General features: G+C 35.4%; 7 protein-coding genes across 7 annotated transcripts; 4 read left to right on the top strand and 3 right to left on the bottom strand.

Annotated features, from left to right (window-relative positions):
• Positions 1-22,823: 22,823 nt before the first annotated feature.
• Positions 22,824-25,641, top strand: LOC142555132 (uncharacterized). Its single transcript, XM_075665829.1, is given in 6 exon segments — positions 22,824-23,053; positions 23,205-23,405; positions 23,760-23,935; positions 24,196-24,411; positions 24,414-24,486; positions 25,325-25,641. Coding segments are annotated over 6 exon segments (861 nt in total). The 5' UTR covers positions 22,824-22,925; the 3' UTR covers positions 25,392-25,641.
• Positions 25,642-27,029: 1,388 nt separating this feature from the next.
• On the top strand, positions 27,030-33,498 carry LOC142555131 (ruvB-like protein 1). Its single transcript, XM_075665828.1, has 12 exons — positions 27,030-27,277; positions 27,683-27,871; positions 27,999-28,130; positions 28,232-28,381; positions 28,644-28,799; positions 32,150-32,284; positions 32,431-32,496; positions 32,579-32,685; positions 32,774-32,873; positions 32,987-33,078; positions 33,172-33,241; positions 33,323-33,498. Exons 1-12 carry the CDS (start codon positions 27,197-27,199, stop codon positions 33,410-33,412), a joined length of 1,368 nt encoding a protein of 455 aa, XP_075521943.1. The 5' UTR covers positions 27,030-27,196; the 3' UTR covers positions 33,413-33,498.
• A 5,353-nt stretch (positions 33,499-38,851) lies between these two features.
• On the bottom strand, positions 38,852-40,253 carry LOC142555130 (aquaporin TIP1-3-like). The gene is made up of 3 exons (XM_075665827.1): positions 40,042-40,253; positions 39,585-39,835; positions 38,852-39,398 (listed from the first exon to the last, which is right to left on the bottom strand). Exons 1-3 carry the CDS (start codon positions 40,172-40,174, stop codon positions 39,024-39,026), a joined length of 759 nt encoding a protein of 252 aa, XP_075521942.1. The 5' UTR covers positions 40,175-40,253; the 3' UTR covers positions 38,852-39,023.
• Positions 40,254-50,221: 9,968 nt separating this feature from the next.
• LOC142555129 (large ribosomal subunit protein uL29-like) lies at positions 50,222-52,330 on the top strand. The gene is made up of 3 exons (XM_075665826.1): positions 50,222-50,328; positions 50,424-50,716; positions 52,009-52,330. Exons 1-3 carry the CDS (start codon positions 50,325-50,327, stop codon positions 52,081-52,083), a joined length of 372 nt encoding a protein of 123 aa, XP_075521941.1. The 5' UTR covers positions 50,222-50,324; the 3' UTR covers positions 52,084-52,330.
• A 2,446-nt stretch (positions 52,331-54,776) lies between these two features.
• Positions 54,777-55,628, top strand: LOC142504373 (uncharacterized). Its single transcript, XM_075617249.1, has one exon. The coding sequence runs from the start codon at positions 54,777-54,779 to the stop codon at positions 55,626-55,628; it is 852 nt and encodes a 283-aa protein (XP_075473364.1).
• A 9,039-nt stretch (positions 55,629-64,667) lies between these two features.
• On the bottom strand, positions 64,668-65,243 carry LOC142504372 (putative mitochondrial protein AtMg00860). Its single transcript, XM_075617248.1, has one exon. The coding sequence runs from the start codon at positions 65,241-65,243 to the stop codon at positions 64,668-64,670; it is 576 nt and encodes a 191-aa protein (XP_075473363.1).
• Positions 65,244-65,549: 306 nt separating this feature from the next.
• Positions 65,550-66,521, bottom strand: LOC142504371 (uncharacterized). Its single transcript, XM_075617247.1, has one exon. It carries the CDS (start codon positions 66,519-66,521, stop codon positions 65,550-65,552), a length of 972 nt encoding a protein of 323 aa, XP_075473362.1.
• Positions 66,522-72,089: the final 5,568 nt, after the last annotated feature.

Raw genomic sequence — 72,089 nt, 5'->3', positions numbered from 1 at the left:
GCTTGAAAATTCAAGCGGTAATCTCAAGATTTGTGTAACACTAATTCAGAGGTTTGAGGGTGTTATTTATAGGCAAAATTCTGATTGTTAGCCCCCAAATTAATGGCCATAATCTGACATTAACAACCTTTATTCCATGTTAAATGCTTCAGTTACAAGTCATAAGCTGAATCAGTAACTATCTGCTGGAATCTCGCTCTTTTGCTGCTGGATTTTACCTGTTGTCTGCTGCTGGATTCTAATCTGCTGGAAAAATACCAGCTTCTGAATTATTAGCTTCTGCTGAAAATTTTGCATTGCTGCTGAAATTTCGCTAGCTGCTGCAAAAAATGCTAGCTAGTGCTGGAAATTCGGGTTCTCACAGCCCTCCCTCCTTATGAGAAGTTTCGTCCTCGAAACTTGGGTATACATGATCCTCAAAGAGATATGGATATTGTTCTCGCATCTTTTCTTCCAACTCCCAAGTAGCTTCTTTTTCAGTGTGATTGGACCATTGTACTTTGACATATGGAATAGTTCGTCGCCTTAGTACTTGGTTTTTGTTATCCACAATTCGAATTTAAATTTTTTCATTCTTCAGTTCTTCATTTAAATTTCCCTCAACCAACAGTGGTCCAACTTCAAGAATATGCCTTGGATCGGAAATATATCTTCTTAACTGTGACACATGGAAAACATTATGGATCATTGACATATCAGGGGGGAAATGCTAATCTGTAAGCAAGTGTTCTCACTTTCTCTAGAATGTCAAAATGTCCAACATATCTGGGATTCAGTTTTCCAGCCTTATTGAATCGGATTACTCCCTTCATGGGTGACACTTTCACATATGCCTTTTCGCCCAGTACAAATTCCACGGGTCTTCTTTTCAGATCAGCCCAGCTTTTCTATCGATCTTGTGCAGCTTTTAGTCGCTCTTTGATCATAGCAACTTTATCCATTGTTTCTTGGATTAGTTCGGGTCCAACGATGGCTTTTTCCCATACTTCATCCCAATACAATGGTGATCGACACTTTCGTCCATACAGAGCTTCGTATGGTGCCATTTCAATACTATTGTAATAACTATTATTGTATGCGAACTCGATTGAGGGCAGATGTTCGCTCCAATTACCACTGAAGTCTAGAGCACATGCTCTCAGCATATCTTCTAGAGTTTGAATTGTCTTTTCTGTTTGGCCATCGGTCTGAGGATGATAGGCCGTGCTAAGAGTAATTTTGATCCACATGGCTTGTTGAAAGCTCTTCCAAAAACGGGATGTAAACCTCGGATCTCTGTCTGATAGTATGCTAGCTGGAACTCCATGTAGTCATACGATCTCATTCATGTACAATGTGGCTAGCTTGTCCAAATTATAGTTCATGCGGACATGTAAGAAATGCGCAGATTTCGTGAGTCTATCTACGATTACCCAGATGCCATCATGACATTGTCTCGACTTGGGTAAACCAACTACAAAATCCATGGAAATATGTTCCCATTTCCATTCCGGGACTTCTAATGGTTGAAGAAGTCCACCAGGTCTCTGGTGTTCTGCTTTGACTTGTTGGCACACGTGAAACTTAGAAACAAACATTGCCACGTTCTTCTTCATTCCATTCCACCAGAAATTTTTCTTCAAATCTCTGTACATCTTGGTACTGCCAGGATGGACTGAAAATTTCGACTTATGTGCTTCAGACATTATTTCTTGTCGAAGGTTATCAATGTCTGGTATGCACAATTGTCCCTTCATCCACAAGATTCCCTTGTTAAAATTGACTTGGCAAAGCCACCTCCGTCTTGAAATCTGGTGTTTTCCCTTCTTTAACTTGCTCTTTTAGTTTTAGCAAAATGAAATCTCTATCTTGACATATTTTGATTGTCTCTCGAAGGCATGGTTGTGCTGAAAGTGACGCCAGGATCACCTTACTCGTATCCTTTCGACTTAAAGCATCTACTACCTTGTTGGCTTCGCCTGGGTGGTAGCTTATCGTCAAGTCGTAGTCTTTCAAGAGTTCAATCTACCGTCTTTGCCTCATGTTTAACTCTTTCCGAGTGAACAAGTATTTGAGGCTTTGATGATCGGTGAATATCTCACATCTAGCACCATATAAATAGTGTCTCCAAATCTTCAGTGCAAATACCACTGCTGCAAGCTCGAGGTCATGTGTTGGGTAATTATGTTCAAACGGCTTCAACTGTCTCGACGCGTATGCAATCACCCTTCCCTCTTGCATGAGTACACATCCTAAACCTCCTTTAGATGCATCACTGTAGATGGTGAAGTCTTTACCTTCCATAGGTAATACCAACACTGGCGTGGAGGTAAGTTTCTTCTTCAAAGTTTCGAAGCTTTGCTCACATTCTTCCCTCCATTGAAACTTAGAATTCTTCTGTGTGAGCTTAGTGAGAGGTATGACAATTGAAGAGAATCTTTCAACAAATTTTCGATAATAGCCTGCTAATCCCAAAAAACTTCGAATTTCTGTCACGGTCTTTGGTCTAGGCCAATATGAGATTGCTTCAACTTTCTTAGGGTCCACAGATACTCCTGCTGCTGATATTATGTGTCCCAAGAATGCGACACTCTCTAGCCAGAATTCGCATTTCTTGAACTTGGCGTACAGTTCTTTTTCTCTCAGCTTCTAGAGAGTGAGACGAAGATGTTCTTTGTGGTCTTCCTCACTTGACGAATATACCAGAATATCGTCAATTAATACCACAAAAAAATTGTCAAGAAATAGGTTTGAACACCCTGTTCATGAGGTCCATGAATACTGCTGGAGCATTTGTTAACCCGAACGGCATTACCATGAACTCATAGTGTCCATACCTTGTTCTAAAGGCTGTCTTCGGAATATCGTCTGTCTTGACCTTTAGTTGATGGTAGCCTGACCTTAAGTCGAGCTTGGAAAATACTGAAGCTCCTTTGAGTTGGTCAAACAGGTCATCTATCCTTGGAAGCGGATACTTGTTCTTGATTGTGATCTTATTCAGTTCTCTGTAATCAATACACAATCTCATGCTTCCGTCCTTCTTCTTCACAAATAGGACAGGAGCTCCCCATGGAGATGCGCTTGGTCGAATTTGATTCTTATCCAACAATTCTTGAATTTGCTCTTTGAGTTCTTTCAACTCTGCCGGAGCCATTCGATATTGTACTTTTGAGATTGGTGTAGAATTGGGTACTAAATTAATCTCAATTTCCACTTCGCGGTCGGGAATTTCGTCAGGGAGTTCTTCGTGAAAGACATCTGGAAACTCTTGTACTACTGGAATCTCTTCTAGGACAAATGTGGTTTCTTCCTTTACCTCGCTTAACATAGCTAGGTAAACTTCTTCTCCACTCTTCATGGATTTCCAAGTTTGAGAAGCGGAAAGAAGAGTCTTTCGTTCTTTTGTCTTATCACGAAATAAAAGTTTCTCTTGGTGTGGAGCTTGGATAGTTACCGTCTTTCCATGACAGTCTACTAAAGCATGATTCTTGGCTAACCAATCCATTCCAAGAATTACATCGAATTCCACCATGTTTAGTTGGATTAGGTTTGCCTCGAAACTCTGATTTTCTATGAGAACACCAATATCTCGATATAGAGTGCGAGTTTCTAAAATCCGATTTGCAAGAGTTGCTACTCTATATGGTTCTTCTAAGTTATCAGGCTTAGTTCCTAACTTCTTGGCAAATCTCTTAGATATGAATGAATGTGTAGCACCACAATCAAATAACACATATGCAGGTATATCATTGATTATAATGGTACCTGCTACGACATCATTTGAGTTGTCAGCCTCTTCTTGAGTAAGAGCATAAACTCGAGCATTTGTCTTGTTTTCCTTAGGCTTGTTTGGAGTTGTTCCTCCTACTGGACCATTCCTTGGATCTGGAAGAGGGCATTAAGCAATGCGATGGTCCATCTTTCCACAACGGAAACAAGCTCCAGAATTCCTACGACATTCATCAGTGTGAGTGAATCCACAAGTTTGGCACTTGACTCCCTCTTTGCTTGATTGAGAAGAAGTGGTTCCTTTGGATGGAGCACTGGTAAATTGGTTGCTTGAAAACCTAGGCTTCTTGAATTGTTGGCCCGATTGATACTGGCTTGACTGAGTACGTTTGAGATTGTTCTCACCTTCACGTCTCTTGATGTTATTCTCAGCTAGGATGGTGGCTCACATCAATTCATCAAAACTATCGGGTTCGATAACAGTAAGGGCAGATTGAATACGGCTGTTCAACCCTTTCTTGAAGCGATGTATCTTCAAGGCCTCGTCTCCCATGATGGTTGGGGAGTAAGTTCCCAATGAGTGGAACTTAGATGAATACTCCACCACTGTCATGTTTGGTTCTTGAACCAATCTTTCAAATTCTGACAGCTTCTGCATTCGAATTGATGTCGGGAAGTACTGTCTCAGAAATGCCTCTCGGAACCTTTGCCAAGTGATAGGCCCCGCCCTTACCATAGCTGATGAGACTCCTTCCTACCATTTGGCTGCTTTATCCACAAGAAAAGGTGTAATCATATCTATCTTGATCCCTTGTGGAGCCTCAAGTAGTCGAAAATGGTTCTCCACCTCCTTCATCCAATTCTGTTCGACCTCAGGATCGGAGCTTCCGTCGAAATTTGAGACTCTTGCTCTTCGGAGAGCCTCATAGTGCTGCTTAGTCCCATTCTGAGCAGGAGGTGGTGGTTGTTGATTAGCATTAGGGTTGACAAACCCTTGCAGCGTGGTTGTCACAATCGTGGCTATAGCCATCAGGTCTGCCTGGCTGAGGCCAACTGCTGGTGGTTGTTGTTGTGCATCCTCATCATTTTGGTTGTTGTTGCGGTTGCCGTAGCGAGAATTGCGATTGTTTCTAACTGGTCGTCCGTCCATTTCCTACAATTATGAAAGTTCTAAGGTTAATGGCAGAATAGAGACTAAACAAAAGAAGCAAAATGATTGAGTAATTGCTCAAAATTAAATATGAAACCAATGGATAGAAATAAATTTTTATTGATTTCTCAAGAAAGTGCAATTACATCTAAAATTCGGAAATACTAACAGAAATGTAAATGGAACAAGTGTTATTACAAAGAACTACTACTGAAGGTCTAATCTATCATTTCTCCTAATCCCAAATCCATAGGATCCTCTTCGACTTCTTCTTCTGGATCCTCCTCGGGTTCATCTTCATGGTTGGTTATCACTGTTTCCAGATGTTCAATATGACCATGCAGAACTGCATTCTGGTCGCTAAGAACTTCAACAGTGCTCTGCAACTCATGAATCTGAGCATCAGTCTGTTCATAATACTGATTATGCTGATGCACAAGTTGGTGATTTTGATCCTTAAGCACTTGGATCTTCTCAACCAAGGTATCACGTAACTCGATTAACTCTGCAACAGTCTCTTGGGAGGTTTCAAACTCTTCTTGAGCCTTCCTATTCCTCTTTTCTGCTTCATGTAGATAGTGAGCATAACGTTAAACATCACTTCTTAAGTGTTCTTCTCTACGCTGTAACTCATCTTTTTCTAACTCCAAGCAGTAGTTATGTTCCTTGAGTTTCTCTAGCTTCCTCTTTAAGCTCTTAATGTAATTACTCTGGTTAGTCATATCCTACATCCAAAATATGGAAGTGAATGTCCAAAAATGATCTCAAAAATACAGGTCAAGTTATAGACGAATACTGGAATGAACAAAGTCAGTACTGCCTATACATTTAATAGAAGAAATAGCTCAAAATTTTTCGATCTCAGAATCTCGTGAAAAATTTACTAAAAATCATTCACATCAAGATCATGAAGTGTACCAAGTTTGGTGCAAAAATATTTAGCCGTTTGGAAATGAAAATTCCTCAAAGTTTCAAAAAGTTGGAAAATTTTACCGAAATGATGATATCACTATCTAAACGAAGGATTTTGGGGTTCGTCGGCGGTGTTTCGTTCTAGCTTAGGTTCTCCTCGTCGAGAGCTTTCCAACCATATCTTTTAATAGTCAAAATTCTCCTGGATCAAAAGTTATGGCCGTTTGAAGTTTGTGCGAAAAACACCTCAACTTCCATGCCATTTTGCAAGGCCTACTGCATGCGCTTGCTGGAATTCACTTCCTACTGCAATTCTGATGCTACTGCAATCAAGTCTGTTGCTTTGCAGCACTGTTAAAATCAGTCTGCTGCATTCCGATCTACTGATTTCTATCTGCTGGTTCTGGTTTCCAGACTATTGGTTTTGATGCTACTGTTTTCTGGTCATCCGCTAGTTCCGATCTACTGATTTTGGCCTACTAAATTTTATTATTATTATTACTCATTTCAGTAGTCTATTACAGTAGCTTATTTTTAGTAGTCTATTCAGTAGTTTATCAGAACTTATTTTCAGAAGTCTATCAGAACTCATTATTTCTAGTTCCTCCTCCCCAGATTATGAAACATGGTTTGCTCTGATATCACTTCATTGTCACGCCTCGGAACAAGGGTTGGTTGACACCGACGTTGCTCTCAAATTTACATTCGAAAACAACAAGCCTTAGAAGTACAAAATTCAGAAACCAATCTTTTATTCATAATACTGAATAATTCATTATCTGTTACAACTCAAATAACTAATGTTTTACAGCGGAAATGTAAAATCAGACATAAAATAACTGAAAACAACAGTCTTCTTCACCAACCCCAGAATTGATTATGTTGTTCTTCTTCTAACAATTCTTCCTCGCTCTTATCTGATATGGGTTTGGTGGGTGAGTGATATGGTTGTCACTCAATAAGCCGGGGCGGTAATAACTCCCAGTTTTCGACATCATTTTCAACAGAAACAATAATACAAATAATATATAGAAAACTCTTCTTTTCAGAACAGGAATCAATATTCAGAACAGAAATCAGAAATTAGCACGTAAGTAAACACTGAGTACATTTGTGAATTTCATGGCTAACTGATATCAGTCCCCTGTATGTTCTCTCCTCTAAGGGGTGAGGCCAGAATCAGAATCAGAATTCAGAATTGTCCAGAATATATATTCCTACCATTAGTTCACTAGGTTTCAGTGCTTCATTAATCAGATATCAGAAATCAAACACACAGAACTTTTCTTTTAAACAGAATTTATCAAACTGATTGCAAGACATTTATACATAAGCCCACTTACAGTAATTTGCTATAAAGTTTCAGTGAAAGTCTGGAATCTGCTTGTTCTTGCTACTGGTTTCTACTGCTCGAAAATAAGCACTCTCTTAGCTTGAAAATTCAAGTGATAATATCAAGATTTGTGTAACACTAATTCAGAGGTTTGAGGTTGTTATTTATAGGCAAAATTCTGACTGTTAGCCCCCAATTAATGGCCATAATCTAACATTAACAACCTTTATTCCATGTTAAATGCTTCAGTTACAAGTCATAAGCTGAATCAGTAACTGTCTGATGGAATCTCGCTCTTTTGCTGCTGGATTTTACCTGTTGTCTGCTGGTGGATTCTAATTTGCTGGAAAAATACCAGCTTCTGAATTAGTAGCTTCTGCTAGAAATTTTGCATTGCTACTGAAATTTCGCTAGCTGCTGCAAAAAATGCTAGCTAGTGCTGGAAATTCGGGTTCTCACATTTATCCCACAGCGGACGATCGATTCACACTTGAATGCAAACTATACACTAAAGTTACTTCAAAAGAAATAATAATGTGAAGGCACAATGAATGTACTGCGTATCACAAGCAATGACATCCAAAGAAACCACAATCGGATTCCATTATACAAGAATAATCTTCGGATGAAGGTCATCAAAATTATTAACATACTTCCAAGAAGGCAATCTAACATCCATAATCCAATCAAGAGAGTGAAGCTTGGAAACCGTAGCATAGCTCCACTGGTTTCACCCGAGATTTCTCATGTAACGGCAATTGTAAAATGTTGGGTGAGTTGTTACGATTTGTGATGGGTGATCCCTATAATCTTGAGAATAACGTGTGGCTATTTAGAATTCAAGATTTTTGTAGACCAATATCCATGAGAGATGAGTCATGATTGTGACTCGAGGTCAGCGTCGGCGATGGAGGGTCACCATGTTGATTTAATGGCTCAATTGTTTCTTTTTGTGCTTGTTTCTAATTTACTCACCCCTGGTGATTCGACTTGTTTTCACTCTTCCAGCTCATTTTCATAGCATGATGCCCATTTCTTGATGTAACTTTCGGCATTGTTCTTATTCAGAGAGCTGGATTATTATCTATTATTGTTATTTCAATCTCACTTTAATTCTGATTTTCAACTGTATAATTCCTATATTGAACCATGTAAAGTGCATATATATAATCAGAGTAGCAGGATCCCTGAAAGTCATACGAGACTTGACCTTTATTTCTATATTAGAATTCTTGAGGCACAAATCATCTTCCGTATCAATCTCGGATTACCTTAGACCGCTAATAAAACGGGAACGACTCTAATGGAGACCGACTAATGGGTATCGGAGGACTGAGTATGGACAACCAACCCGTAGTTTGGAATAATGTTGAGGTGCATTCCTTTGTCCATTTCATCCTAAGATAAGAAATTCTATGTCAAACTGTCTGGGCTGAAAATTAAAATTAGACAAGCCCAAATTAAATTAAACAGGCCTGGGTAAATTATGCAAGCCCATCAACTATAGCAGATCAATCCCTATTAATTTAAAATGATCACGAGAAGTTGAGAGGGAGAAGGTCGTGGGAAGAAAAAGAGGAGAGATCGTGGGATGAAAAGCGGAAAAACATGGATCATGAGGGAGTGGAGAAGGGTCGCACAATTGCAGAAGATAAAGAATCGATCGACACAGAGAAAAGACAACAATCTCTCGCACAACTCCAGGCAACTCCTGCAGAATTCTCATAAATTTAGTCAAGCTTTTTCATGTTTCTCCAGTAATATTTTAGCTTTCTCGTACATATTCTAGCACTATTTTGTTATAATTTTCACGTTTTTGTGATTTCCTATTGATTTGTTGGTACACAGTCATGTTGGAGTTTATTTCATCACTTTCTATCGTCTTTTCTTTCGTTTTGATGTTGTATTAGTTTAGGAGACTATAACGAACGGTCAAATTTAGTGTTCATAATCGTCGTAATTCTTAGAAGTTAGATTTTCATTATTTTTACACAAATCAGTGCATTTTTGCACCTGACACGCCCGCAAATCTCAAATATTGTGCAAACACAAACCAAAATTTAAGTTCTGCCGGTGTGTTTGGCACTTCGACGAGGACAAGACGAGTAATCCTGTAAGCTACCCGCCTAATACATTCTATAGAAATGAGAGTTCTGACTCCAAACTTTAAAACCATCTTCTTTTTAAAATTTGAATTGTTGAGATTATTTGGTCAATATCTATATTTCCTTAGGGATTATAGCATTAGGACACATGAGAAAAACCTAATGAGCATGAAATCCCCTAAAAAAAATTAATGGGCTGGCTAGTTCTCAAGTTTTCAAAACAATGACTCACGTGCTCCATCCAGATTTCAAAATATATTGTCGGTCTCTTATGCGACATATTGATATATAAATATGAAAATAAAGAATAAAATTGGACACCGAGATTTACATAAAAATCCTCTAAAATTATTAGGATGGAAACCACGGGCAAGATGAAACGATTCCACTATAATATTTTATGGTGTACATATACTCACCGTGTTTCCAAAAAGAATACACACTGTCTCGAGTCCCGAGTCGTTCGGCAAGTCGTAGGCTATTTTAATTAATTCGGGAGTCGCATGTGTACATTTGGGCTTTTGAGCAAAGCTTAGTTATTTAAATTTTAAGGTTATGGCAGCAAATCCAGGGTGTTCCAACGAAGTCCACGATATTTGAAAATATGTATCACGTGCAAAATAATTATTTCTGAATTATGCGAATTACGGGTTTGGAAGCCGGAGAACGTGTCTGGGGATCTCTCTAACCTCTTCAGAGGATTATGATATGTTAGGGAGCGGACTTCCAGTCCAAGGGCTGTGATGATCCTTGCCGGCCCAGTATTGTGGTTTAGTTTAATCAAACGATTTATGTGTATGCGCCACTTGCATTGAACAAAACTCTAATTATTTCTGTTTATGATTATGAATAACAAATATTAAAAAAATATGATTTTTATGAAATTGTTTATGCAGGAAAGTCGCGTTATACATATTTACGCTTATAATATTTTATGTACAAACTATATTAACATTGCATGGATTTTTATTACGTTTACGGTTTATACATGCTGAGTCATTAGACTCACTAGATTTGATCGATGCAGATGTTGTAGTTGAGGATACGGGAGGAGGGGACCAGTGAGCAGGCTCGGGCCAGTGGCAGTGTAAACCCGAGGACCTTGTAGTTTAAGTTATATTATTAAGCACGTTTTTAAACTATTTACTCTGACTTTTGATTTATTAGGATTGGTGATAAGCAAATTAAATATATAATTTTGTTAGATTATTTTTAAATTAAATTGATATATTTTTTGGATTTTAGGATTAATTGGATATTGGTGATTTATTTTAAATGATGGAGTTTTAATATTAATTTTATATTAGTATGAGTGGTGACCGTTAATTTATTTTAAAAACTATACTTTTAATAAATTACTTAATAAGATAAATTTTAAATTTTTTTCGCAAATGTAATAGTATTTTAAGATACGGTTCGTCACATTAACATTTTATAAAAGTTGCACGAACACCCCCTGCACCAGTTGGAAATCTGGCGTCGAAGTATTTTAATGATATATCGTAGATCAGTTATCAAAATGACTAGTGGGAAAACAGTTAAAAAGAAACATCAAATTGTTACTAGACATATTTCAGGTCGACTAAATTAGCTATGATGTTACTTATATTACTTGGACACTGCAAGATCGAGCTGGATCACAAGGATACAACTGACGACATCAATAGTTAATTCACTTTATTAATTTCACTTCATCGACAAAAACAATTTTTTATGAATCAATTATTGGTAAAGAATCACGGATTCGGGAAAAATCATATTCGGTGCATAAACAAAACACAACACCAATTCGTATAAAAAATAAGAATTTAATAAATATTCTTCTCTTTATTGATGTATATTGATGTGTATGTAGCTTTTGATGCGAGACTTCATTAAAAAGGTGAAAAAGTAGCTTTATTTGAATAAGAAGAGCATTTATGGTAGTTCAATTGAGAAAATAACAAAAATATCTGTTAGAACCTAAATTTTTGGGCATGCAATTAATTAAATATAGACATGTATGAGAATTTATTTTCGAGTTATAATAAAATTCGAAAATATTAAATAATACATGGTATTGAAAATTTCAAGCCAATAAATACATGAAATTCAAAATTCAGTACAAATCATGTATTAATTTCGAAATAAGGCTGGATATCAATCAAATTGGAAGGAAATATTACATACAAGGCAGCTTTTCTCAGCAAGGAAGCATATCAATATTTGTGGAAGGAGCATCTCCAAATTTTGGAAGGAAAATCAATCGGTTTATGGTAGGATTCTTACCCAGCACCTATAAATACCCCCTAAGCCTTTGAAATTTTCACCCCTCATTCTAGCAAGCAATTTTCGAAATTGCTCTCACAAGTGCTCCAAAGAATTTTCGAAATTTTCTCCCAAAAATTCTGCACGAGTCATCAAAATTCTTTCAAAGTTCAGAAATTCGTTTCTCTCGTTCGGGTGCTCCGAATCCGATCTCCACCGTTCAGAATATGAATCCATATGTTTTGAATAACATATCCAAATTTCAACAAAATCCAACGGTTAGTTTTTTGTTTATAGCCTTTGAAAAAAAACTGCTCAGATTTTAGGCGGGAATTCAGCATACCTACGGTTTTTCTGTATGAACAGGCCTAAACGACTTCCAAACCCGATCTTCACCGTTCATAATATACTTAACGTACTTGTGAACGTACTGTAAAATTTTGAGTCCGATCCAACGGTGAAATAAGGCGCAATGAATTTTTCAAAGACGGCTGATTTTCCCGTAGATGTGCTGCTGCGTCTTCGAGGGGTTGGTTGCATGATTCTTCTATAGTTTCAGAGTTCTTCACGTTTTCTTCCAGTCTAAGGTAAGTGGGCTTGTTTTAAAGATTAAACTTTCGTTTATGCATATTTATTTCGTGTGTTTTTGAAAATACGATCGAGTACATGTTCTTTTCCTACTCCTTCTTGTGTTGTTGTCATTCGTTTTTAAGCACTGTGAGGAGTCGACTGTATATGGGTGGGAATCCCAACCATGACGTACCCTTACGCGGTGGGGGATATAACCGCTATACGGCCTCGCCCCCTTAGAGGAGTAAAAATTAGGGACTGATATCAGTAAACAATAGAAAGTGGATGAATCTCAGTGCTGGTAAATGTTATGCATGTGATATGAATGATGTTATATAAGTGCAAGTCATGTGATTTTCGAAATTATGCATGTCGTTATATTGTGCTCGAACGGCCCTCACTTGCTGAGTGACGATCATATCACTCACCCCTTACTTTACTCTCCCCAGATAAATCAGAAAAGAAAATCGAGGAGGATGAGCAAGACCAGTTTTGGGGCTGATAATAAGATGATTCAAGAAGTTTATTTTAGTTTTGGCTTAGTAAGTTGTAAAAGCTTCCGCATATTATTTTTATCATTTTAAGAATCTACGTTGTAAAGACAATTTTTTGATTGATTATGAGTAATAAACTGGTTTTTGGTTTATACTGTACTATGAGGCTTGTTATTTTCAATTGTGTGGTTGTAAAACAACGCCGGTGTCAACTAACCCCGGTCTCAGGGCGTGACATTTAAGTGGTATCAGAGCCGCCAGGTTCATAATCCAGTTGGGAAGAAAAAATTTGTCAGGTTATGGCAAAAGGCTGATGCAGTCTCTTTCGGAACTCCCAACAAGTATTATTCACAACTTTGATGTGAGGCGTGGTCCGAAAACAAGAAAATCTTTCGTTTAGACCTCCGAAATCGCGTTTTTTGCTATTTTAGGAAAGTTTCGTAGAATTCCTAACTTTTCATAGGAAACTCAGAATTTAATTCTGTCGACTGTTCTAGAATCCTCTCGACGTATTCTTTCTATCCATGGGTCAATGTCCAAACTTTCTACTTTTGGAAACTTTCTCGAAAATCTCGTTCAACGTGTTTCTTGAACTACTTGTCGATTTTTTTTGAAATTTTATTATGAGGACAATTAATATTTGTATTTATTTTGGAAATATATCTATCAGAGATAAGTTGACTTAAGCTTCTGATTTAAGAAAAAAATTGACTCGAGGATGATAAGTTATTTATGAAAACTAATATGAGAAAAGTTGATATAAGGATTATATTATAAGTTTTGGGTACTGTACTATAGAAGTTGATTTTGTGTCGATAGTTAATTGTGTGAGCAATATGTTTGGGTTATTAAGAATATTAAGCGCTAACTTTAAATATGTAGAACATTGGAATATCTTGTGAGAAAATATCATCAGGTTAAGGAATTTATATTATTTTGGGATAACAAGTAGGCTACGACCTTACGTAAAAAAAAAAAGTAATTTATGAGATATTGATGGGTATCAAGGAAAGTATAGTACAATAAGTTTTGACTTTTATGGTACTAAGAATGATTCAAAGAGAATGACATTCAATGAACTCCTTTGTTTTAGAGCGTGATAGGCTCGTGATCTTGATGAAAATAAGATTTAGTAAAAGAATAATTATTTGAGGTAACGACTATGTTATAATTTTCGGGATTTAAGTCAATAAGCTATAGATCAATACTGAGTTAAGTTTTAATATTCTATATGGGTTTTAAGTTTTGAGATAATAATTGGGGTAATTTCAAATAAGATAAAATTAGTATCAATTCGCATATATTCAGTGCCGACTTAATTCAACTCACTTCGGTAGATTTCGATGTCATCCTAAGGATGAACTGATTAGCTAAGAGTCGTGCGATAGTAGATGGCCAGAGTAAAAATGTCAAACTCTGAACCCCAAACCAAGAAGAAATCAGATACCATGGCGATGCCAAGGGACAGAAATGCATTTTTCTGTTACCCAGAATTGGAAAGCCATAATATCGGGAGAAGAAGTTTACCTAGCAATGGTGAACAAAGTGCAAGAAGGAGATAAGCTGAAATTGGAAGATATTCAAGTAATACGAAAATTTTCAGACGTTTTTCCAGAAAGGCTTCTTGGAATGTTCTCGGACTAAGAAGTAGAGTTCGAGATAAATTTGGTACCAGTGATGCATTAATCTCCAATAAACTGTACCGAATGGCTCCAGATGAACTCAAGGAGCTAAAATAATAACTCCAATAGTTGTTAGACAAAAAAAAATGGATTAGGCCAAATGCATCTCTTTGGGGAGCCCCGGTCCTATTTGTAAAGAAGCATTATTAAAATATGAGATTGTGTATAGATTATAGAGAACTCTATAAGATCACAATCAAGATAAATATATTCTTCCAATAATAGACGGTCTTTTCGATCAACTTAAATGAGCTACAGTCTTCTCCAAACTCGACCTGAGGTCAAGCTATAATCAGCTAAATGTCAGAGCAGAAGACACCCCAATGTCAGCATTCAAAATAAGGTCATCAGTGGAACTAAGAAAGTAGAGGCAATTCTAGATTATCCGAAACATAAGAATGCAACCAAAATTAGAAGCTTCTTTGGATTACTAGGCTATTAGCTGAAATTTGTCGAGGGCTTCTCTTCAGTAGTCGTATCACCAATGAGACTCGCACAAAAGAACTATGAATTCAACTGAAGATAAAGATGTGAAAGAGCTTTCAAACATTAAAGGAGAAGCTAGCACCTAAACCAATGTTGGTATTATCTACTGAGGACAAGGATTTTACCATCTACAGCGAAGTATCAAAGAAAGATCTCAGAGGCGTACTCATGAAAGACAGGCTAGTCAACTAAAGCCGCATGAGCAAAACTACCCTACTCACGATCTCTAGTTGGCAGCAGTGATTTTGCTTTGAAAATTTGAAGACACTATCTCTACGATGCCAAGTGTGAAGTATTCACTCACTGGCCACAAAGTTTCGATTATTTGTTCATTCAAAAAGAATTAAAAATGAGACAATGACGGTGGATAAAGTTACTCAAAGAATGTGACTTGACAATAAGCTACCACGCCAGCAAGGCAAATAAGGTAGCCAATACTTTGAGTCAAACATAGGTAAGATAACCCTAGCATCACTCTCTGTGCAATCATGTCTTCTAGAAGCAGTCAAGCTAAATCAGAGTCGAGACATGACACTAGAGAAGTTCAAAGAACAAGCCAAGGAAATACAGTCGTCAGATTTTCAAGTGGGCCCAGACAAAATCTTGGGGATGAGAGGACGATTGTGTGAGCCAGACATCGACAATCTTATATAAGAAGTGATGTTAGAGGCGCATAAGTCAACATTCCAGATCTATACCATCAGTACAAAGATGTATAGAGATTTGAAAAAAAAAAAAAGTTTCTGGCAAAACAGAATAAAAATAGATGTCGCCGAGTTTATATTTAAGTGACAAGTATGCCAACAAGTGAAAGTCGATCATTAGCGACATGGAGAATTACTGCAACAGTTAGAATCCCAGAATGGAAATGAGAACATATTTCCATGGATTTCGTAGTAGAATTTCCAAAGTCAATACAGATTCAAGACGGGATATGGATAATCGTAGATAGACTCACAAAATCTACGTACTTTCCACTCGTTCGAAGGAATTATAATATTGACAAGTTGGCTACTCTATACGTGGATAACATTATGCGGCTACATGGTATGCCAGCAATCATAATGTCGGATAGATATCCAAGATTTGTGTAACGTTTGTGGTAGAGCTTTCAAGAAGCCATGAGAACAAAAGTCACTCTTAATACGGCTTATCGTCCTTAAAATGATGGTCAAACAAAGAGAATGATTCAAATCCTAGAGGGTTTGATAAGGGCATGTGCCATAGACTTCAGTAGTAATTGAAGTGAACATATACCCCTGATAGAATTCGCCTACAATAACAGTTATCCCGTCAATATTGGAATGACTCCAGTTGAAGCCTTTACGGACGGAAGTGTCGATCACCACTGTATTGGGACAAAATAAAGGAGACATCCATAACAGGCCAGAACTATTCCAAGCGACAATGGAAAAATTGGCCATTATCAAAGACATACTCAAGGCTGCATAGGACCAGCAAAAGAGTTAGTCTGATCTTAAAAGAAGACAAGTGGAATTCACATTGGGTGAACACCTTATATAAGGGTCTCACTGATGAAAGAATCATTAGATTCAGTAAAGTTGAAAAAGTGAATCCTTAGTACATAGAACCATTCAAAATTCTGGAGAGATTGGAACATTGGCTTACAGAATAGAATTGCCATCAGATATGTGTAGAATCCGCAATGTATTCCACAAGTCCAAACTAAGGAAATACATCCCGAACCCAAGTAATGTTGTGGAAATTATACTGCTCATGATCAAATGTAACTTGAGGAAAGAGCAGAAATATGAAGTTGTCTCTATTCATATTGTGGACATCAAATACCAAATACTGAGACAACGTATCATTCCCTACGTCAAGGTGCAATGGTCAAACCACACAGAACGAGAAAACTACTTGAGAGTTTGAAGAAAAAATATGCAAGCAATATCCCTACCATTTCGAAAGTCAAGCCGACTCAAGTTTCGAGGACGAAACTTATAATAAGAAGGGAGGGATGTGAGAACCTAAATTTTTGGGCATGCAATTAATTAAATATAGACATGTATGAGAATTTATTTTCGAGTTATAATAAAATTCGAAAATATTAAATAATACATGGTATTGAAAATTCCAAGCCAATAAATACATGAAATTCAAAATTCAGTACAAATCATGTATTAATTTCGAAACAAGGCTGGATATCAATCAAATTGGAAGGAAATATTACATACAAGGCAGCTTTTCTCAGCAAGGAAGCATATCAATATTTGTGGAAGGAGCATCTCCAAATTTTGGAAGGAAAATCAATCGGTTTATGGTAGGATTCTTACCCAGCACCTATAAATACCCCCTAAGCCTTTGAAATTTTCACCCCTCATTTTAGCAAGCAATTTTCGAAATTGCTCTCACAAGTGCTCCAAAGAATTTTCGAAATTTTCTCCCAAAAATTCTGCACGAGTCATCAAAATTCTTTCAAAGTTCAGAAATTCGTTTCTCTCGTTCGGGTGCTCGGAATCCGATCTCCACCGTTCAGAATATGATTCCATATGTTTTGAATAACATATCCAAATTTCAACAAAATCCAACGGTTAGTTTTTTGTTTATAGCCTTTGAAAGAAAACTGCTCAGATTTTAGGCGGGAATTCAGCATACCTACGGTTTTTCTGTATGAACAGGCCTAAACGACTTCCAAACCCGATCTTCACCGTTCATAATATATTTAACGTACTTGTGAACGTACTGTAAAATTTTGAGTCCGATCCAACGGTGAAATAAGGCGCAGTGAATTTTTCAAAGACGGCTGATTTTCCCGTAGATGTGCTGCTGCGTCTTCGAGGGGTTGGTTGCATGGTTCTTCTATAGTTTCAGAGTTCTTCACGTTTTCTTCCAGTCTAAGGTAAGTAGGCTTGTTTTAAAGATTAAACTTTCGTTTATGCATATTTATTTCGTGTGTTTTTGAAAATACGATCGAGTACATGTTCTTTTCCTACTCCTTCTTGTGTTGTTGTCATTCGTTTTTAAGCACTGTGAGGAGTCGACTGTATATGGGTGGGAATCCCAACCATGACGTACCCTTACGCGGTGATGGATATAACCGCTATACGGCCTCGCCCCCTTAGAGGAGTAAAAATTAGGGACTGATATCAGTAAACAATAGAAAGTGGATGAATCTCAGTGCTGGTAAATGTTATGCATGTGATATGAATGATGTTATATAAGTGCAAGTCATGTGATTTTCGAAATTATGCATGTTGTTATATTGTGCTCGAACGGCCCCCGCTTGCTGAGTGACGACCATATCACTCACCCCTTACTTTACTCTCCCCAGATAAATCAGAAAAGAAAATGAGGAGGATGAGCAAGACCAGTTTTGGGGCTGATAATAAGATGATTCAAGAAGTTTATTTTAGTTTTGGCTTAGTAAGTTGTAAAAGTTTCCGCATATTATTTTTATCATTTTAAGAATCTACGTTGTAAAGACAATCTTTTGATTGATTATGAGTAATAAACTGGTTTTTGGTTTATACTGTACTACGAGGCTTGTTGTTTTCAATTGTGTGGTTGTAAAACAACGCCGGTGTCAACTAACCCCGGTCTCGGGGCGTGACAATATCAACAACAAAATAACCTGCATTCACGGTTAAATTCTAGGACGGAGGGTGGTAATAGCCATTGTTTCCAAAAATGAAAGACTAATTAGGTTTTTCACAAGGATCACATGCTATTAGCCTCATTAGGATTTTAAATCTTTTAAATTAAATTTTGAAAGGACTGTTGAGCATAAACTTACAGGAAAATAATATATTGAGTATGTATCAGAAGTTTAGTGTTATGCTAAGGTGTTGACAACACCAGCGCACAACATGACATCGGAAATTAACGTTTAATAAGCAGATATAAATGCGATGAATAAGAAGAGACCAGAATTAAATTATGCACAAGTACGAATACTTATGCGATGCCTCATGTCAAGAAATTCAATAGAAAACATGTAATCAGGTTACACCAACCAATACTAGTGAAACAATCAAACACTAAATTTTTTGACACACCAAGGAATTAAATATCAACCAATAATTTAACATTAAAACCAATATGCATAAACTAAAATCAGAAACACCAAGAACTCGACGATCAACACTCAGAGTCAGTGTTTGTTCTTCAAGAGTTGGCAACACCAATCAGCATCACGTGGCTACGCGAAACAATCACTTAAATTCTTCGTGTAAATCTTCAACACCGAACTAGGTTTATCAAAGCTTTATGCACTACTGATATTACTTCCTCTCTCCAATCTCTTATATATATTGGTATCGGTTCTTCACCTAGATCTTCATAGATCCTCCTGTATCTATCAACAAGGATACCAGTGTTTAAATAGAATCAAACTTTACACAAGGTATAGTATATCTTATAGATAAGTTCCCAAAGTATATTGAATAATTCCCAAAAATAGGATTATCTATATTTAAGGAAACAAAGAAATAAATTAGTCTAGAAATACAAACAATAAAAATAATAATTGAATTTGAAATTGAATTAGGAATACACGATTCCTTTCAAATTTCTTCATGTTATTGTATAGTTCACTATTTGATAAAATATTTAATCTCGAAATTTCCTGCAATACTTACATATGTATATGTTACTATGCACATATTCATATTTTTTCTATTAATTATTCCAATTCTAGTTCCTATTATTTTACAAATTAAACTTAATGATGAAAATGGAGCAGGATGATGCGAGAGCGAGAATGCCTTCCTCATCCCCCGAATCTAAAACTCAACATCATCTCCACATCAAACCTTTTCTCTTTTTTCTTTTTTCTTTTTTTTTTTTTCTAATTTGTGACTCTTCATCCTCGTCCTTGTGAAAACACAAATTTTTGTAAAAAAAAACCTAACAATTTCAGAATAGCTACTGAACTCAAGAGATGATTTCAGCATGGCCAAAGTAAACAGTCAAGATTCAGCAGCCGAGGGAGTTCATCACCGCGAAGTTTTTGAGGACCATTTCAGCAGACTATCCCGACAGTCACATGTTGTTACAAACTTGTAACTGATCCACTAACTTGAAATCATGGTAGATAATGATAGATTCTAGCCATTAAATAACAGATGAATTTCTGAGTTAGTGTTACTCAAAATATGTGACACATCACCTAAATTTCGAAGCAAAGAACAACCTTATTTTCGAGAAGCATTTCAGTAGCGAGGACAAAAACCATTGTAGACTTCAACCAAAACCTTATTAAGATTATTACATAAGTGGGCTTTCTGTTGTAATTCGTATAATTTGATTTAAAATAGACCAGTACATATTGTATATATTTAAAGTCTGATTTTTGAATTCTGTATATTTGAAACAATGAAATTTATTAACAAATGGTAGTGATATATATTCTATTGATTCTTGCATCACCCCTTAAAGGTTAAATATAGGGGACTAATATCAGTTAGCCATGAAATTCGTAATATGTTCAATGCATAAAATGATACATGTTATTCCGAATATATGCTTTTATGTTCTGAATACACACACACACACACAAGATTTTGATTAAAAATCAGTTTTAAAGGCCGGGAGGATTCATTCATTTACTGAGTGAGGACTATATCACTTACTACTCATGATTCTCATATAAGAACAAAGCATAGATCAAGGAAGATGAACAAATTCAGTTCATTGGCTGGTGAATAAGATTATACTATATCTGTTGTGTTGGAACTTTTCAAGTTCGCAATCTTGATTTTGATGATAACAAAACTTGTTAATGGTGTTACTAATGATCTACCTTAGTGTGCAGCATCTAGGATTACTCACGAGATGTTTACTTCGCAAAACTAAAGACTCAACTGATCGCACGAATTGAATCAGTCTAACTGATTATATCAATTGAGCAGTCCAGCTGATTGTCCAGTTGATAGGTGATTCAGCAGGAAAACCTCAGAAGCCTGGCCAGCCGAAGGAGTGTTCAATTGATGAAGAAACCCAACTGATCAGTCCAACTGAACAAATGTGAAATCAATTCAACTGACGAGTCAACTGATTTCATCAGCCCAACTGGAAGATCAGTTCAACTGACCAGTTCGAAGTATCAGTTAGAATCCTTCAGTTATGGATGAAGACAAACTCTTTCAAGTGAAATCCAGCTCTACGTGAAGGTACAAAGCCATTATCCAGTCAAAGGACAATAATGGACGTTGCATCAGTGCATTAAAGACAAAACGTTTCAGAAAGACAGTCGAAAAGTCGAGACACAAAGTCCAAGAAACGAATTCAAGATGCAACGGATACAATGAATGAGTCTCACTGTACGATCAAGTTTTCCCACCTATATAAAGAGAAGATCAGTGAAGACTTAAACAAGAGAGACAACACAAGAGAGAAAAGAAATGGGCACGCTTCAAAGTCATATCAGCTTAAGAGAAGCATTCAGCCCAGTCGAGAGAACTCTTCACAGATAAATTAGCTTAGATTAGAAGCGTATTTCCCTCAGTATGTGAGAACATCCTGTTCAGTTCTCACACACACAAACACTCTCTACCACTCAAATACAGTCTTGCACAAAGACGTTAAACTTGTGTATGTAGTCCTTCTCACATAGACATTAAAGAAGTGTTGACTGGAAGGTGTTGCCTTCAGTCTAAGTCTAGGAGTTCAGTGTAGGCAGTGAGTAAATCCTAGCTGAGTGGGTTTGTACAAGTGTTTGTATAAATCAAAGTCTTCTAGTGGCTCCTACCCGAGGCGGTAGAAGGGGTGACGTAGGAGCAGTTGAAGTCTCCGAACATCCATAAACATATCTTGTGTATTTAACTGTTTAACTATTGCTTTTTAATTGTTTGGATCAGTTAGAGTATCCATCAATTCAGTTGCCACCATAACTGAACTGATAAATGCAAAAACTAATCTGTCATCTTTCGGTTATTCTGTTTACATAAGATAAAATGCTTTCTAATATAACAGTCTTCTTCACGAAGGATTACTTCGAGTTTCTTCCGCTTGGTTTTTAACCAAACTCGATTTAATTAATCGGTGTTGATATTCTTAGAACATATTTTGTTTAAAGCATCCGAAAGAATGCTCAGCAAACGGTCCTTCAATTGGTATCAGAGCAGGTTGTTCTAAGAAGAACATTTGAAGAAAACTGTGTTTTAAAAATCTTACATTAAAATAGTGTTAAAAGCTATTTAAAAGTATCTCATACGATTTTCAAAACTATTTGAAAATATTTATATGTCGCTTTTTGATAAAGAGTTGAGAGGATTGGTTCTGCGACTAATATTGTAGCCACTTCTTTAGACTCTTTACTTAGGGGTTTTAATTAGTCTGCAGGAGACTGAGAACCATCTGCAAAGATGCACAGCTAAATTGCTCCTTGAACAAGTCTTCTGTTACAAGCCTACCAGGTCAGCTGTTCTTCAGACGAAACTCACCCATGCTGGGATGTTGGATGATTAAAATCACCAGCTACATTCCAGTTGAGTTTAGTCAGAGTCTGCTCGACCAGTTAGTCTGCTCGACCAGTTAGTCTGCTAAGAAGTCAAGTTCAAGCAGTTTAACTCGTTTATCTAGCAACCGGTTGATGGTATATCCAGTTCTGTCACACAAACCATTAAATTGACTAATGAGATAATCACATAAGAGTTTTGTGTAATTATGATGACGTGGTCCTTTGATTCTCTCCCACAACGGAAACACACATAATTTATACTTAGCTTCTACAAAATGTGAAACATGTCAAAATATAGATGTCTAGTTTCAAACTTTTTAAGTTTAAGCGAGATTGTTAAAAGTTTAAACGCAATTTTTTTAATTTTAATTAATTTAAGTCAAATAATATATAAAATGATATAATTACCATAAATTTAAGGTTAAATGAATAAAATTTCAAGTTCTAAACAACATAAAATTATTAAAATTGTAGTAATTAATGGTTTCCTACAATCTACAAAATAATATCATAAAAATAAGCTCTTATCAATTAGTATAAAAATATTCATTAAGAAAAATAAATAATTCTTGTGTTCACTTAATCAAACCAAGTATATTAAAATTTAAATGAAATACAACTTAATCGAGCTTTTTAGAACATCGACTTGTACACAATTACTCATAGAGTAGCTACTAAAAAAACTCACACAGTAAATACGAGAGCATGGTGCGGTTGTTCGGGTGCTGAAACCAACCCGACCCAACCAGGTACTTTCGGGTTAAAATTGAGTGAATCCGATTTGGCCCAAACCCGTGGGTCCAAAATCCATAAATATGGTTGACTTTAGCTACCCCTCTAGTTTCTATGGTCGGTTCGATGCAAGCAGCCATTTCCACAAAATTTCTTCAGGCAAGATCGTTACCCTTGTTCTTCTCAAGCTCCCTTTTCGGACCTTCCCTAGGTGCGCTGGATTTTAACAGATTATACTGTTACTGGGTTTTCTTTTATTTGTTTCTCCTTCTCGTGTCTAAATTTTGAATAAATGTTTACTTGAGTATATGTGTATTTGAAGGTGTGCGAAAGTTGAAAACTTTGACCTCATTACAACGCAGGAGGGACAATGGAGAGTTCCGTGTAAAAGGGATGGCTTGGAGTTTGGAGAAATGTGATGGGAATGGTATGGAGATTGGTGAGTTGGGTGTGTTGCGTCCGGCGACGGAGGATTATGCGGAAGAGGCCATTAAAGCTGTAAAGGCTGGGAAAGTGATTGCTGTTCCCACTGATACCATTTATGGTTTTGCTTGTGATGCTTGGTATGTTCTTTACTCTGAATTTTTCTTGTATTTACAGAGTAGAGGTTTGTGTAGTCAGCCCCAGGGAGCAAGTGTCAAACATTATGTGTAATATAGTACATATTTTGATTATGATACGTGTAGTGCTTGAGATAATGTGGAAAAGAACGTTGATACAAGTTGACTATGAAGCAAGTTTTTGCCTCTATGTGATTGTGATTATTATGATAGCTTCATTGCTCTTGAAATTTGATTGTAGATTAAGAAGGCGATTGTCCATGTTTGTTTCTGCCCATTAAGATGGCATTCTTCTATAAAGTATAGTATTAAATGTGGTGATATCAAGGCTTATTGTTGTGTATCGGCCTAGTGCAGCTCCATGGATGCAGTGAATCGGATTTATGAAATTAAAGGTCGTAAGTACACAAGTCCTCTGGCAATTTGTGTTGGTGATGTTATGGACATACAACACTTTGCTGTCACCGATCATTTGCCTCATGGGTTGCTTAACTCTCTTCTTCCTGGACCTGTGACACTGGTGTTAAGACGAGGTTTGTAAAGCTCATTAGCTTCTTGTTTTAATTATTGTAATGAATTGACCTCTTGGTCATGATATTGTTTCACTCTTTTCGGCAACAGCGAGTTAACCAGTTAGATTTTGTAAATTGGAAATGCTGTTGGCATTAAATCACTTACATTCTCGATTTGGTTGCTTTCCCTATATCACCTATAACATTCTTTACGGTGAATAGATCATATTCGCTATGTTTATAGTTGGTGCAGTGTAAAGCTTTATGTTGACATATTGCAGGGGAGTCGAGCATCCTTGAGAAATCATTAAACCCTGGTTTGGAAAGCATAGGTGTTCGAGTCCCTGACTACAACTTCATCAGATTAATTGCCCGTGGTTCCAGAAGTGCATTGGCCTTGACAAGTGCGAACCTTAGTGGGCAGCCTAGCAGTCTAGATATTAAGGATTTCGAGAATCTCTGGAAGCACTGTGCATACATCTACGATGATGGTGTTATTCATCTGATCGTGCTGGATCAACAATTGTAGATCTCACGGAGCCTGGAAAGTACAAGATTCTAAGGCCTGGGAGGTAAACATCAAAATATATATGAATCTTTTTTCATGAACATAAGAAGAGATCTCATCAGACATTATTACAACTAAGAGAATTTTTCATCAAATATGTAAAGCAGCTTGTTAAAAAAAAAAATTCTACATTAATCTAGGTGATCCAAATATGTATAAACCAACTCGTTAGAGTTTCCAACTCTTCTTATCATTTACTCATCCATGAGGTAATATTAGTTCTGGGAATAAAAATAACTCGGAAGCCCCTTCTAAAGGAACTATAAGAGACTTCCACTTCCATTTCCACATGATTTATGCAATTTTTGTTCTCATGCTATCTGCCTAATGGATGTGTATGCCTTAATTATTTTGCTTTTTCTTGGACAAAAATTCTGTCGTTTGGCCTTTATTTGCTTTCGAGAACCTACAAAAGTTTGTATGACTTACTAGGATTAGAAAGAAACCTGTTTTGGTATTTTTTTGGTAATCAAGTCTGCTAATGTCTCAAAGATAATAAAATGCAGTTAATGAACTAACGTTGAGCTTCCTGTTGAATGTACCGATATGGTAGAAAGTTGAATTTTTGATCAAACATTAAATTCTGTAAATCTATCAGACTTTTGTTTTATCATTGAAGGTTCATCACATCCTAATCAAGAAAATATATTTCCTTTCATTTATTTTTTCGGTCGAATCACCCCTACACGAAGAACTGTATTTTGCATTGACGCTGACAAAGATATGTCGAAAACTGAGATTACAGTATAATTTTTGCTACTTGCTCTTCCGAATATATTTATTCTAAGGTTTTGTTCGTGTGTTTTCCAAAGCTCATGCACTTTTGTATTTTGTCTTGGCAGTGCAGAGGAAGAGACCATCAGAATACTTGAGAGGCACGATCTAGTAGCAAATGCCAACGCCACGTGACAACTCCTGATTTATTACATGACCAGTATTGTATTCAGCTAAGCTCGTGGATGCGTTTCTTGCATTTTGTACCATAGATGCTGTTTTTTCCCATTCACATTGTTAGCTTGTTGTAGCCCTGAACTGGCCTTTCCACATAACAAAGTAAGGAAAGAACCTTCTTTCTTCATTTAACCGCAGATTTTGGATTCCGGTTGTTGTATTTGCTTGTTTATTGTTCAAATATAAAACAGCTATTGGTCTATTTTTATCCATCCGAGCTTTTAAAACTAGTGCCGTTCTAGTTCTTAAAGTGAAACTAAACGTAGATTAAGCGTAAACTTAGATTAAACACAGTGATTTGGCCATCAAATGAACTTAACGCATATCTTTTAGTTTTGACATTGATATTAAAATAATTTAATATTCTCGTTATAAAATGAAATATTAAAAATTTTGTATTGACTCCAAACAATCCGAAATTCATTCCACAAAAAAATTATGGCTTTATTTTTTTTCCTCCAAATAAATTTGATCAAGAGTTTGTTTTGAAAGCACAGGAGATTAATCGGTAGATGAAAAGGAAAAAATTAAATAGTACTCGATCATTTCAACAATAAATATTTATGCGAAATAAGATCACAATTAATTTATGTATAGAATAAAGCCCAATATGTTAGTTAATAAAATATATTAATAATATTATTCCGGATCGAGTCGGGTGGAGAATCTCATGGGGAAGAGGTTTTATTCCCTATCCCTTCCCCGATATTAATCGGAATGGGAAAAATCCCGACAATTCGGGTCGAAAAAATGTCGAGTCGAGATTTTTTCGAGACGAGAATGAAACGAGATTTGGTATGGCCTGGATTTTGAGAATTTTTTTCCAGCACTAAAATCAAGAGATCATTTAAAGGACAATAATCTCAAAAATCTTTATTTGATACATAAAAAAAAATTTGTGTCACCTTCTATTCAGTTGGGATGCCAAGAATTGTGTCACCGCTTCAGCCGCTGCACGAACGACGATCTCTTCCAACATGGTTCTCATTGCCTCCTAAGTGATTCGCATCCCTGGTGGTGGCTGGGTCATGGGAGGCGATCGTCCACCATCATTAGTATCGTGAGAGGGCTAAGGTTGGATAGGTTCATTCTCAATGATGAGGTAATGGTTTCCCATGGAAAGCAACAAACTGTTGTGGCAAAAAAAAAATGAAATTGATCGAATTACGTAGACTGGAGTAGGAAGATCCTACTAGCTCATAACGATTCCAAGGGCCATAGACCGGAGTAGGAAGATCCGATTTCCTGATAAACATGTCAAAATAACCGGTAAACCACAAACTTTACTGATTGTCTTAAACGTAACTGACAGACTTGGGCATTTGACCAGAATTTTGGCTTTAATCATTTTGACCCGGTAAATAATTATTTTACGTGTTCCGAATAATTACTTTTAGAATAAGAATAATTAAATTGAGCTTATAACCCATCAATATTAATATAGTTTTTTTTTTAAAAAAATAAAATAAATAATACGACAGATTTTGTTCATAAAATCTATTTGCAACGGGTAAGCCCGCAACGCTTTGAAGAACAATAAGTTAATAATAGATCCACAGGCCCAAATGTGGGATATAGCCCGATAACCCATCCCACCTATTTTTATTTCCCGTTCAAAGCTCTTTGAACCCCCAGTTCGCCTCCAGTGGAGCGCCAAGCTTCAGCAAACCAAGAACAAAAACAAGAACCCAGCGGAAGAAAAGGGTTAATCAAAAAGAGAATCTTGAGAAATTCACTAGAATATTAGTTGAATAGGCAGCGAAATGAAAATAGAAGAAGTACAATCCACCTCCAAGACGCAGAGAATAGCCACTCATACTCACATTAAAGGCCTTGGACTTGAGGTTTGTTTAGAATTCTTTACCGAGACTTGTTTTTGTTTTTGTTTTTGTTTTTTGTTTTTGCTGTTTCAGTTGTGCCGTTTTTGGTTGCTATTTTTTTAAAAAAAATTTCTTAACCCCTTTAGAAGTCGAAGGTAAGATCCAAAAAAAACTGGGTTTGATGGTTGGGTGTAAAGTTAAATGAATAGAGAAACAAGAAATGATGAAGAAAGAATTTTTCTTCAGCCCAAATGATGCACGTAATTGAGTTTCACGGGGAAGATTGATGTTTTCTTTTATTCATTGTAGCACTGGTTTTTATGGAGAATGCTTACAGAGTAATAAGACATTTGATATGGTATGGTGAAGTAGTGCTTTTTTCTTTATACTTGTGGAATTACTTTTGTTCCGTGCTCTTATTGGATGTAGCCTAATGGAAAAGCACTACCTTTGGCTGCTGGCTTTGTTGGTCAAGCATCTGCGAGGGAAGCTGCAGGCCTTGTTGTTGATATGATACGCCAAAAGAAAATGGCTGGGCGTGCATTATTACTTGCTGGTCCTCCTGGTACTGGAAAGACGGCTCTTGCTTTAGGGATTTCACAGGAACTTGGTAGCAAGGTATTTTTGTCCGCATTTAGTCTGTAATTTTGGTTGTTTGACCTGCATTGTTTTAGTGGCTTGTTCATGTTGATGTTCATCAAATAAGTTTTTGTGGTTATATTTTTCCTTTTAATAAAATATGCAGGTTCCATTTTGCCCAATGGTGGGTTCAGAAGTGTACTCATCTGAAGTAAAGAAGACAGAGGTTCTAATGGAGAATTTCCGAAGAGCTATTGGCCTCCGGATTAAAGAAAACAAAGAGGTCTACGAAGGAGAGGCAAGTTATCTGATTATTATTCTCTTTATCTGTTCTTATATAATTTATTATGTATTTTCTTTATTCCAGTGTTGATGTTTTATTTGCTGCATGGATGACAGGTGACAGAACTATCTCCAGAAGAAACTGAAAGTACAACAGGTGGGTATGGTAAAAGTATAAGCCATGTTATTATTGGGTTGAAAACCGTGAAAGGAACCAAACAATTGAAGCTGGATCCTACAATATATGATGCCTTGATTAAGGAAAAGGTGAGTTCCTAAAAAACCTGACTCTTGTGGTTAAATCTTTTATGAAGATTCGTCTGATACTTTCATCTCCATCTACTAGATAAAGATTTTAGATGTCATTTCCTTGTACAACACCAATGTCCCTCATGGTCATGTAAAAGGATTTTAGATGAAAATGTTCTCATCTTAAATAACACTCCCTGCCATGATTCATTAACTTACGGAAATTGTTGCTTTTCAATGTTCACATTTTCTCGCTTCAGTGATAATGCTGAAATTACAGGTGGCGGTTGGTGATGTTATATACATCGAAGTAAATAGTGGAGCAGTTAAAAGGGTTGGCAGGAGTGATGTCTTTGCCACAAAATTTGATCTCGAGGCTGAAGAATATGTTCCACTTCCTAAAGGAGAGGTTCACAAGAAAAAAGAGATAGTCCAGGTATGTATCTATGCTGTGCAATATCATTTATTGATCGATAAGAAATGGGCATTGTTAACAGTATTAAAGTTTTGGTTCGCATTAAAATCCTGGGAGATCAATTATGACCATGGCATTGACTTTCATCTCTGTAGATTACTGGAGAAGAAAATGTCTAATATGTGTAACGTGATGTGCTGCTTTGTTACCCTATGATATAAAATTCACAATAATATTATAGCAAATGATTGAAAAGAATGTCTAGTTTGCCTCTCCCCCTTTTCATGAAACAGTTATAGGTAATCCTTAATTTTCTGATGTCAATCATGCAATATCTTCATGTCAATTTCAATATATGGCACTGCATCTGGGGGCATTTAGTATAGGTTTGATGTTATTGACCACTTTCGCATTTGTTTATTAATTTCGCACATCTCAAGTCGGGGGCTTGGTTTAGAGGTTGGATTTCTCGCAAAGTATTGACCGATGAAGTGGATTGGGAAAGAAAATGTAGTTTAGGAATTAACATTCTGCTATTCACCAGAGGCATAATTTTTTAGGCTAGAGGCGAGGTCGGACTAAGGGAAAATCAGGTGATTACCTGAGGTTGTTGTTCATGGAGGGAAAACAACCTTATTGGGGGCATCATTGCATGTTGTTTTGGAGGTTTACATTGTTTAGCTCTAGAAAAATTGTAAGATCTAAATGCCCTTGCAAAATCTAAATCAACCATGATTGTCAAAGGGCATGATCGTAAAATTTCATCTATATCACACTTATATGTTACATGGACAGATTAAATGCGATAATGATGAAGATCAGATTATAGAGGCGTAATATAACGTGTATTAGATGATAGAAATCATATATTTTACAGAGAGAATCTTTGTAATTCCCCTAGCAACAGCTAGTCTGCAAGAATAACAAAATATGTTGAATAACTAACGCTTCGCTTCTCCACTCTCTTATTCCCTGTGCCCCGCTTGTTTTCTTAATTGGGCCTTAGGCCTTCTAGTGTATACATATCTGATTGTGGGCTTTGATTTATCATCTAGGCCCGTAACAATATCCCCTCCCTCAACATTAGCCTTGTCCTCGAGGCTAAACTCTGGAAATTGGGTTGAGAACTCAATGGCGTCTTCCCAAGTTGCTTTTTCGACTGCCTTGCCCTTTCTCATGCATCATTTCTCTCCTCGAGTGCCTTATATCGCCCATAGTTGTCAAAGACGAGCGACTTTTGCCTTAAGGCAAGAGACGCTGCTAGGCGTGAACGTTGCGCCTGGGTAAAAAAAGCTATCTCAGGCGCGCCTCAAGTGCCCTTACAAGGGCTCGCCTTAGGGCCCCAGGCGCATCGATTCACTAAGGCGAGCCCTTATAAGGGCACTTGAGGCGCTACTGAGATAACTTTTTTTAAAAATTCAAAAACAAAGAAGTTGCATTTTGAAAATACAACTTCTCTGTTTTTTTAATTAGTAAATTAAAAGACAAAAGGCCCAACTCCGAACCCAAACCCAAACCCTAATAGCCCAAGTCCACAACGTAAAAAACATAAGGGAGCGGCATAAGCAGAAGTGCAGAACAAATAAGATAAGGGCAGAAGGCTGCAGTGAAGATTGAAGCACAGCAGCAACATGCATAAGAGAAAGTGCAGCAGCAACGTGCAGAACGTGTCCATTTCTGAAGACAAAATTTAACTAGTTTGATTTCTACTTCATCTTGAACAGCTATAGTTGATTTTAGTTGTCACGCGACTTGTCTCGTGCGATATTATGAATATCTTTTTGAATGGATATACTTCACTAAATTAAGGGCAACAATATTGGAAAACTTTAATCTTTATTTTTTAGTCAATATAAATAGTGTTGTGTAAGTCAAATTTCATAATATCGCATGGAACAAGTCAAATGAGAACTAAAATTTGCTGTAGTTGTTCAAGATGAAGTAGAAATCAAACCTAGCGGATTTTGTCTTCAGAAATGGTACGTTCTGCCCGTTGCTGTTGCGCTTTCTCTTCTGCACGTTGTTGCTGCGTTTCTCTCTTAACTGCATCCTTCTGTCCTTCTCCTATTCATTCTGCACGCTTTCTCTTCTACACTTCTGCTCCTGCCGCTCCCTTCTGTTTTTTACGTTGTGGACTTGGGCTGTTAGGGTTGGGTTGGGGTTGGGCCTTTTTCTTTTAAATTACTAATTAAAAAAAAAGGTTGTATTTTGAAAATGCAACTTCTCTGTTTTTGAATTTTTAGAAAAAAAGCTATCTCAGGAGCGCTCGAGTGCCTGGGCTCGCCTTAGTGAATCTATGCGCCTGAGGCGAGAGGCGCTCGCCTTTGACAATTATGTTCTGAACGAGTTGCTGCCACTGTTTTCTATCACTTCCGATGGGTATCCGGCAGGTCGGACCAAATGTTACACTGGTTCCTGGAATTGAGAAACATGGACAGATAAAATGCGATAATGATGATCAGATTATTAGGCATAATATAATGTGTATTAGATGATAGAAAGCAATAATTTTCCTGAGAGAAGCCATGTAATTCACCTGGCAACAGGTAGTCTGCAACAATAACAACATATGCTGGATAACTAACTTTCGTTCCCCAACTCTCTCTTATTCCCTGTGCCTCGCGTGTTTTCCTAGTTGTGCCTTAGGCCTTCTAGTGTATACATATCTGAATTTGGGCTTTGATTTATCATCTAAGCCCTGCAACATTATCTTATCCTTATCATGTGGGTGGAGAGATATGCAACCCACATATAGGGTCATCACGAACCAATTGATGAAAATGAGATGACTAAAAAAATGAGACAAACATAAGATGAATAAAAAACTATACCTCATTCCACCGTTATCAAGTGCACTAAACGGTACCTAAAATTGTCATGCCTTTTATATTAGGTAAGAAACATGACATGTGTAGGAAAACTATGGGAGACTGATTTTTATTGGAATTATTTGATTTTGATGTGTATGTGGATAGTCGTGGATATGAGTTCCTGCATGTTTGATATAATCTGTGAACTTTCTTAGTGTCCAATCCTCCAATCTTATATTTGGTTGTTATTTCTTTACTTCACAGAATTTATCCTCTAGAGTTTCGTTTGCACGCTCTTCAATTGTACATCTGTTTTGAGAAGAATTTGTATTGCTTCGAGTTTATCGTAAAGGCCTTCAGATAATAATGTAAGAATACCAGAAATTATTATCTGGCAGTGTATTCTTTTTTATGGTTTGTGAAAACTCTCTTGACAAGCTTTCCTACTTGGTTTTTGTTTTTCGGTTTTGTCCAAGTTACATACTTCGAACTGATGGAGGGATATAAAGATTTAAACAAGTTATTATGCATCCTTTTTACATTGATTTTATTCCTTGTCAGGATGTTACGTTGCATGATCTAGATGCTGCAAATGCACGGCCTCAAGGAGGACAAGATATATTGTCCCTAATGGGTCAAATGATGAAGCCCAGGAAAACTGAAATCACTGACAAACTAAGGCAGGAAATAAATAAGGTATGTTATGTTTCAGATTTCTATTGTTTGTTTTTTCTCAAAAAAACATGTACTACGGAATATATTCAAATTTCTTGAACTGTTCAATTTTCTCTTCATGCTAAGATTATTCAGTATATTGAGTACTGATAAGGTATGAAATTCAGGTTGTTAACCGGTACATAGATGAAGGTGTGGCAGAACTTGTGCCTGGTGTTTTATTTATCGATGAGGTTATTTTCTCTCGCACATTTATGTACATGCTACCTTTAAATATATGCTTAAACATTTACTCCCATTCTGAAAATGACTCAGGTGCATATGCTTGATATGGAATGTTTTTCGTATTTGAACCGTGCTTTAGAAAGTTCACTATCACCAATAGTGATTTTTGCTACAAATAGAGGAATTTGTAATGTCAGGTAAAGAAATATCTGTTGTGTCGGGGAACATGCTCATGTATGAACAGCTGATCTTTAAGATTAATCTGAAAACCGTGGTTTTTTACAGAGGCACTGACATGGCTAGTCCTCATGGCATTCCAATTGACTTATTAGACCGCTTGGTTATTATAAGAACAGAAACCTACGGTCCAGCTGAAATGATACAGGTAAGATTCCCGCTTTTATCTTACATAGCACAAAACCCTTGTAAATGTCATCAAAACCTCAGAGCATCGTACATACACAATGAATCTTGACGAATTCTTAATGTATGGGTCAGATATTAGCCATACGAGCGCAGGTGGAGGAATTGAAAATAGATGAGGAAAGTCTGGCTTATATTGGAGAAATTGGGCAAAAAGCATCCCTGAGGTCTGCATCACTTTTTTTGTTTTCCTTAATTTTTTTGTTGTAGACATTTTTATTCCTCGTCGCAAAAATCTGATTCAATGTTTTCTTCCTCAGACACGCCGTGCAACTTCTTTCTCCATCCAGCATAATCGCTAAAATGAATGGTCGCGATAATATTTGCAAGGTAATCTTGTTCACTCTTGTTCTCGGCACAACGAGGTCAATTTTGAAGAGAACGTGCTCAGTTTCTTTGCATGCTTTTTAGGCTGATCTTGAAGAGGTGAACAGTCTTTATCTGGACGCAAAATCGTCGGCTAAACTTCTTCAAGAGCATCAGGATAGATACATATCGTAGTGATTTGGTGTTGGAGCTGGGCTCTTGCTCAACTGAAATACACTATTATTTTATTCTCGTTCATGAAAAAATATTTTTTTTTTTCTCCATAATGGAAATGGAAATTGCATTGAAAGCTTATTTTAGCTAATTTGTATTTATATTTTGGAATTTATTAGAATACAGGATAAGTTATTTTTAGTTGTAATTATGATTAATAATTAGTAAAATTAAAAATAAATAACTACATTGACGGAGACGGCCAACTTCACGAAGGAAAGAAAGACAAAAATAAAAATAAATCACTTTCGAATTCCACGTGAATGTGAGTGTCATCCTTCTCCAAAAGATTAGTTGTTCAGGATACCTGGATCACCCAAAACCATAAATGGTATTGATAAAATTTATTTATTACTATTTTTATAGGGATTACTCAATACCGACCCACTCTTGTTAGATATGATTGGAAGCCCTAGTAAGTTCCATCTTATAAATTGCATAATAAATTTATGAGCAGTTCTTATGAGAGACGATATCACGTATCTATATTCGTGAGATGCGTCAATTTCTATCTATATACCTAGAGTAGAAAACAATATTTTCGGTATAAAAAATTTTATTTTTTCACTGATCGGGTCGAATAAAAACAATTATAAGAGTTTTTGTATAATTCAGCAATGTGGTTTTATGATTTTTTTAAAAAAATTCAAACTGATTTATCATATGTGGTCAGTTATTTTTTTTTTAAATATGGTTTTAAATGTAGAATTAGATTTGCTATTTTGAGCAATTTCGTTTAGTGCAAGGTTTTTTTTTAATGATAATGTAGAGTGTAAAAATCAGAGCATATATTGAAATTGATTTGAAAACAACAAAACAAAAATAACAAAAGAGCGTTTTTAAAATATATAATGTAGTTTAAATCATACAAAAATAAAATAATAATCAAATATTCAAAATTAAGTTAATAAATTCTAGTATGTTCAAGTACAACAAAATCACATTCGCACTCTGCTCTCATTTTTTACTTGCAAAATTCAAACAAAACATTAGTAGTAAAAAATAAATAAATAAATAAATACCGCAAACATATTGTTTTCCTCCTACAAAGGATGGTTTTCAACATTTTTTATGAACATTAGTGTGTTTACTTCTCTTATGCTGATGCGGTTTAATTTTTTATAATCACAGGTTTTTAGGAAAAAGGAAAAGAAAAGAAGGCACAGTACAATAAGGTTCGAGCACACCTAGCTAAAGTGTTGGTCATGATCGGGGTGGCAGGGATGAATGGACTGGTTTATAAATTTAAAGGATTTTTACAACCGTAACAGAAACTGCAACAGTTATCAGAGGTGATAGCCAGTCGATACACAGTAAACTAGTTTATATCTCGGAAAGTAAAGTGCTTAAAATTAATAAACTTCTACTCGACATTGGTTTGTCAATGAAAAGCATCTGCGGTCTTTGGCACTAAATTCTTGTACATGTCGGTCTATATGTACTAGAAGACGATTTGCGATATTAGCAATGATCAAGCAAATCAAGAAATCTACGCCAGAGTTGTCGTGGTTACCTCATGACCCTTGGAATGATACCTCTACCAACGCCGAGCTCTTTGCGCATCCCCAACATTGATTTGGTTGACATCGTTGTCCTTATGAATTTGTTCCTATGATATTAAGATTGTAAATGATATGATTGGAAACACGAGGGTTTCCGATTTTATTCTCAAAAGCATTAACAAATCGTCCAAAACAAGGTTTAATCGAAGGTATGTCCAATGTATACGTAGAAATCGCTTCCTAGGTTTGTAAGTTTTCATAAATTCATAAATTGTTGATTGTTGATTTTGGTTTTTATCATATAAATGATGATATTAATCGAGGTTAACGTGATTTTAATATCTTAGGACCAAGCCAATCGATCTAACCATCATTTCTCAGCTTTGTATATATGTAGGGTTTCTCCTGTGCTGCCTCACATGGGCATAATAGGTTTCCATCAGAAAACTGAAGTAAATTTTGATGCATTATTATATATGTAACTAGAATACGGATTTCCTTTGACGATTTTAATGTTTAAAGTACTTCCTCATTGAACTATTTTGTTGGAAAATCATGTGGCAATAAATGTTACAAATGTAAGAAATCATGACATGTTGCTAAGAATTTTTCGGGAGGTTCTAGTTTTTGTACCAACAAGTTTTAGGGGCGAGCATTTGTTATGACTAAAGAAGAGTCAAATCCTATCTCTTCAATGATTACATGTATGTTTTTGGTTTCTGGTATTACAACTATTACTTTTATTGACTCTGGAGGCACACAATCTTTTATCTCCGAGTCATTTGTGAGGAAACTGGGCATTACACTATAAAGAAGAGGGATCCAATTTGAGATAACATTGCCTTCGGTTCAAGAAATACAGACATACCAATTAGTTCGAGCATGTGCAATACCAATATAGGATCAAGAATTATACGCTGATTTATAGTATTTATCATGAGTTAATTTGTTATGATGTTGTGTGTGGATTGACATTTAAGTATAGGCTACGATAGACTATGGGAGGAAGAGTTGTAGATCCCTCGTACATTGTTGCTCGAGCAATACTATTGTTGTTATCATATCGTTTATTGGTTGTAGTTGTCCCGTTGTTACTGAGCCTTGTTCATGCATTGTATATCTCATTTTATCTATGTTTATGCATGATTTATGATTATTGTTGTTGTTATTTAACTTGTTTCATACTATAATCTTAACCTCAGTTGTTTACTGGAGGTTGTTGTGGATTCTATTAGGCACCATGATAGGTCACTCAAGTAGTTTTGCAGCACCAGGTGGAGGATATGCTAGTGGAGTCTGTGAGTGAGGTTGAATAATGTTTATCCAGTCAGTTTGGATTCTCCCAACAATTTTATCTATATATTTTATTTTTCTCTAATTTTATGTCATATTTTATAACCAGAGAGATACGCCGTGTATCTGTAATTTATTTGGATTCGTTGATAATTGCTTGAATTTAGTTCATGTCGTTTTGAGTCATGCCGACTTTATTTGAATTGTTCTGTGTTTGTTGTTGGATTGTGCCTGATCGGCAATTGTTTATGATTGTTTTTAATTCAGTTGAGTAATATTTTGAGTCTTTTTTATTTATATGTATTTTAAATTTTTTGTATTTTCTATTTATGAGCATGTCATGTCAAATTTTTTATAGGACACATATATTTTTTAAAAGTATTTTTAATTATTTTTCTGCTGCATATTTAAATTAATAAATATTTTTTGATAATTAATTATAATTGAGTATGTCTATGGTGAAACTGTTTCACGAATCTTTATCTGTGAGACGGGTCAACTCTACTGATATTCACAATAAAAAGTAATACTTTTCATGGATGACCTAAATGAGATATCTGTCTCACAAAATACGACTCGTGAGACCGTCTCACACAATTTTTTGCTATTATAATTATAATAATTGAGTCTCACATATTTAGTTGTTTGCGAATATCTTAAAGTCACACTGCACTAATAATAGTGTTAGGATCGGAAAAGAGTTTAGAGGGGAGGTGAATAAACTCTTTAAAAATATTTGCTTTTTAAAATTGAATTTCCATCGTTTTTAGGCTGTTGAAAGATTTTATTGAACGGTTAGAAATATGAACCACTTGAAAAGTGCTGAAAACAGTTCACAATTTCTAATGATATCTTCAACTTGTTGACTGTCTTGTTAACAAGAAACGGTTTCGATCGAACTATCTGTTCGGAGATAAAAACTTTTATGTCACCCCTTCTTCCTCTTTAGGAAGGATTCCACTAAAAAACTATGGCTTTACAAATTTATTGCAACAGCCCACTCCAATCAGGACTTAACACTGTCTGTTTTGGAAATCTTAGTGATCACTTTACACTTATGAATTTTAAGAACCATCGGTTCACCAGAAAAAACAATCAATCAAATAACCAAAATGTTACTGATAAAAATAACTGTATGTTTTGAGTAGTATGATGTTGATTCTTGAATGATCATATATCTTTCTGCTAAGTGTATGCTTGATGAACGATGAAGTATATGAACTTTAAGAGCGCTCAGATCTTTGAGTATGTAAGCTTCAGTAGTGTGTTAATCCTGTGGTTGAAAAACTTAAAAATAATCTAACTATCTTCTGCATTCTTCAACTCTTCTTTTATAAGATATCATTCCAGCGGTCGGATAAGATGAATAACGTAAACCTGTATCGCTGGAAAGATGTGTCACTATCAGATACAACTTCATTAAATGTTCTTCAGCAAACATTTAATGTTCTCTTTATTTCTATAGCTTTGAATCTCGTTCCTTGAAGAGTTGATGCTCAGCATCCCTTTGTGGTGACTGTTACCTTCATCAGGACTTGAATAATGTATAAGCAATCTTTTTATTATGGAATAGTGATATTAATGCAGATCTTTATCGAGACTCGTGCAAGATATGATTGACTTGTAGCGGTGCAAAATCATTGAATATCTTGTGCCGGGCAGAGAATGTCCTTCATTAAGGGAGCAATAAATAGCTCTTTAATAAAGCGATTTGAAGACTTTGAACAGCCGATTGAAAGTTTTCTAAACGGTTGAAACTTATTCAACCTGTAGGCGGACAGCCGGTTGAAAATTCAAACGGTTGAAATATAAACGGTTGAAATGGTTCCTGTTATATGAGGAAAATTGCAGCTGTTTCCTGAAACAGTTATGTGCTGTTTTGATTTTGTCAATCACCAAATCTTTAGGACAATAATAATTTCTTAACATATAGCTATATTAAATTGCAATGAGGATCCATATATTATTATCACTTTTTTAGTAATATATATTTTAGTACAACGAGAGGCGGGAAGTATTTTTTATTTAACAATACAAAACAAAATTGGGTTAATTGGGATTTAGTTTCCAAATTCAAACATAAGTTCTGATTCAGTTTTCGTGTCAGAAAAACTTAATTTTAATTCTCTGATCTTATATTTTTTTCATTTCAGCTAAGTAAACTTAAGAATCCAAATATTATATTACATATACCCAATTGAAGTTGATTGATACTCAATTTAACTTAGTATAAAAAATATATACATTTATATCTTATTTTCAACCATACTTACTTTATTATCTCAAAAAAGTGTTAACATTTCATACATAAAAATATTATTATATACATAATTTGATTCAGTTGATACATAAAATTTGTACTTTTTCAACTATTTCTTTCTATACAGACTAAAAAATTCCATGAAATTGAAATGATAAAAACACACTAGGATGACAGACACCCTTATATCCAAGGCACACGTCACATGTAAAGTGTCTCCAAACTTTTCCTAGTGGCAATTTAGTTGGGCAGAATCGTGCTCTTGTCACATTTGTCTTATTAGGTAAAATAAACTGATTAGTTATTACCACATTTTATTTTTAATAATTTATATAAACTTTGAAATCATATTAATTTAAATATTTCATAAAAATTGAGAGAGAATTACACAATTTAATTACCAGCTTGTCACATTCAAAAAGCCAGTGGCCTATTAGGAAATAAAGACAATTAAACAACACCACAGAAGAAATACTGAACAAAATGACCAAATTCAAACTTTTTTGAAGCGAACCCCTCAATAATCCACAGTTGGGAGATGTTCATGACCACCCTGTTTAGTGAAAAGGATCTCGTATACGAGGGCGGCGACACCAGCACCGACGAATGGGCCAAGCCAGTAGACCCAGTGGTTCTCCCATGTCCAGCTAACCACTGCTGGACCGAACGACACGGCTGGGTTCATTGATGCCCCATCAAAGGCGCCACCAGCTAGGATGTTGGCACCAACTATGAAGCCAATGGCAAGAGGGGCTATGATTCCTATGTCACCTTTCTTTGGATCCACTGCAGTGGCATAAACTGTGTAGACTAGGCCGAAAGTCATTACGATTTCGAATACGAGAGCGTTCCATACCGATACTCCCGACGATAGGGCGAACGCCGATGTTTCCTGCCATAGCAATCGAATATATATTTTAACATAATTAAAATTACACTTTATATTAATTTAGTGACATTTAATAATTTAAAAACTTATATTAAAAAATCTTCTTAATTTTTTATGCATGATTTCTGAATTTTTTTTCCCCTGAAACAAGTTAAATTGGTTTAATTAGTTTATAACATAATTAATTACCAGTCCACCAGTAGAGAACTTTAGAAGCAAGCATGCGACAACAGCTCCAAGCAACTGTGCGATCCAATACAAAATGCTCCTGAAAAGTGTTATGTGACCACCAACCAAGGCACCGAAGGTGACGGCGGGATTTACATGGCCGCCGGAGATGTTGGCACCCACGGAAACTGCCACGAAGAGGGCGAATGCGTGGGCTATGGCCGCCGCGATCAGGCCACCAGGCGTACTTCCTCCGCCGGAAGTTAGCTTAGCTGTGCAGACAAGATGGGCACGGAAAATTTAGTCGATGAGATATTATTTTATTGTACTTTTTCATCGAGCTCATGTCAAGATTTTTCGCGATGTATAATATTATTAGAATAGTTAATGATTTATTGTAACAAAAAATAAAATAATTAATTTAATAAAAGTACATGTTAAATATATCATCAATAATCAATCAAATGTCAGAGATTACCAAACGCCATGCCCGAGCCTTCACCGGCGAAAACGAAAATGAGCATCGAAATAAACTCAGCCACAGCAGCCTTGATGGCATCCGGTTTGCTGGCCTCCGCCGGTGTTCCGATCGATATTCTAGTAATCGGCATTGTAATTATTTTTTTAAAATTTTTGGGTGACGGAATTTCGATTACTCAATAAGCTTTTGCTTCTTGTTTTTGCTTTCCGTCACACCCCTTATATACTGGTAGATAAGTATTGTTCCGAGGAGCTAAAAATTTGGTCAAATAATGTCTTCAATAATCATACCGACATGTTGAATATCTAATCGGTAGAACAAGAAATGAATGTTGAATATTACATTAATAAATAGATTATATATTATATTAAAAATAATAAAATGTTTGAAATTAACATCAGAACGTTTATTTTTACATTTATTAAAAAAATTAATTTAGAATTTGTTGTTTTTGCTCCAACATTAGTTGAAAGAGCTCATAATTGCTTCCAGTTAAGAAGTTGATAAGAATTTCAATATCAAAACTTTATATATATATATATATCAAAAGAGGCGCCTCCAATTTCTTGAAAATTTGACACGTGGCATTTCTATTTGCCTGACCAATAATATTCGTGGATTTTGGGATTTTGGGAGCCGACTAAAATGATTGCTAAAAAATTATACAATATCACCGACCATTTTTAGTTCGTTAATTATAAACTCTGGTATTATTATTATTATTATTATTATTAATACCAAATCCCGTAGCTAATATGCTTCGGATCGATGATAATAATAATCCAGAGTCGTGACCCAAAAATTTGAGTCTAAGTTTTGGTAATTATATCTACGATCTTATTTTATCATTGTATATTAAAGATCTTTATCTATGCAGCTTGCATGTGTATATACATAAAGTAAATATCATAATATATAAATGTAAAGTATCATTGAAATAAAGATTTTTTGTAACATAAAAGTCAATAGAACTCAAATAACAAGTTGGCTTGTACACCTACTCTAATGTTAAGATAATTTGAGTCTAAGTTTTGGTGATCACAAACTAAACTAATACTGACTTAAGCATGATGTTAAGATAAAATTTGAGTCTAATTTTTGGTGATCACAAACTAAACTGATACTGACTTAAGCATAATGTTAAGATAAAATTTGAGTCTAAGTTTTGGTAATCACAAATTAAACTGATACTGACTTAAGCTAAATTATTAAATAAAGATCACTGGACTGAAAAGACTACAATGAAAGAACATCATTTATGCTGATCGACTATGCTGACACACGATGAGACGGACAAACACAAATATACAAATCGAGTTGTCCAACTTAACTGGTCTAATAAGATTCTACAACAGTTTGAGTGGAACCAAGATGTTCGTATTTATTATTTAAGCAGAACAGATCGGTCTAAGAAGTGATCTGACAACATTCTCTGAAGTCAACAGACTATGTCTGAGTTTATTCCAAGTGTTATCAGGAAAGACAAAATAAAAGATATATATGTTGGTTACTTCTTTCAGCTAGAGCACAAGAAATTTGAATTAGCCCACACTATTTTCGAAAACACGACAAGGACATGTGACACTCTTTGCTTAATTGTCGGCTACCCAGTACATCTGTGTGTACCGTCTTTATTTATTAACATTGGGGACCGATAACTATAAAAAAGATTCATCAAGAGCGAAGAAAACTACTGTTACATTGACTTTCATCAAGCATTCTCAAACGACACAACATCTCTTGCAAGATTTATCTTAAGATGTTCTTGAACAAACATAAAGTTTTTATTAGATCGATCAAAGATCATGTTGTGCACATTGTATTCTCACTTATCATTTGTATAAAAGAGTTTTAACTGTATTGTGAGCATATATGTAATTGTCAGAAGCTTGTTTTTTTAAAGATCGAGTTAAGAAAAAAAGTTTCTTAAAGTTTCAGCTCATTAGGACTGGTGAAACGAGCTGAAATAGATTTGTAAAATAGTTGTATTAATCAAAATTTCTAATGAAATCCTTCTTGAAATCGAAGAGAGTAAGACATAGAAGCTTAATCTTAAAATTTCCATAAACAAGTCGTTGCCTCTTTTTACTTAATGTCATCTTATATGTGCTAATAGTTATTATCTCTGTTGTTCATTCACTCACTTGAACTTATTAGCATTTGCATATATCGTATTTGCTTGGTAACTTGAGTAGTTTTCAAACTTAAATATTTTAGTAGCCCACGTTATTTGGTCTAATTGGAATATTGACTTAAGCTGTTAAAACAATTTGAGTTTCACATTATTTGTCATAGTTTTACGACAGTTCATTCAACTCCTTTAAACTATTATTTTTTATCCCAACGTCTAACAATGCACATGTGTTTCATAGCGTAATTATAAATTTTAACTATGGAACCATACACAGGTAGTTCGATTATTGTTCCATCTCGTATGGAAACCTTAACCCTTCGTTTTAGAATCGTGGTCTGACATACTTAAATCATTAATTTTTTTAGTACAAATAACTGTATTAAAAAATATGTATAAATTTCTTGGTTTTTTTTACAAGAATATATTTCTTAATTGAAAACATACAAAAAAATAATTTTTTTTAATGAGAATTGGTTCAAATATAATTCCAGCATCTCTCCCGATTGGAACCGCCCACTAAGAATAAGACAACGACAGTACAAAAACATAAGCTGGCCGGTTGCGTGCCATGGTGGACCTGTTTGAGCTGCCCAAAACCTCAATTATAATTAATTTTTTATTATTTTTTTGGCTTGGTTGTAAGATAAGATCATGCGAAAATAAATTTTTTGATCCACTTATTTTAGGTTTTGGTTTATTAAATTTTCAAAATTTTGTTTTGATGTATTAACTTTGATTTTTATTTTGTTTTCAATCAAATTTCGTCGGAATGTTAACATGACACCAAAAAATATTGATGTGAGGTTGGAAAAATGATAATGTAACATTAGAAGTTATTGACGTAGCATCGAAAATCAATGACTTGGCCAATACCACCTCAGACAGAAATTTAAAATTGGCGTACCTAAAATAATTTTTTAATTTTAATGGACTAAACTTAAAATTGGATAATTTAGTTGACCAAAAATTTATTTTCCCTAAGACTAACTATCTCTCAACTTAGATCTAAATATTTCAGCATCTTCAGTATGTCAAAAAATTAGATAAGTGCTCAAAAAGGTTTGGAAGATTTTGATATTTTCAGATTTTAATTAATATTTTCACAAGTAATGTTTGGTGTTGCGTTTACTTCTAATAGGAGAAGAATGGCTGACACATTGACTGCCTTCGATACTCGAAAAATAACCCAAGCGTTCTAACCCCTGGGGCGGACCCCAACCGAAAGGCGACGGACTAATGGCAATCGAGATAAAGAAAGCAGCTGGCCCCATGTGTAAAATCTTGCCTCAGGAGAGCCTACCATGTCGGAGGCTACGCAACTACAACTTAAAAGAACGAAGCTTTTCATGTTCTCGACTCTGCTGCAATTGAATCCGCTACAGTTAGCTCGAAAGCGAATTCAGTCACCCCAGCCCCAGGGTCTCAATCTTAATGAGAGGATAAAATGAAGAGTGAAGTATGCCATTACTCTCGGCTGTTCACTCTTGATCAAATGGGTTCCGGTCACACAGGCGTAGAAGGGGACCAAAGGAATGAGTCTCTTCTGTGCTTTCAGACTGAACCAAGATGGCAGCTAGCTCTTACCTTCCTCCCTTGCCAAGCGAGTTGTTCCACTTTCCTAAAAGCACATCTTATCCCACTCGTTACTCTAGCGAGAAAGGTTCACAAAGTGGTTGATTTTATTTTTTTTTTTAAAAAATAACAAATATTATTTAGCACTATTCAATTTTTTAAAATTAGAATTGAAAATTTTAGATCTCAAATCTAAATTAAAATTGAAAATTTCCAAATCTAAAATCTTATATATTTTCTTGTTTTCCCTATTAACTATCATATAATTTTTAAATCTCAAAGATACAGGATTGCAATTACTATTTTATGTACTTTTTATGCTTTTTTTTAAATTATATTATTTATAAAAAATTACTGGTTATATCAATCTTTAATCTTATTTATAATATAAATTTATAAAAAAAATATCTTTTATGATATAGCGATGATTAAACATTTTTTTTATTTGTTTTCATCATGATTTAGGCATTTTGGTTCCGTTTTGTAAGTGATATTTTAATTTTATATAGAATAGTTGTACTACGTGGTTCTATTTCATGGGTCTTGCAAATTAAATTATTGTTTATATGTTACTCGTATGGCATATAGAAGGTTTTCCATTTTATAAAAAGTTATAGTTTTTGTTAACGGTGTAACTCAAATTATTTTAAATCGTACAATATTTCAAGTACCATTGTTTGATCGCTCTACCAACATGAAAAATTATTGTTGCATCCCAACAATCTCTCCAAGTAAGTGCACTCATTGGAATCAATAAAAATCGAACATATGAGATTGACTCTGATACTAATTGCAGGAATAAACACTTGTCGTTTACCAAAAGTTAGAGTTGGTGATAACGGTACAACTTAATTTTTTTTAAATCATACAACTCAAGTATTACGGTTTGCTCGTTCTATCAGTATAAAAAATTATTGCATTCCAACATTCTGATTTAAATTTAATATTGTCAGAATTATGTTTTTCAAAAAATATTGTTAGAAATTATTGAGGATTCATGAAGTCAGTATTTTTGTTATGAATTAGCTTTGTATCATTAATTAGTTCAAATACTTTTCTAACTTTTTTATAATATTTTTCAATTTTATGTTGTGTTTGTTTTCATTTTTTTTAAGTCCATGAATGAGAAATTTTTTTTAATAGTTTTATTAAGTTATTTAACCTTTTTTTAGTTTTAATTACACACCTCAAACATAGTAAGTATATATTATCTATATATTAATTTTTTTTAATGATTTGGTTCACTAACTTGTTCAATTGTGAGTTTTGCTCACCTAAGTTCTCGAAGTTTAGTTTTGATGTAATAACTTTTAATTTTCTATTATTTTGGTTCAATTATTGATGTAAGATTGCAAAATACTGATGTGATATTATAAATTAATGGCTGAAAAAATCCGACATATAAATCTAATTTTTCCTAAATAATAATATGTTTTGTTTAGTTGACTAAATTAAATAATGAAATATAATTAAGCGACAAATTCAAATTTCGCTCTTCAACTATGATAAATAATCTCATATTTGGTTTCTAGTTTAAAATTAGAACTGTCAATTACATAAAAATATGTAATTTATTATTTGTTCACTTGTAGTTATTTTTTGTTCAACAAAATTATTAGGTCTAAATATTTTTGGCAAAAACTTACGTGAGACGGTCTCACGGGTCGTATTTTGTGAGACGGATCTCTTATTTGAGTCATCCATGAAAAAGTATTTACTTTTATGCTAAGAGTATTACTTTTTATTGTGAATATCGGTAGGGTTGACATGTCTCACAGATAAATATTCGTGAGACCGTCTCACGAGAGACCTGCTCTACCAAATGAATCAAAATATTGTGAAAGTAGGCACTCAACAAGCTTATCATTTATGACATCTAATTCACAAATATTTCTTATAATTTATAAATTTGTCTAATAATTGGTTAAACAAATGTTTCAATCAAGAAAACAGAACTGCTATTCTACTTAGGGTGGGAAAAATACCGAAATACCGAAATACCGAAAAATCGTACTGAATTTTCGGTATCGGTACAGAATATTTTTTTTCGATATACCGAAAATAATTTTTTATTATTATTTTTTTAAATTTAACTTCGGTATACCGAAAAAATTTTCGGTGTCGGTACGGTACCGGTATGAACTTTTTTCATACCGAAAATTCGGTACACCAAATGTACGGTATACCGAATTTCCGATATCGGTATCGGTATGGAAAAATTCCATACCGATATTTTCGGTACGGTATACGGTACCGTAGTTCACCGTACCGTACCCACCCCTAATTCTACTCGTAAATGCAGTTAAGAAAAACTAAATAAGTTTAATTTCAACCAAATAATAATATCCAGCAGATTGCGTGATTTCGTGAACAAGTACTTAACGAAGTACTGCAAATGACATAAATACACGATTGACATCCGTTAATTTGTCCCATTTTGGATTTTGATCTGTTAAATTGTCAAAGTTTGATTTTGATGTATTAATTTTCGTTATTGTGGTTTAATTGTTGACGTGTCATTTGACAAACCATCAATTTTTTATGTCACGTCAAGCATTTTTCTACGTCATGTCAATATTTCCGATGTCACATGAGTAATTTGACCAAAATAAATGAAAATTAAAATTTAGTATATTAAAACAAAACTTTGTCGGTCATGCATATCGATCCAAAGACCGGTCTTTTATTGAGAATTTTTCAATAAGTCGTTCAGTTTGAATTCACATAAATCAGAAGAACATTTTTATTCAGTGATCAATTGTTGATGAATATGCTGGTATAAAAGAAAGAAACGAAAAGACGATGCATCTGGGATTCTTGTTTTTTATTATTCACCGCAACACTCTTTATATAGAGCTATCACATCTTGCTTCCTAGAACACCGTGAGAAAAAACTCCAAGATCTATGAGTTTTGGATACCGACAATAATTGAAGTGTTGGGAATGTAATCAAAGTCCCACGTTGAAAGATCAAGAGGAAGAACTTGGAGATGCTCTCATTGGAAGCTTAAATTGTTGGCGATTTGTTATTCCAGTGTCAACGATTGAAGAAGGATTTAACTAAAGATTAGTTGGGAAGTTGGAACGAGAATTGTCAGGTAATCAGTTGTGAATGTAATGAATCAAATGGCTATTAACCTCCCTCTGGTGATCAAGGGCCGTTGGATGAAGTACTCCAAGGAAGGCCATGCATATATAAAAGAATGTTGGTCGATCAAGTTGAAAAAGGTCGAAGCATTTGAAGAATTCCCAAAATGAATATATAGAAACTCATGATTGTTGATACCTTTTTCTTTTTTGAGCCAAGAGTGTTCTTTTGTAATTCATATGAGAAGACATAAGAGTGAGCTAGAGAATCGAGAGTCGGGCGTGTTCCTGTATTTCAATTTATCGTGTCATCTGAAACTATCCAAGTCTGATGAGATCGCCACCCATGGATGTAGATCAATTTGATCGAGCCATGTAAACCTTGTGTTCTTTTGCATTCGATCGGTTCTGTAATTGCATTCATAATCGGTTTTGATTCGTGATTGTTCAATGTAGCTGGACTCAAGAATACATATTATTTATAGTATGTTCTTGAGGTCATCATCTTGATTGTTGAATTTATGGGATTGAATCTTTACAAAATAAAGCTTATTACGCACTAACCTTTGTTGTGGATGCAACCAGGGGCGGAGTCAGAATTCAAAATTATCTGGGACTGACTCCGTCCCATAATATATTTAATAAAATAAATAATTAACTAAAAAATTTAAAATTAAAAATATGTAAACATTGATTTCATGAAAACATAGAACAAGGGTATTTAATATTTAATACCTTCAAAAACATGTAGCTAAAACACTACTGAAGTCGTGCTCTTCGATTCTTTTTAGAATAAAACTCATTAATTATTAAATTGTTATCAAATTTTTCAATCAAATCTCGTTCGATGTAGATTACCATAGAATCTCCGAAAAACTATGATTCCATGTTGTTATGAAGAGTTGTTTTAACAAGTTTCATTGATGAAAAATGATCGTTCCGTTGTTGCTGTAGAAACGGGACGAGTTAAAATAAGACGAATCAAGCTGTCAATTAAATAAATATATCAGATTCGATAAATAAGTAAACGACGTAGATAAAAATGTATAAATCACCTATCAATCAAAACGTAGGTTCCTGAATTGATTTTTTAAATTAATTCAGCTCGATAAGTTATTTGGGTTGAAATCGATATTTTGTTCACCCATAGACTGAATAGATGTAATGCCTTATCTTAATTCCAAAAAGGAGTTCTCAAATTTTTTACTATTAAGAATTACTGCGGTCAAAAGCCAACGTCATTTTATATCATTTTTTGAAACTAATGGTAAAAAAATAATAATGACATTGACAAACATCAAAGAATAATATGGACATTAATAGAAAACAAAAAGTTTGATACATCATTTAAGTCATTATGCACAAAATTTAAATCATTGATAAATCATATAATATCACATACTATGATTCACATGAAAAATATGCGTAATTTCTCAAAATCATTACTTTATTTTTCTCAAAATCAATTATTATAAACATATACCTAGTTCATATTAAAAAATTAATATTCTATAAAACTTTTAGTATTAATAAAAATTAAATAAAGATATAATAAAATATGTAGCTACTGCATAATTCTATTACCATATTAGCTAAATTTAATATATTTGTATGTTATTGTAAATATAGTCTGAAATTATATTTGGAACTTGAAAACTAATTTTAAAAATCAACTGACATCAAGTTCTTCAACCTTTTAAGCAAAATGCGAGCAAAAGTCAAATTTGATTATATATATTTGCAGAAAATCATTTTAAAAAGTACTCATATTTAAAAATTCTTCAAATTTACATCAATAAAATAAAGAAAAAAAATACAAAAATAAGACAAAAATAAAAAAAATAGAAAAACTAAAAAAAAATTATAAAATTTAGGTGGGGCTAGAGCCCACCCTAGCCCAAGGGTGGCTCTGCCCTGGATGCAGCGAAACCCGATTAGAGCCAAGGTGTTCATCAAATCACGAGTTCAAGCTTGTCTCGAAACCCTAGATCGCGAAGTTGAAAACGCGCACGATTTCTTTACAAATCCGACTTTTTGGCCTGTGATTTCTTTGAATTAGAGCCACGATTTACTTGCATTTAACCTCATAACATTTCCAATAGAGCTTGCTGTTTTTCTTGTCGATTATCGTCGTTGTGCAAGCACATTTATAATTTAAGGATACTTGAGAAATTTGCTGAGAACTGATCTGTGTTATCGAGACTTGTGTTTGAAGGCGGCTTCGTGGTTTGTTTTGAACCATCTTGTTGGATTCTAGACTTGGACTTCATATTTCATCTTTGTATATGTTGTGATATCAGGGAAATAAACGATGTAACATCGCAGTAGAACATCACAAATAATATTAAAAAATGAATAAGATAAACACCAATATTTATAATGATTCACCTCAAGATGGGCTATCTCCGCTCTAAGCCTTTCAAGGAGATCAATTCTTCATTAATAACAAAGAAGACAAGAGAATTGAAAATATAAAGTATTTCACTCATAACACTATGATTTTAACACTCATTTTTTCTCCACTAATTATATTCATATAAACACTTCTTGAGAAATCTCATACTAAATCATTTATGTCACTTCTACACTTATGATTGTAGATGAGAGGATTTTGTGTTTTGGTGTAATTTTGAAATAAAAAATGAATGTGTATTTATGGGTGAAATTTAGGGAAGAAAACAAAAAATAAAATATCATTGTTTACATAATCAAACCAACTATTTTTTACTAACACAAAATATTTGTTAATTATTTGCAAAAATGACATGCCTTGAATTCAACTCTGTCTTTTGATAAACTGATATTGCACTTGTCTGTATGGACTAGGAATTTGTCCTATTGAGTCGATGGAACTTTGCATACTTTTGGCATTAATAAAAGCATTGTTCCATCTATTCACTCTCCCTAACCAAATTTCAATCTAGGACTTTAAATTCTCCGTGCCAAAGAGTCAAGCAGCTTAGCTGCTTGAATCTCGTACTTATACTCCTTCATTGACTTTTTTTTTTAAATATTTTCTCATCTATTCAGGATTATGTCATCCCAATGAAATTCTAGCCGTTAGTTGGCTCACTTTTGCTTCTTACTGTTTTTGCGACTTTTAAAGCGCAAAATTTGATCATGGGTATCACATCATGTCATTCGAAGAGTTCTCTCTTTAGTTTTCACTAAATTTATTCCTGTCGTTTTCATCGTATCGAAGGGGTTATAATTGACAACAAAATCAAAGCAAAAAATATATTTATTATTATCTTATATTTGAAAGAGAGAAAATATATGATTTATGAATTTGGATTTTGGGCCGTCGTAAGCAAAAATGTTCTCATTGTGTTATATTAAAGCCCAATTGGCCATGGTCCAAAGAGAAAGCCCATTAAGCAGCAGACTGTTGGCCCAAGAGCCCATATTAGAGCTACTAGGGTTTCATAATTCAGTTTCACTCTCGTAATCCTGGAACGTGAGAAACTGAAGGAGGAAGAATCTCGGAATGGGTATCGACAACGAATACATTTGAAATCAAGAAAACTAGTTTGTATCGATTTTTTTAAGCACTAATCAACGTATTGTGTATTTTGTTTGATTTTAGCGAGGATTAAGGTGCACGAATTGAGGCAGAAGGGGAAGGCGGAGCTGTTGGCGCAGCTGAAGGATCTGAAGGCGGAGCTAGCGTTGCTTCGTGTTGCGAAAGTCACTGGCGGCGCACCTAATAAGCTGTCGAAGATAAAGGTGGTTAGGCTGTCGATTGCCCAAGTGCTGACTGTGATTTCTCAGAAGCAGAAAGCTGCGCTTAGGGAAGTTTACAAGAACAAGAAGTATTTGCCTCTCGATCTCCGCCCCAAGAAGACGCGTGCCATCCGCCGCCGCCTCACCAAGCACCAGGTTTGCTATGTTCTTCTTTGTTTTGACATTAAATGTGCTTTTATCTAACTTAATATTTGATATATTGTGCCAACAGCTTGTGTTTGGATTAGAATTTTTGTGCCAACAGCTTGTGTTTGGATTAGAATTTTTGTGCCAACAGCTTGTGTTTGGATTAGAATTTCTCATAAATTTTAAGTTTGTTTGCTTTCCAAATCTATTTTATCAATGATTTTGTTATTCTTGAAATTTGCATTTGATGTTGCATCACCAGTTAATGTTGAATAAAGCAATGCGTTTCTTAAGAATTTTGGGTGAACTTGAAGGATTCATAATCGAGGATGCTGAATAAAGTTTACACGAGTTTAATTGCAACCTATATTCAATTAAATCGTGTCTCCTTAATTTAGAGCTGGCTTCATATGACTCATAATCGATGCAGCATAATTCTTAATTAGTAAATTGCTTAGATTGTTCAACCGGAAAGGAAAATTGTTGAGATAAAACAGACCCCTTTTCAAGTTTTACTTGGACTTTGCATGCTTCGATCCTATTGGAAAAGACAGTAGCTCTAAATTCTTTTGCTGATTGTACTATGGCTGTACCTTTGTGAGCCAAAGTTTGATATTTTGCATGTAATTGATATGATGTTCAGTGTTCTTTCAAAAGGCCATGATTTTGCCAGTAGCATCTTGTTGATGTAACATCGTGTTGCCTTTTTCCATCTGCAAGCCAGATTGAGTTTCTCGCTTATTTGACCTATCCAGTCTATTTTTGTTATCTTCAATTTGTTGTGCTTTACATTCAAATGGAAGTAGGTTTGCAAGTTCTGTACACTCTTAAACAAAGTATCCTCAACATTAGACTCGTGGTTTACCCATTAAGTTCAAGTCAAATCAAGTTTTTAAATGAGTTCTCACAGTAAACTTTATTTTGAATAACAATATTGTGTCTGGTGTCACCCGTAAATCGTAATTATTCTGTTTCATTAGATTTCCTGAATCTAATATTGATTGGAAGAAACCTGAGTACCCATAATGTGCTGTTTGAGGAAATTGTCTCCTTGGGAATCTTGGATCAGTAACAAAACCATATTTGGATGCACGTGTAACCCCTTCAAAATCTTGATCAATGTTGAGCCGAGAGTACAATAGGTGCCAGGTAGCACTCGAGAGTTGAATTGTTACTTCATTTTGGTATTATTGGTCTTTTCTATTTAGTGAAACCCTCCGAATTCGGGTGTTTAAACTAAAAGTAATTTCAGGTACTCACTCCACATTTGTTAACTTATTACTTGCGTCATCTTTCTCCAGGCATCTTTGAAGACAGAAAAGCAGAAGAAGAAAGATATGTACTTCCCCCTCCGAAAGTATGCTATTAAAGTTTAAATTTTCATTTACTTCCAATGATGTTAAATTTTCATTCAATTTCAAAAGGCACAAGAGACTTGTAGTTGGTTCGTTTTTATGCACCATCAACCATTTAGTATAATGATTAGCATCGTTCCTTTCGCCAACCTTAACTATTTTGTATTCGAGTACACATTTGAGTTAGAGGTCAAGTGTCGAGTTCGATTTGTTAATGTTTGATTTTAACATCAGAATCTATTTGGGTGAAAACTTGAATTATGATTCATGCCTTTGGTATATGGCTTAAGATATGCAATATGGCTTTAAAGCTCGGCGAGGAGTCTATTAACAGAAGCTTAATTTGAAATTGGGACAATTTCAAACATGCTCAAGTGTCATTTGGGTTCTACAGTTTCGAGTATGAATCATAGATCATTCAAATTGACTTGGATTAGTTCATGTCCTAGTTTGACACAGAAGTGGATGTAAATGATCCAAGCCAAACAAAACAGTATCATGCTTGAGCTTGATTCGTTTAAGATTGTTTGAGGGCTCGAGCTCTATTCGAACTTCTATTATCAGGCTCGAGCTCGGTTTGTCTTGAAATTCTCGAGTTCGGCTCGTTAAAAGCTCGTTTATCATGTTAATCGAGCCGAGCTCGAGCTTGATTCATTAATAGCTCGTTTACCATGTTTAACAAGCATGGCTTGAGCTCGGCTCGTTTTTGAGCTCGTAAAGTATATAATTGAGATCGAGTTTGAGCTTGATTTGAGTTTGTTAAAAATTAAATATATCTACGATCTAATTTTAAATCTGACATAAAAATGTAAATTCATTAATAAATAATCAAAACGAAAAAAATAACAACTAAAAAAAACATAAACTTATTATAATATAGAATATCTTAAAATAATACATCTAGTAGCATACTGATAACAAATATTCGTCATATCACTGATATCACTATATAAATAACATTGCAATAATTTCACTCATTCAATACTTCAATTCATTTCATTGACATTAGTACTAATATTTTTATTTATCAACTCAACAAATGAGCCGAGCTCGAGCTTACGAGCTATCTAAACGAGTCGAGCTCGAGCTTGCGAGCCTATTATCGAGCATATTTGTGAGCTCACGAGTCGAATATCTTTGAACTTGAGCTTGATTTGATATGATTAACAAACGAATTTAAACGAGCTTTTTATCGAGTCGAGTTACAAACGGTTTGGTTCATTTACATCCCAACATAAACCTCTCTATTTTTAGTCAAAGATTGCATAGCTGAATTAAAAACATATGCTTTTGACTTGTTGAATTGAATTTAGATCAAGTAATATAATTTGATGGTGCTAAGTGCTAACATGGCATACCACAAATAATATAATTGACCAGGGCGGGATAAGACCAGGGCGAGTTCGATAGACAGATCAAATGGTTTTTTCATTAAATTCAAACCGAATTGTTGCCTATGGGGCCACCATTTAGGAAAAAAATAAAGAAAGAATGTAAATTTATTATAGAAAAGATATTATAGATGATTATTGATATTGTTACCTATTCAAATTCTGTAAATCTACTCTATAAATAGAGGTCTCCAATGATGAATAAAGCACACACAAAAATCATTCTCTCTTCTCTATATTCTCTACTATTCACAACACGTTATCAGCACGAGTGCTCTTCAAGGTAAAATTTATAAATTTATTCTTATTCTTGTATGAATGCTCTTGAAGAAGCACAATATTTAGATTTAATATCGATGCTCCCGAAGCAACACAAATTATAGATTTATATTGATGCTCCTGAAGAAGCACAACTTTTAATTTTATGTTGATGCTTCTGAAGTAGAACAACACAACTTTATGTTGAAGATATTGATAGATCTATGAATAAAATATAGATGAATAAGATTTATCAATATTCCCGAAGAATCTTGATCTAAAATCATAAAGATCTATCAATATCTATGAATAATATTGATATAAAATATAATGTTATCATATTCCTGAAGAATTTAGATAACTATCATATGTTTCGACAATATTCTTGAAGAATATTGATTATAAATATATTGTTGTTTTGATTTAAGTTTTTTTCATATCTTGGATTGCTTATTTAAAATTTATATTATTTGGATTTTGATGATTTAAATAGTCGCTAAAATATTGTGTGAATACTAGTATTTACTAGTTTTATGATAATTTTTGAGTCAATCACAACACTATTTTGGATATCAAGTTGGACCAAAAAAAATAATAATAATAATTCTTCACAACCGTAGCAGTGGTGTGAGAAATTCTAGGTGTAGGAGTAATTTTTTTTAAGATATAAATTTTATTATAATTTCTTTAAGTCCAAAGTGTTGGATTTTTTCCTTTTCAAGAAATATATGGCTTGTTTACGAAGTTGGGCATGATTATGTGATATTTGTTTTACGTATTTAGAATAATTGTGCATAAAAGAGTTTTATTTTTTTCTTTAGTTTATAATGCTACAATTTGTAATTAGTGCAATTTGTAATAGATACATAAATTATTAATTGAGCACATCTCAATGTACACCTGCATCGATGTTAGTTTAACAAATAGAATAACAAAACTTCAAAATTACATAGTAAAAGTAGTAACATGCATAATTTGTTATAATATTTATTTTCAATAATAGTAATGCAATTTTACTCTATTTATGTCATGATTCTAATTATATAATTTTTTTTTTAAGTTGCAATGGCGAACATCACCAAACTTGAATTTGAAGCACTTGACTTGACTGGAAAAAATTATTTATCATGGATTTTGGATGCCGAGGTCCACCTTATCTCTATGAATTTAGGATATACAATAAAAGAAGGAAATGAAATGTCCCAGCAGGACCGTGCAAAGACACTTATTTTTCTACGTCATCACCTCAATGATGGGTTGAAAGTCGAATATCTCACTGTGAAAGAGCCACGAGAGCTTTGGAAAAATCTAAAAGAAAGATTTGACCATCAACGAACTGTAATTCTCCCAAGAGCCCGATATGAATGGATGCACCTACGGTTACAAGATTTTAAGTCCGTAAGTGACTATAACTCTGCATTATTCAATACTAGTTCCACACTGATACTTTGTGGAGAGAAAGTTACTGATCAAGACATGTTAGAAAAAACATTCTCCACTTTTCATGCATCAAACGTGCTCCTGCAGCAGCAATATCGTGAACGTGGATTTCAAAGGTACTCTGAACTCATCTCATGCTTACTAGTTGCTGAACAAAACAATGAGCTGCTCATGAAAAATCACCAAATGAGCCCAACTGGATCCACACAATTTCCTGAAGCAAATGGAACTACATTTCCTGAAGAATATGAAATTGCATTTCCTAAAGCGAATGCTAATTCCACTCAAAATCATAACAATGGACGTGGACGTGGGCGTGGGCGTGGGCGTGGCCAAAGAAGATACTATCAGCAACAAAATGGAAAGAAACATAAAACAAGCCACCAGCAGTGGAATTCCAATAATGAAGAAGCAAAGGAGAAGAGTTCCAAAGTATATGAAGAAAAATGTTATAGATGTGGAATGGAAGGGCATTGATCTCGTATCTGTCGTACGGCAAAACATCTTGTGGATCTATACCAAAAATCAATCAAGGAAATGGAAAAATGGAGATAAATTTTGTGGACAATGATGATCCAATTGATATAACTCACTTGGACCTCTCTGATTTCTTTGCTAATCCAGATGGAAATATAGATAATTTGATTGGTGGTGGTGTGTTAGAAAATAATACTGAATTTCTATTGTTTATTAGGTTATCATGGTCTCGTTTTTATTTTGATGTTCAGTTCATGTTTAGGATTTGTCATGGAGGTTTATTTTGTTATTCAATAAATGTTTTCATTATTCAATAAAATATTTCTTTTGAAAGCTTTACACATTATTTATGGAATTTAGCTTATTGAATTATATTTTTATTTTAGATTAACGATGAAATGTCAGGATGAATGCTTAGTGGATAGTGGTACAACACATATCATTCTTCAAAATAAAAGGTATTTTTTTGGAGTTAACATTAGCTGAAAATAATGTTACTAACAATATCGGGTGCATAAAAAATTATTGAAGGTTATGGAAAGGCAAAAATCATTTTACCAAATAATACAAGCCTATATATTGAAAATGCCCTATATGCGAGCAAATCCAGTAGAAATTTGCTTAGCTTTAAAGACATCCGTCGAAATGGATAACATATTGAAACATTAAATGAAAATAATTTCGAATACCTTCGCATAACATCTATTATATCTGGCCAGAAGCAGATAAAAGAAAAATTATGTGCACTTCCTTCAGGAATGTATTTTACAACAATAAAAACAGTCGAAGCAAACATTGTCACAAACCAGAAGTTTGTTGACCAACAGAGCTTCAAATTATGGCATGATCGACTTGGTCACCCTAGGGCAACAATGATGCGCAGAATAATAATTAACTCACATGGACACCCTCTAAAGAACCAGAAGATTTTTTTACACAATGATTATCCATGTGTAGCTTGCTCACAAGGCAAACTAATTATAAGACCTTCCCCTACAAAGATTGATGTTGAAATCCCAACCTTCTTGGAGAAAATTCATGGGGATATTTGTGGACCTATACACCCACCATATAGACCATTTCGATACTTCATGGTATTGATTGATGCGTCTACTAGATGGTCACATGTTAGTTTGCTTTCAACTCGAAATATAGCTTTTGCAAGATTACTTGCGCAAATTATTAAATTACGAGCTTAGTTCCCAGATCACTCAATCAAGACAATTCGTCTTGATAATGCTGCTGAATTTAAATCGCAGACATTTAATGACTATTGTATGTCAATATGGATTTCAGTTGAGCATTCGGTTGCCCATGTCCATACACAAAATGGCTTAGCAGAGTCATTTATTAAGCGTTTGCAATTAATTGCTAGACCATTATTGATGAGAACCAAACTTACATCATCTGTGTGGGGACATGCCATATTACATGCTGCATCATTGATTCGTATAATGCCAACTAATTATCACCAATACTCACCCTTACAACTTGCTTATGGTCGAGAGCCTGATGTTTCTCACCTTCGAGTATTTGGTTGGGCAGTACAAGTCCCTCTCCCACCTACACAGCGAACCAAAATGGGCCCACAACGTAGACTTGGGATTTATGTGGGATATGATTCACCATCTATTATTAGATTTTTGGAACCTTTAACAGGAGATTTGTTTACTGCGAGATTTGCAGATTGCCACTTCGATGAATTGGAATTTCCAAATCTAGGAGAAATAAAGTTGTGTCCCGAAGAACAACAAAAGATTTGTTGGAATGAGAAAACACTATCTCATTATGATCCTCGAAATAATCAATGTGAGCAAGAAGTTGAAAGAATCATTCACTTGCAAAGAATTGCAAATCAATTGCCCGATGCTTTTGTTAATACAAAGAATGTGACAAAGTCACATATACAAGCAGAGAATATCCTTGTAAAAATTGATGTATCCGTAGGACCAGCTATTATTCAACCTGCAAATGAATCTAAAATACGCCAGAAGCGTGGTTGACCAATTGGTTCAAAGGATATTGTACCTCGAAAAAGAAAGGTACAAGAGAAAGAAAATTCAAAAGCTCCCGAAGAAGAAATCTTGGATGATATAGTAAGAGAGATCAATGAACCAAACTTGGATAATATTATTCCTGAAGAATCAAATTCTCATGAAAGTAATGAGATTTCAATAAATTATATATCATATCAAAAATTGTGGGATCGAAATAACACAATTGTTGACAATGTCTTTGCCCTAAATATCGCCCTTGACATCATACATAATGAAGACCCAGAACCACAATCCGTTAAGGATTGTCAACAAAGAGATGATTGGCCAAAGTGGAAGAAGGCCATACAAACTGAATTAGACTCACTAGAAAAACATAAAGTGTTTGGACCTGTAGTACGAACACCTGAAAATGTAATCCAGTAGGATACATATGGGTTTTTGTACGAAAGAGGAATGAAAATGGTGAAATTGTAAGATACAAGGCCCGACTCGTAGCCCAAAGTTTCTCGCAGAGACCTGTAATTGACTATGAGGAAACATATTCACCTGTGATGGATGCCACTACTTTTCGATTCGTAATCAGTTTAGCAGTATCAGAAACTCTTGATATGCGACTTATGGATGTTGTAACTGCTTATCTTTATGGTTCACTTGATAGTGATATATATATGAAAGTGCTTGAAGGATTCAAACTATCGAAAGAAAATGGTGAAGCGCCCAAGGCTATGTTATCAATAAAACTACATAAATCCTTATATGGATTAAAGCAATCTGGTCGCATGTGGTACAATCGTCTTAGTGAATATTTGTTAAAAGAAGGATACACAAATAGTGCTATTTGTCCATGCGCTTTTATGAAAAGAACAGATGAGGGTTTTGCGATTGTGGCAGTATATGTTGATGATCTAAATCTTATTGACACTCCAGAAGAGCTTACTAAAACTGCCAATTACTTGAAAAATGAGTTTGAGATGAAAGATTTAGGAAAGACAAAATTTTTCCTCGGATTGCAGATTGAACATTTGCAAGAGGGAATATTCGTTCATCAATCATTATATACAGAAAAAAATATTAAAGCACTTTTACATGGACAAGACACACCCATTAGCATCACCAAAGTTTGTTCGATCACTTGATGCTAACAAAGATCCTTTTTGACCACCTGAAAATGGAGAAAAAATCGTTGGTCCAGAAGTACCATATCTAATTGCCATTGGTGCACTGTCATATCTCGCAAATTGTACTCGCCCAGATATATCATTTTCTGTTAATATTTTAGCGAGATATAACTCATGTCCAACCCGAAGACATTGGAATGGTGTAAAACACATATTTCGTTACCTTCGGGGTACAATTGATATGAGATTATTTTATTCGACAAAATCAAAGTCTCCTTTAGTCGGATATGCAGATGCAGGATATCTTTCTGATCCACATAAAGCTAAATCCCAGGCAGGTTATGTGTTTACACGAGGAGACACTGCTATATCATGGAAGTCGGTGAAGCAATCCTTAACAGCGACGTCTTCAAATCACTCTGAGATTAGGGGGAGTATCTATTGTTGTACTCTTTTTCCTTCGTTCAGATTTTTCCATTGGGTTTTTACTGATAAGGTTTTAACGAGGCAGCATTTGAACTCCCACATCTCTTAGAAGTGATTTAATGAGTCGATAATCATCTAAGGGGGAGTATTATAGAAAAGATATTATAGATGATTATTGATATTGTTACCTATTCAAGTTCTGTAAATCTACTCTATAAATAGAGGTCTCCAATGATGAATAAAGCGCACAAAAAAATCATTATCTCTTCTCTATATTCTCTACTATTTACAACAAATTGTGTATTTTTGAGGAACTTTATTAGCAACTTTGGTAGGTTTCGTTAGAGCGGCCAACTACAAACAAAAACATATGATTCTATTAGATTACAATTATTTAAGTTTGCAAGATATTGAATGAATCATTACATTAGTCATGCTAGAATAAAATTAGGTAAAATAATAATCAAAACTTGAGATCATAATAAGATAATTTGTAAAAAGCTTCGTTTGGTACGTGTGATAGGATAAGTAAATGATTAGTAATTAGAGGATTAAAAAATGAGATATATTGATTAATAGTATGGTGGGATAAATAACATGGTGTTTGGTATGATTTTAAAATGATGGACTAATTTTGTAAATTTTATTGCAATGACCAAAATGTCCCAAGTGTTAATTAAATATATATTCTTAAAATAATTGGATTGATAATTAAATATTTATAATTATAATTTACATTTATGAAAATTAATTTAAATATATTTATTAAAAATAAATTTGTAAATATACATTTATTTTAATAATTAAAATAGCAATAATATTTTGAATGTTAATGTTAAATAAATTTTAATAATAATTACAATATTATTGTTTTTTAAAATAATTATAAATATTCTTAAAATAATTTGATAGTTAATTAAATATTTATAATTATAATTTACATTTATTAAAATTAATTTAAATATATTTATTAGAAATATATTTGAAAATATTACGGTAATCGTTAAACAAAATAAACTAGAATTTAATAAATATTTATTTTTTAAAAGAATTAATTAACAAGATTAGGAATTTATAAAAATTTAATTTAAGATAGATTTGTATTACAATTTATTTTCTTTAAAATGAGTGAAAATAATAAAAATATATGAAATTAATTTATAAAAAATATAATAAAAATTTAAATATTATATTAATTTATTATTATCACTATTCAAGAATTATACATTATCACACTTTTGAGGAGGGATATTTAATACACAAATAACATAAATAGTAAGGGCTTTCAATCATAATCAAGGGCCTCCATGCTAAATTAAAAATGAACCAAACATGAGATAAGAGATGATTATTTAATAATCATTCCATTATCATGGCTACCAAACATAACCTAAAGGAAAATCAAGAGTTTAAAATCAAAGTTCATAGTCAACCTGATTGGTTTGGTGACGACTTACTCATACTGAGATATTATTATAATCTTATTTTAGAAGTATTCTGTCGCTGTATCGTTTGAATTTTTATATACATTGACGACAGTATTCAGAAAGTGACGGGAGTCTCATGTTTTATTTTTTAAATATAAAAATAACATATATAACCTAAATATCTTTGGTAAAAACTTGTGTGACCTTGTGAGACGGATATTTTATTTGGAACATACATGAAAAAGTATTACTTTTTATGCTAAGAATATTACTTTTTATTGTGAATATCGATAGGATTGATCTGTCTCATAGATAAAGATTCGTGAGATCGTCTCACAAGAAACCTACTTAATATATTTTATATAATATAATTGAATTATATATATAGTTCAAAACGCACTACCGTGTTTGACTAAATCAACATTGAAAATCTTCACATATAATTGGACAGAAGGTCAAACAATGCATGACCATTATACAATATTTTTAATATATGTAGTAATTATACTATATTAGAAATATTCTTCCTAATTATTTTTTTAAAAAAATGTAACATTCTTCCTCTATTATTAATGATTTTGGTCTCTTCGTATATCTTATGCTCTTAGTAGGGATGATAATAGGTATGAGTAAAAATGGCATGCCATCCGAATCTACTCGTTTGGGTCGGGTTTGGGTAAAAATTTTGAATGACAAGGAATAAATCCATGATAATTTACAAAAGCCTTCACGAAGAATAAGAAGCACATGCCTCGTATTTACCAATTTATCACCTTTAGTTCCTAGATTCGATTCTTGTGTTGGGTGTTGTCACGCCCCGAGACTCGGGATTGACACCGGCGTTGTTTAACAATCACACAATCGAAACAACAAGCCTTTGTAGTACAGTATAAACCGAAACCAGTTTATATATTATAATTCAAATGAAATAACGATTGTCCTTACAATCCCGAAATCTCAAAAACGACAGAGTTTAACGCGGAAACATAAAACTGAATAACAATAATAAACTTTAAACTTAATCTAATTCTCGAATCATCACCATCCCTAAAATTGTTCGGAATATTCTTCCTCGAGTTCTTCTTCGGGCTTATCTGGGAAGGCTTGTAAGGAGGGTGAGTATTTGGGAATACTCAGCAAAGTGGGAGAATATCGAGCACAATAAAACAACATGCATAATTTTCGGAAGAAAAACATGACTTGCATAATATTTTTCATATCACATGCATGACACTTACCAAGCACTGCGACTCATCTACTTTCTATGGTTTACTGACGTCAGTCCCTAATTTTTACTCCTCTAAGGGGGCGAGGCCGTATAGCGGTTATATCCCCTACCGCGTAAGGGTACGTCATGGTTGGGATTCCATCTATATACAGTCGACTCCTCACAGTGCTTAAAACCGAATGACAACAACACAAGAAAATGAGTAGGAAAAGAATTGTACTCGACCAAAATTTTTATCCAAAAACCGTAAAATCACGTATGCATAAACCGAAATTTTGAAATTTAAGAACAACCCACTTACAGTGTCTTGGATGCTAAGAAAACGTGGTGTGCACAGCTTGGATTGGATTTGCTTCTTGTTCCTCGATCGGGCAGCGCTTCGGCTTCAATTTCTAGCCTAACCTCGGGACGATTTTTGTGCAGTATTTTGGCTAGGGAGGAGCTGCTGGAATTCGAACTTTCACCAAGGATTTTCGAGTTTGAGGTGTAGAAAATGCTAGGGATTGGTGAACTATTTATAGGGGAAGAGAATAAGGCTAATAAGGGAGTTCAAATCATGCCCAAATTGGTACCAAATCTCCCAAAGTTTGACTCCAACCGATTTGCTTCTAAATTCAGCTCCTAAATTCCTAATTAAATACCCTTGATTGGCTCGAAAATTGGGTGCAATTTGAGGGGAAGATTTGCTCCATGCTTTTAGCTTAAGTTGCATATAATCCCCCAATTAAGCACCACCATAATTAAGGCAAAAAATCTAGTGGAAATTTCGAATTTTGCAAGGTCCATGTAATCATCCTTCTAAACCTTGCATGATATCTCCCAAATCTTGCAATATTTCATACATAATTTTCGAAAATATGCTTGTACAATTGCATGAATTAATATCTTGACCATAAGGATTTCCCAAAACATTTTCCAATATATATATCTTATTCTAATACAATAAACAAAATCATATGCTATTAAATTTCCTTAGAATTGTTTAATTAAATGAGTGAAAAATCCGGTTCTTACATCCCTCTCTCCTTATGAGAAGTTTTGTCCTCGAAACTTGAGTTGGCTTGGTCTCCAAACAGGTAAGGATACTCCTTTCGCATCTTCTCCTCAACTTCCCAAGTTGCTTCTCGCTCTTTGTGGTTGGGCCACTGCACTTTGACATAGGGAATAATACGTCGTGTAAGAATTTGTTCCTTGGCGTCCACAATTCTGATGGGGACCTCTTCGTATTTCAGTTCTTCTCCCAAGTTTCCTTCGGTCAAGGGTGGTTCTACTTCCAACACGTGACTTGGGTCTGGAATGTACCTTCTTACTTGGGATACGTGGAACACATTGTGGATCCTTGACATGCTTGGTGGCAGTGCCAGTCTGCATGCTAGCGTGCCCACTTTTTCCAAGATCTCGAAGGATCTAACATATCGAGGGTTCAGTTTCCCGGCTTTACTGAATCAGACAACTCCTCTCATAGGCGAGACTTTCACATAAGCCTTCTCGCCCATGTTGAACTCTATAGGCCTTCTCTTAAGATCTGCCCAGCTCTTCTGTCGATCTTGAGCTGTCTTGAGCTTTTCCCGAATGATTTTAACCTTGTCCACGGTCATCTGTACTAGCTCAGGTCCCGCCACGGCTTTCACTCCCACTTCGTCCCAATAGGGTGGTGACCGACATTTCCTTCCATAAAGGGCTTCGTATGAAGCCATTCCAATGCTGTTGTGATAGTTGTTGTTGTAAGAAAACTCGATCAAGGGTAAATGAGTGCTCCAGTTGCTGTTGAATTCAAGAGCGCATGCTCGCAGCATATCTTCTAAGGTTTGGATGGTTCTCTCCGTTTGCCCATCTGTTTGAGGATGATAGGCCGTACTTAGGGTCACTTTCGTTCCCATGGCCTCTTGAAAGCTCTTCCTAAAGCGCGAGACGAACCTCGGGTCTCTATCAGATAAGATGCTCACTGGCACTCCATGCAGCCTCACGATGTTGTCCATGTATAGTGATGCCAACTTGTCGAGATTGTAATTCATGCGGACGGGTAGGAAGTGTGCAGTCTTGGTGAGTCTTTCCTGGATCACCCATATACCGTCCTGGCATTGCCTAGACTTCGGCAATCCTACCACAAAGTCCATGGAAATATGCTCCCATTTCCACTCGGGAATTTTCAGAGGTTGCAGTAATCCTCCAGGTCGCTGGTGTTCTGCTTTGACCTGCTGGCATATCTGACATCTGGAGACGAATTCAGCTACATCTCATTTCATGCTGTTCTACCAGAAATTATTCTTGAGGTCCCTGTAAATTTTCGTACTGCCTGGATGGACTGAGAATTTAGACTTGTGCGCCTCTGCCATTATCTCTTGGCGAAGGTTATCACTGTCGGGCACACATAGTCTTCCTTTCATCCATAAGATTCCCTTGTCATCAATTTGATGGTCTTGAGATTTCCCTTCTCTGACTTGACCCTTAGGTTTGGTGAGTAACGGGTCTCGATCTTGGTTTAACTTGACGGTCTCCTGCAGACACGGCTGGGCCGAGAGGGAAGCTAGAGTTACCCTGCATGGGCCCTTCCGACTTAGCGCATCAGCCACTTTGTTTGCTTTACCCGGATGGTAGCTTATGGTCAAGTCATAGTCCTTCAGAAGTTCGATCCATCGTCTTTGCCTCATATTCAGCTCCTTTTGGATGAATAAGTACTTGAGGCTCTGATGATCTGTGAAGATTTCACATTTAGCACCATAGAGGTAGTGCCTCCAAATCTTTAAGGTGAAGACAACCGCTGCCAGCTCCAGATCATGAGTAGGATAGTTATGCTCGTGCGGTTTCAACTGCCTTGATGCGTATGCGATCACTCTTCCTTCCTACATGAGCACGCATCCTAGACCTTCCTTAGAGATGTCACTGTAAATAGTGAAATCTTTATTCTCTGCGGGCAGGATCAACACTGGTGTGGACGCGAGTTTCTCTTTCAATGTGTGGAAACTCTTCTCGCAATCCTCACTCCAGGTGAATTTAGCATTCTTCTGTGTGAGTTTCGTCAGTGGCACGGCTATCGAGGAAAACCATTCGACAAACTTTCGGTAGTAACCTGCCAATCCAAGAAAGCTTCTGATGTCGGTGGCGTTCTTAGGTTTCGGCCACTCAGTAATTGCTTCTACTTTCCTTGGATCAACTGACACTCCTTCTTTCGATATTACGTGTCCTAGAAATGACACACTCCTTAGCCAGAATTCACACTTGCTAAACTTAGCATAGAGCTTATTCTCTCTTAAGGTTTGCAGAGCAAGGTGAAGGTGCTCTTTATGGCTCGCCTCGTCAGGAGAATAGACGAGGATATCATCGATAAATACCACTATGAACTGATCCAGGAATGGCTTGAATACTCTGTTCATCAGGTCCATAAATGTTGTCAGTGTGTTGGTCAGACCAAAAGGCATCACTGTGAATTCATAATGTCCATATCTGGTTCGAAAGGCTATTTTGGGGATATCTTCAGTCTTGACCTTCAACTGGTGGTAACTTGTCCTCAGATCCAGTTTAGAAAAGACGGCGGCTCTTTTAAGCTGATCAAACAAATCGTCTATCCGAGGTAGAGGGTACCTGTTCTTGGTTGTGATCTTGTTCAATTCTCTATAATCGATGCACAATCTCATACTCCCGTCTTTCTTCTTCACGAAGAGTACTGGAGCTCCCCATGAGGACACACTCGGTCGAATTTGCCTTTTATCTAGCAACTCTTGGAGTTATTCTTTCAGCTCCTTGAGTTCAGCTGGTGCCATTCTGTAAGGTGTTTTAGAGATTGGTGCAGCACCGGGAACCAGATTGATCTCGAACTCCACTTCGAGGTTCGGGACCGTGTCCGAGAGTTCTTCTGGAAAAACATCTGGGAACTCTTTCACTATTGGGATGTCCTCCAGTTTCAGCTCGACTTCTTCTTTTATTTCGCTGACCATTTCCAGGTAGATGTCTTCTCCGGATTGCATGGCCCTCCAAGCTTGAGATGTGGAAAGCAGCGATTTTCGTTCCTTGGATTTACCGTGAAATACGACTTCTTCCCGATTTGGGGTTCTGAGATTGACTCTATTTCCCTTACAATCTACTATTGCGTTGTTTCTTGCTAACCAATCCATCCCTAAGATGATGTCGAAGTCGACCATGATCAACTGTATCAAGTCGGCGCTAAAAGCCTGATTACTGATACTGATTTTACAATCTCTGTAAATTTCGTGAGTTTCAATGGCCCTACTTGTAGGTATGGCTATTCGAAAATGTTCAACTAGATTCTCGGGCTTATGTCCTAACTTCTTAACAAATCTCTTAGACATAAAGGAATGGGTAGCACCACAGTCAAATAATGCATAAGCAGGAACTTGCTGAATAAGTACGGTACCTGACACGACTTCATTGGCGTCGTCTACCTCTTCCTGAGTGATGGCAAAGATCCTGGCGTTAGGTTTGTCCTGCTTTGGTTTACTAGGGTCTGTTCCCGCATTTGGCCCAGTTCCTCTGTTTGGCCCTGCTGGTCGGTTGGCGGCGGTAGGACACTCTACAATTCTGTGCCCCGATTTTCCAACCCCAAAGCATACCCCACTGGCCCTTCGGCATTCCCCGGCGTGTCTGAAGCCACAAGTTGGGCATGGCTTGAGTCCTTGATAATGAGTGGTGGGGGATTGCCCTGATGGAGGTGAACCTGACTGATTGGGCTTTTTGAACATTGGTTTTCCTTGAGAATGTTGGTCGCTAGAGGGTCGCTTGTTCCTGTTTTCCCCTTTCTTTGATGAATGTCAGCTTCGGCTCGGATAGCCACGCCCATCAGGCCTGAAAAGTTGGCAGGTTGGTAGACTGCTAGAGCTGATTGGATTCTGCTGTTCAACCCTTCTTAAAGCGGTGCAATTTCAGAACTTCATCCGCCATGATTGCCGAAGCATATGATCCAAGGGCATTGAACTGAGAGGTGTATTCCACAACTGATATATCTGGAGCTTGACTGAAATTTTCAAACTCACTCAGTTTCTGTAGTCTGACCTCGGCTGGATAATAATGTTTCAGGAAAGCTTCTCTAAAATGCTGCCACGTGATTGGTCTTGCAGCTGTCATGGTTGGCGAGATTGCTTCCCACCACTTGCCTTCTTTATCCTCCAGGAAAGGCACTATCACGTCCGCTTTCAGTGCCTTCGGGACTTCCAACAGTCGCAGCTGAGTCTCCATGCTTTTCAGCCAGCTCTGGCTAACTTCAGGGTCGGCAGATCCACTGAAGGTTGGGCACATGTTCTTGCGGAGTGATTCGTAGTGGAACTTAACTCCGTGCTGTGGTGGAGGTGGTGGTGGCTGATTGGCGTTTGGGTTTTCTAACCCTTGTAGTGTTGTCGCCACGATCGTGGCTATAGCCACCAGGTCTGCTTGGTTAAGACTGAACCCAGGTGGTGGTCCATTATCTCCTTCGTTGGCATTGTTGTTGTTAGCATAGCTGGGGTTGTGGTTCTGTCTTGGAGGTCTACCGGCCATTACCTACAATTTTTTTAAAACGTTTCTAAGAATTTGCTGAGCATAACGACATGATTGAATAAATAAGTTATGCTGGAACAACTGAGATTAATAAATAATCATAACTTTATTAATTTTCGAATGTAGATGAACAACTGAATGCAACAAATAGTACTGAACGAAAACAAATAGTACTGAATGAAATAATATAGCGATAAAAAAAACTCCTAGTAATAATAAAGGAAGGTCGCTAAGACACACTAGTCATCTATCTCTCCATCCCCAACTGCTGCTATAGGCTCATCTATCTCTATCGGCTCCTCTTTTTCCGATTCCTCCTCTGGCTCGTCCTCTTGCAGTATCTCCACCATATGTGTGAGCTGGGTGTTCTCTTCCATGAGCTGCGCCACATGTGCCTTAAGTCCCTGTATCTCTGCATCAGCCACGTCCATGTCGTCATTCCAATGCTGCTGATACTGCAGATGATACTGTTTCTTCTGCTTGATTTGGTCCTTCATTGCTTCAACTTCCTGAGTCAGACGTTGGTTCACATACGCAAGGCTGTTCATGGCCTCACCTGAATTCTCCAGTCTCCTCTTACTTTTGGCATTCTGCTGTTTCTCTTCCTCCAGCTCCTTGCGATAACGCTCTGTTCCTCTCGTAACTTTCCATGTTGATACTGGCACTGTTCTATGACATCTCTTAGGTCCATGTTATCACTTCTAACTTGCTCACCCTGATAGATAGACTGGTTAAGGCGGACACGAATCTCCTCTTTCTCAGCGGCTAAAGTCTCGACCTCCCTCTTCCTCTCACTCAGTCTGGCTCTAAGTCGCTGAATCTGACGGGACTGATATTGAAGGGCAAGCTCCTTCAAACGAATGGCAGCTCGGGCACGGGTGTGGGTCGCATGGGAGTAGATGGAGCCATTTCCTGAAATCAAAATTGAAATGTTTAGAATCAGAAAGAGACAATATAGAACAATGGACAGTATGCAATATATACGAAATTTTCGAAAATTACATAAAAATATTTTTTTTTCCAAAAATGGAAAGTTTGGAATTAGACATATGGGTTCGAAGCATATGTCGAGAGGATTCCAGAACAATCGACGAAATGGAATTCGGAATTTCCTATTAGAAGTTATAGGGTCTACGAATATTTCCTAAAACGGCAAAAACGACGTTTCGGAGGCCTAAACGAAGGAATTTCGCGATTTCAGCCACTACCTCACGACGAAGTGATGATTTCCACTCGTTGGACCGTTTCGGAGGGGATAAGCATCGGCCTTTCTCAAAAATCCCACCGAAATTTTTTTTTTTGTAATAATTTTTCTCATTTTTCCCAACCGGATTATGAACCTGGCAGCTCTGATACCACTTAAATTTCACGCCCCGAGACTCGAGATTGACACCGGCGTTGTTTAACAATCACACAATCGAAACAACAAGCCTTTATAGTACAGTGTAAACCGAAACCAGTTTATATATTATAATTCAAATGAAATAACGATTGTCCTTACAATACCGAAATCTCAAAAACGACAGAGTTTAACGCGGAAACATAAAACTGAATAACAATAATAAACTTTAAACTTAATCTAATTCTCGAATCATCACCATCCCTAAAATTGTTCGGACTCTTCTTCCTCGAGTTCTTCTTCGGGCTTATCTGGGAAGGCTTGTAAGGAGGGTGAGTATTTGGGAATACTCAGCAAGTGGGGGAATATCGAGCACAATAAAACAACATGCATAATTTTCGGAAGAAAAACATGACTTGCATAATATTTTTCATATCACATGCATGGCACTTACCAAGCACTGCGACTCATCTACTTTCTATGGTTTACTGACGTCAGTCCCTAATTTTTACTCCTCTAAGGGGACGAGGCCGTATAGCGGTTATATCCCCTACCACGTAAGGGTACGTCATGGTTGGGATTCCCATCTATATACAGTCGACTCCTCACAGTGCTTAAAACCGAATGATGACAACACAAGAAAAGGAGTAGGAAAAGAATTGTACTCGACCGAAATTTTTATCCAAAAACCGAAAAATCACGTATGCATAAACCGAAATTTTGAAATTTAAGAACAGACCACTTACAGTGTCTTGGATGCTAAGAAAACGTGGAGTGCACAGCTTGGATTGGATTTGCTTCTTGTTCCTCGATCGGGCAGCGCTTCGGCTTCGATTTCTAGCCTAACCTCGGGACGATTTTTGTGCAATATTTCGGCTAGGGAGGAGCTGCTGGAATTTGAACTTTCAGCAAGGATTTTCGAGTTTGAGGTGTAGAAAATGCTAGGGATTGGTGAACTATTTATAGGGGAAGAGAATAAGGCTAATAAGGGAGCTCAAATCATGCCCAAATTGGTACCACATCTCCGCAAGTTTGACTCCAACCATCCCTTTTCATGGCTGCTGATTTGCTTCTAAATTCAGCTCCTAAATTCCTAATTAAATACCCTTGATTGGCTCGAAAATTGGGTGAAATGGGAGGGGAAGATTTTCTTCATGCTTTTAGCTTAGGTTGCATATAATCCCCCAATTAAGCATAGGGATGTAGTCGAGTCGAGTCGAGTCGAGCCGAATTCTTGAATGTTTGAGTTTGGTTCGTTTATAATCGAGCCGAGCTCGAGCTTTATTTAACGAATATATGCATGGCTCACGAGGTTATTCAAGCCTTTATCGAGTCTAAATAAGCTTAATAAATATGAATTATACATTTAAATTTTCATTAAATTAATTAACAAGTAAATTATATATTTAAAGAAAAATATATTATTCTTATTAGAATTTATAAATTTATTATAATAAAAAAATTTAATAGATTTTTTTATATATTTCATAAATAATATGCAAAATCAATAAATCAAATATCAAAACTATTATTTTTTCATCTAAAAGATTACTCATGAACTTACCAACGAACATGTTCACGAGCTAACGAGCCGAATACTGTAAAGCTTGAGTTTGGTTTGTTTATCTTAACGAGCCTCATTAAACGAGCTCAAACGAGCTTTTATCGAATCAAGCTTTGAATAGCTCACGAACGGTTTGATTCGTTTACATCCCTAATTAAGCATCACCATAATTAAGGCAAAAATCTAGTGGAAATTTTGAATTTTGCAAGGTCCATGTAATCATCCTTCTAAGCCTTGCATGATATCTCCCAAATCTTGCAATATTTCATACCTAATTTTCGAAAATATGCTTGTACAATTGCATGAATTAATATCTTGACCATAAGGATTTCCCAAAACATTTTCCAATATATATATCTTATTCTAATACAATAAACAAAATCCTATGCTATTAAATTTCCTTAAAATTGTTTAATTAAATGAGTGAAAATCCCGGTTCTTACAGGTGTGGTGGTGTCAAAGAAATTTGTAATCTTGGTTCTCACCGCGTTTATAGGTATTGATTCAAGAGTCAAATCTTTTGACGCATGTCTTTGAGATATTAGGTTAATTCCAATATTTGATATTGAGTTTCATCCTAAGTTGGTGGTGTTTTTACCATATATGGTTTTGAGTTCTATCATGAGTTGGTGTGATTCGTAATAGAAATGTGTCTTAGTATATGAAAATGGATCCTGATGCCCTAGGGAATCCATTTGAATAGTATTTGATCATGAACGATAATCACCCATTATATCCTAACCTCAAACAAATAGTATGTTAGAGTAAATGTTCAGCAAAACAACTTCTGGATTGAAATTTATTGACTCTTATCTAATAAAAAATATTTGTTTTAATAATATTTTACGTTTTAACGAATTATGACATTTATTTTATCTGTATATCAACGCAAGCTACATAGATAAAGACCTTGAATATATACTACGGTAAAATGAGGTCGTACATCTAACGTTTTATGAAACACATATTAGTTATCTTATATTCTAAAATCATTCATAGTCGATTCAGTCGTCTAAAATAAAGATAAAAGCCGTTCGAGCTCGAGACTAGCATATGTGATGTTATAAGTTACGTTTCATCGGTATAAGCATAAAAATGTCTAATCATGCAGATAGGTAATCATATGATTTGTGATTGAACAATCTTTCCTATGACTTTCCAAGTTGTTATCTGATGGATCGGTTCGGGTACCTTTGAATGTGTTTCAAACACAATATTCTCAATGAGCTGCAATAGCTCGTATTCTAAGAATGTAAACACCAATGAATTAGATCGATTTTGGTTTTAAACCAAGCGAAAAATACTCGAAATAATCATTCGTTAAGAAAACTAATCAGTTTTATATCTTGTGCAACTGAATAACTGAAAATTACATGGGATCAGTTATGGCTTATATCAGTTCAGTTATGGACAGGGCTGAACTGATAAAATCAGTTAAGAACAAAAATAAGAAGTTAAACAGAAATAACACAAGATATGTTTATGGATGTTCGGAGACTTCAACTGCTCCTACGTCACCCCTTCTACCACCTCGGGTAGGTTTCACTAGAAGACTTTGATTTATACAAAGATCAGCTTAGAAGTTACCTTACTGCCTAACTGAACTCCTAGTTTAGACTGAATGTAGCACCTTCCAGCCAACACTTGTTTAACGTCTATGTGTCAAAGATTACATACACAAGTTCTACGTCTTTGTGCTAGACTCACTCAACTAATCTTTTAAGCTCTACTCTCCGATATATGTGAGTGATAGTGTGTGTGTGTGTGAGAACTTAACAATGAATACACCAGGAAGGTATTCTCACACACTGAGAGAAAAGAGCTTCTATACTAAGCTGATAATACGTTGAAGTATTCCCTCACAACTTGGCTGAT

This window comes from Primulina tabacum, chromosome 9, assembly GCF_025594145.1.
Source record: "Primulina tabacum isolate GXHZ01 chromosome 9, ASM2559414v2, whole genome shotgun sequence".
Classification (NCBI taxonomy): Eukaryota; Viridiplantae; Streptophyta; class Magnoliopsida; order Lamiales; family Gesneriaceae; genus Primulina; species Primulina tabacum.
The sequence above is the reverse complement of the archived record's forward strand: the minus strand, read 5'-3'. Positions and strand labels throughout refer to the sequence as shown.

Coding starts and splice junctions, on each gene's coding strand:
- LOC142504373 (XM_075617249.1), top strand. CDS start 54,777: ATGGCGAACATCACCAAACTTGAATTTGAAGCACTTGACTTGACTGGA.
- LOC142555130 (XM_075665827.1), bottom strand. CDS start 40,174: ATGCCGATTACTAGAATATCGATCGGAACACCGGCGGAGGCCAGCAAA. Junction 39,836..40,041: donor AGGCTCGGGCATGGCGTTTG/GTAATCTCTGAC, acceptor TTGTCTGCACAG/CTAAGCTAACTTCCGGCGGA. Junction 39,399..39,584: donor AGTTCTCTACTGGTGGACTG/GTAATTAATTAT, acceptor TTGCTATGGCAG/GAAACATCGGCGTTCGCCCT.
- LOC142504372 (XM_075617248.1), bottom strand. CDS start 65,243: ATGCCTTTTGGTCTGACCAACACACTGACAACATTTATGGACCTGATG.
- LOC142504371 (XM_075617247.1), bottom strand. CDS start 66,521: ATGTTCAAAAAGCCCAATCAGTCAGGTTCACCTCCATCAGGGCAATCC.
- LOC142555129 (XM_075665826.1), top strand. Junction 50,717..52,008: donor GCCGCCTCACCAAGCACCAG/GTTTGCTATGTT, acceptor ATCTTTCTCCAG/GCATCTTTGAAGACAGAAAA.
- LOC142555131 (XM_075665828.1), top strand. CDS start 27,197: ATGAAAATAGAAGAAGTACAATCCACCTCCAAGACGCAGAGAATAGCC. Junction 28,382..28,643: donor ATGCCTTGATTAAGGAAAAG/GTGAGTTCCTAA, acceptor CTGAAATTACAG/GTGGCGGTTGGTGATGTTAT. Junction 33,242..33,322: donor GTCGCGATAATATTTGCAAG/GTAATCTTGTTC, acceptor CATGCTTTTTAG/GCTGATCTTGAAGAGGTGAA.